General features: G+C 36.2%; 8 protein-coding genes across 9 annotated transcripts; 4 read left to right on the top strand and 4 right to left on the bottom strand.

Annotated features, from left to right (window-relative positions):
* The first annotated feature begins 27,808 nt into the window (after positions 1-27,808).
* On the top strand, positions 27,809-29,548 carry LOC120197014 (expansin-B16-like). Its single transcript, XM_039198664.1, has 4 exons — positions 27,809-27,995; positions 28,122-28,428; positions 28,510-28,645; positions 29,378-29,548. Exons 1-4 carry the CDS (start codon positions 27,827-27,829, stop codon positions 29,441-29,443), a joined length of 678 nt encoding a protein of 225 aa, XP_039054595.1. The 5' UTR covers positions 27,809-27,826; the 3' UTR covers positions 29,444-29,548.
* Positions 29,549-29,744: 196 nt separating this feature from the next.
* Positions 29,745-31,156, bottom strand: LOC120197058 (clathrin light chain 1-like). 2 transcript variants are annotated; one of them, XM_039198692.1, is made up of 3 exons: positions 30,532-31,155; positions 30,303-30,456; positions 29,745-30,210 (listed from the first exon to the last, which is right to left on the bottom strand). In XM_039198692.1, the coding sequence occupies exons 1-3, from the start codon at positions 30,996-30,998 to the stop codon at positions 29,761-29,763; spliced, it is 1,071 nt and encodes a 356-aa protein (XP_039054623.1). In that variant the 5' UTR covers positions 30,999-31,155; the 3' UTR covers positions 29,745-29,760. The 2 variants fall into 2 exon arrangements, with proteins under 2 accessions (XP_039054623.1, XP_039054622.1); XM_039198691.1 differs by having other exon boundaries at positions 30,303-31,156.
* A 144-nt stretch (positions 31,157-31,300) lies between these two features.
* LOC120197047 (probable polyol transporter 4) lies at positions 31,301-33,448 on the bottom strand. Its single transcript, XM_039198685.1, has 2 exons — positions 33,127-33,448; positions 31,301-32,711 (listed from the first exon to the last, which is right to left on the bottom strand). The coding sequence occupies exons 1-2, from the start codon at positions 33,341-33,343 to the stop codon at positions 31,348-31,350; spliced, it is 1,581 nt and encodes a 526-aa protein (XP_039054616.1). The 5' UTR covers positions 33,344-33,448; the 3' UTR covers positions 31,301-31,347.
* A 1,407-nt stretch (positions 33,449-34,855) lies between these two features.
* On the top strand, positions 34,856-38,272 carry LOC120197038 (protein STABILIZED1-like). The gene has a single exon (XM_039198679.1). It carries the CDS (start codon positions 34,882-34,884, stop codon positions 37,984-37,986), a length of 3,105 nt encoding a protein of 1,034 aa, XP_039054610.1. The 5' UTR covers positions 34,856-34,881; the 3' UTR covers positions 37,987-38,272.
* A 3,528-nt stretch (positions 38,273-41,800) lies between these two features.
* LOC120197057 (ethylene-responsive transcription factor ERF054-like) lies at positions 41,801-43,073 on the bottom strand. The gene has a single exon (XM_039198690.1). The coding sequence runs from the start codon at positions 43,010-43,012 to the stop codon at positions 41,801-41,803; it is 1,212 nt and encodes a 403-aa protein (XP_039054621.1). The 5' UTR covers positions 43,013-43,073.
* Positions 43,074-49,443: 6,370 nt separating this feature from the next.
* Positions 49,444-50,031, bottom strand: LOC120197033 (NDR1/HIN1-like protein 13). The gene has a single exon (XM_039198675.1). The coding sequence runs from the start codon at positions 50,029-50,031 to the stop codon at positions 49,444-49,446; it is 588 nt and encodes a 195-aa protein (XP_039054606.1).
* A 1,362-nt stretch (positions 50,032-51,393) lies between these two features.
* On the top strand, positions 51,394-51,753 carry LOC120197032 (protein EPIDERMAL PATTERNING FACTOR 1-like). Its single transcript, XM_039198674.1, has one exon. It carries the CDS (start codon positions 51,394-51,396, stop codon positions 51,751-51,753), a length of 360 nt encoding a protein of 119 aa, XP_039054605.1.
* A 1,314-nt stretch (positions 51,754-53,067) lies between these two features.
* LOC120197064 (xanthohumol 4-O-methyltransferase-like) lies at positions 53,068-54,684 on the top strand. The gene is made up of 2 exons (XM_039198699.1): positions 53,068-53,844; positions 54,322-54,684. The coding sequence occupies exons 1-2, from the start codon at positions 53,074-53,076 to the stop codon at positions 54,625-54,627; spliced, it is 1,077 nt and encodes a 358-aa protein (XP_039054630.1). The 5' UTR covers positions 53,068-53,073; the 3' UTR covers positions 54,628-54,684.
* Positions 54,685-71,839: the final 17,155 nt, after the last annotated feature.

The following is a 71,839-nucleotide window of genomic DNA, read 5'->3' as shown; positions in this document are numbered from 1 at the left end:
CCTTGTTTAATGGCCAACTCAATCATTTCACCGGCCATGACTAAATCTGAGAAACTTCCCGACGTGATTGATACCAAGTGCCCGAAGTAAGGTGACTTCAAGGTCTGTACAAACAACTTTCTAGCTTCCTTTTCATCCAAGGGTGGATGAACTTGCACAGATAAATCCCTCCATCTCTGTGCGTACTGTCGGAAACTCTCATTGTGTTTCTTCTCTAGGCTTTGTAACATGATTCGGTCTGGTCTCATATCGTTGATATGCTTATACTGCTCCAAGAAAGACTTGGCTAAGTCTTTCCACGTCTTGATATGAGTCCGGCTAAGCTGGTTGTACCACCGAATAGCTGAACCGGACAGGCTCTCCTGAAAGCAATGGATCAGGAGTTGGTCATTCCCGCCATATCATATCATCTTTCGACAGAACATAGTGATATGGGCTGAAGGGCAACTGTTCCCGTCGAACTTCTCAAACTCAGGAACTTTAAACTTTGGTGGAAGCACCAAGTCTGAAACTAGGCTCAGCTCCATTGCGTCCACTCCATAATAATCATGGTCTCCCTGGACCATCTTTATTTGATCTTCTAATATTTTTATCTTTTCTTCCATCTTTTTGGCTTTATCTTTCTCATCAAAGTCTGGGACATGATAATCATCCAGATGATCATCAGGGATGATTGTAGAAGTTTGTATCTTCACAGCAGGTGCAACTTTCGCTTTGGTAACGAATGAGTCCCCGGGTAGTGCTACTTTCCCTTTAGTAGCAGATGCGTCCCCGGGTAATATTCCGGGTGAGAGAACCACTTGCGGGGCTGGTGGTATGGCCACCCCCTCGGAAGAGATGCCCCCTGATGCACTAGTTTGCTGTAGACCCGACAACTTGGCTACGATTTGGTCGACCAAGGACTCCTGATTTTTCTTGATAGACTCAAGAGTACTTTCACTGTTCTGAGCCATCTTATCTTCTAGTTCCTTTTGAAGTCTTGCCATGTGCTCTTCGATCTTCTCCATTCTGGCTTCCATTTGTCTCTTTTTTGCTCGAGTATTGTGCGGGTGATGTGTATCTGATGCTTGTGGTGGTAAGCTCGGTGTCTGAGACATGTTCTGTTAGTTAATACGAATGTAAAAACATGGAAAAAATATAAAATAAACAGACATGAAATATAAAATGCAAGAAATGCAATGCATGATGGAGGCATTGATCCAGAAAAGTGTTCATTATTATAAATAACCCTTGTTCAGACAAAAATGTCTTATATTTTAAGAGACATAAAAACAGATTAAAGGTACATTCGGACTAAATCCTCTAGACCTCGAACAGCTTCCAGTAGGTTGACAAGTCTTCTGCCTTCATCTGTCACTGGTTGAATGCCTTGTCGAACCACACCAGCTTCCCTTGCTAGGCCGTGAAGATGACGGGCTGCTTTTTGCACTTGATCCAGGAAATCTCGTATGGTTGCGTCTCGGGCCCTCACCCTTCGCTGTGCTTGTTCCCAACGGAAACGCCATTGTAATCCTCCGTCGAAAGTCACTATCTGAAGCTCGTTTGCTTGCCTCTTGAACCCATCTACAATAGCTTCTAACTCAGCTATTGTCTTGCCATCTTTCTCATGTTGTTTTTCTAAGTCAGCTATCCGAACTCTCAAGCGCTGGTTCTGATATTGACTATCTGCCAAGCGTCTTTGGGCAGTCTTCATATGTTCCTTCCAAGCTTTCTCATCAGGCCCCTCAAACTTCCTTTTCAGGCTATGAGCTTCGTCTTTCCAGTATTCAGAGGTTACCTTCAACTTGGAGTTATCCTTGACCTTATCTTGATACCCCTTTCTCAAGTCTTCGAGCTCAAAACGAACTCTTTTTTGTTCTTTTTCCAATTTTTCTGCCCGATCTTTCTGAGAGTCAGCATCAAGCTTCCACTGATAACGTTCAGCTTCAAGTTCCTTTATTCTTTGCTTCAGCTCATTATTCACGGCTTCAAACTCGGTCTTGGCTATCTCGAGTTCAGAAGGGACATGCATGAGATGTTCTTCCATGGTCCGGGTGTCATCACAGTCTGGCACAGGGATATTGTCATTCTTTCTCAATCTTCGCCACTCCACATAATCCGGAGTGAGCATGCTTCTGGCAGCTACAACATCCATCCGGAATACTTTCCTCCACGAATCGGCTGATTCTTTGATCATCTTCTTATAGCTGTCGCCATGATACTCAAACTCTGACCTAGCTAACCCGCATGTTGCTGGGACAAACTGACGTGCTCCATACTGCCTAAGTGCTAATAGCGGAGCATACCCGACTGCTCCCCAAAGTCCAAGTAAGGTCACAGTGTCAGAGTCACCACATCGGAAAAGAACGTCACTGAGAAATAGCCAGGGGGCTCTCCAGACAATATCCCGGTCCTGAAGATGCGTAAAGACCTTCATCCATTTTTCTTTCGAAGCGCCTTCATGCCATTTCAAGGTGATGAATTCCCCTAGAGGTGAATAGGTGGTGCTGAAACGGCGGTAGGCAACCCCGTTAGTCTTCCAGAAGTGGCTGTGAATCCAGACCTGAAGGAGCTGAATACACCCGGTAAATCTTCCTCCGCCAGTTCTTCGGCAATGATTGAAAGATCGAAAGGTCTCAGCCAAGATGGCTGGTGCTGGATTGACTCTTCTCGAGAGTTGTTCGAATAGCTCCACTACGGTGGCATCGATGTATCCCAAGGTCTTTGGGAATAAAATTAGACCATACAAACCTAATGCAAACAGGTCTATTATCTTCCACTCATCGGGATGGTGCTTCATTAGTTGTTTGATATGAAGCCAAGCGATTCCTTCTCCACTACCCTTACATCGAGCTCGGTCAGTTACCCATTTTTCATCAACTCCGGCAACCTTAGCTAGTGCATTTTTGAAAGGTTGACTTTTAATGTGCTTAAGGTAGGCCCGCTCGAGTTTGATGTTTTCACAATGCAGCAGTGTAGTGTACTCTTCTATGGTGGGCACCATGTCTTCCCGGTTAAAGGTGAAGCAACTGTATCCCGGGTTCCAGAATTGAACCAAGGCTCTAATTAAGGGCTCATCAATCTTAACATGAAGCAAAAGTGCAACATCACCGTACCGTTGGCTGAACTTCTGTTTCACCTCATTCTTCCAACTGTCCCAGATGTCCCGGAGCTCTTGTACGTCATTCTGCTTTAGGCTGATCGAGGCGTAGCTAACCAGCTCTGACACATAGCTGTCTTGAAGACTGTCTCCCTTTTCCTTCTGAGTCTTCTCGGACCATAGTCGTACCTCAGGGTTTTTAATCTCTTGTATTACAACACCTTTATCCATTAATTCAGATTATTTTGTGCGTAATGAACGTCTTTTTAGGGATCAATGGCCTCTTGTTATGATGCAAATGCTAAAAAACAAAACACAAAGGTAAAAAGTTAGTAAAAGTAGAAATAAATAAATAAATGAAAAAAGAAAAAAAAAATGGCAAGGGAAAAAAAACATAGGGACAAAAACATGGTTAGGTAAACAATGTCCTAGGTTTTGGAATGTGGTTTTGGAGTAGGCTCTATTTCTTCGAAGTCTCCTGGTTTAGGTTCTAAAAAACGGTACCCGAGTTCTCCTTGCTGGTGCCCCCTTGGGCTTACCAGACCCTTAGTCCTAAACCCATCACAGGCTTGTGTGGACTAAGTTAAACTCGAGGGGACACATTCCCTTATGTCTATGCGGAGAATAAATTCACACGAAGACATAAGGTATATGAATCCCGAAGGCTACTTGCTAGGCATATGCGGTGAATAAATTCACACGAATGCGTCGCTTTCACCCCCACTTAAAGGGTTCGGAGCTCGGGTATAGAGCCTTTGGATGAAAAAGTTTGGAAGGCTGAAATCATTAGAAAACGGTCAGTCCAACTATTTACTCGAAAAAAAATATAACCAAAAGTAAGTAATAAGGATCGAAATGTTACCTTAAAGTTCAAACTTACCCTTTTCATTAAAAAGACAACTGGAAATTACCTTAGCCTGACTCACTTACCTGTGTCCCCAGCGGAGTCGCCAAGCTGTCGCAACCGTCTTTCGGGTGGGCCCCAGAATTGGGCTTCGACTTAAAAAATATGGATTGGAGTCGCCACCGATCATTTATTTAAGACTAAACAGGTTGATCGGATACCCTATTTCTTACCTGATCTGCGTCTTACCAGCAATATGTCGGGCTCGGGAGTCGGTTACGGTCAAGGAAGGATTAGCACCCTTGAACTGCCCTTTCGGTGCTACGTAATTTCCAGTTGTCTTTAATTAAGAAAATTGAAAGTTAAACTTTAAAGGTAACATATGATCCCAAATTATTTACCTCTGATGAATTTAAATCGTGCCCTTAAAAAAATAAAAAAAATGTTAGATGAAAAGGAAATGAATAAATGAATAAAATAAACAAGCCCAAAATAAAACAGAAGAAAGAAATGGTAAATAAACGACTTAAAAAAAATAAAACAAACAAAAATAAAATAAAATAAGATAATAAACAAATAAAATAAAATAAACAAATAAACAAATTAGAAAAACCAAATGAAAATGAAAAATGAAAATACAAATATTAAGTAAAATAAAAATAGTAATAACATAATAAAATATGAAAAGAATACTAATATATAGTTATTAGGTAAAAATAATAATATTAATAGTAATAAATAGTAAAAAAAAATGAAGATAATCCCACCGAAAAAAAAAGAAGTCTAAGTTTGGTGAAGCATGAATAACGGGAAGGAAGGAAAAAAGAGAGAAGGTGGACCCTAGCTAATAAATGTGAGATGATGTATATATAATAGAGTGTTTAATAAAACAAGTAAATATATATATATATACTATTAGTTAAAACAAAAATAATAAGTAAAATATATATATAAATAAAATACCTAAAATAAAATAATATATATATAATAATAAATAAAGAAAACGAATAAAGAGAATTAAAAAACGTATATATATATATACATACATAAATAAGTAAAAAAATAGTAATAATAGAAATAATAAGGATAATATAAAGAATAATAATAATAAAAATAAAATGGTAAAATAGTATAAAAGAAATAAGTAGTATATATATATACATATAATAATATATATATATATATATATATATATATATATATATAATAAAACGTAATATACAAAAAAAGATTTAAAAATACGAATTGAATTTAACAGGGACCAAATTGAAAATAAAAACGAATTGAGTGGTCGAATTAGAATAACATTGGAGTTTGAGAACCGGATTTGGGATCAAAATAACAGACTTTTAAAATCGGAGGGACCAAAAGCGGGTTTACCCCCTTTTACACAGAAACACGCAAGTCACATGGTTTCGAATCGGGTCGTGGATCGGCTAGGTGGATACTATAGATACCACTCTTAAACCAAAAACCTCTCATTTTCCTTCATTTCAAACGAATGCCTCCCCCTATCCCTAGAAAATGCTCTCAACTTGTTCATCCAATGATGAACAACGACGCCTGGTTTCCAGATTCCAGCCGGTGGCCACCGCCTCGCCGCCGCTCATCAACGGTGGTCCACGTCGAAAATTAAAAAAAAAAAACCCTTTCTTTCCACAACCCTAAAAGCAAAGTGGTTTTTCAAAAAACCTCTCGAAAAAGCGTAGATCTAGAAAATAGCCTCGGAAAGAATGGCCTCACTTCGTTCATCGGCCGGAAAATGCTTTTTGGGGTTCAAAAAAACCAACAACAATGACATGCAAGCAACCAAAACGACGCAAGGTATGGACTTTACCTTTTGTTCTTCTAAAAAACTTAAAAAAAGTTTCGATTTTTACTCTGATATTGCCCCTAATTTTGCTCGAAATTTCTGCTTTTATTTCGTATGAAAATGCCCCCTCAAATGGGTTTGATTACATTTATTTATAGCCTAGAATTTTAAGTATTTCATTCCCATCATGACTCTAACTCGGTGATGGTTGTTGGTGATGGATGTTGCATGTGCTTCCCTTGCGCCGGAGTATTCGGGACTGACCAAAAACGACCGGTTGTAGAGTCCTCACATATGAGGGTTGCGGCGTTGGTGTGATGGAGTTAGGGTTCCAAAAAGATAAAACCCTAAATGGGGTCTACTGTGGACCGTTGGATCTCATCTAGATCCAACGGCCATCACTGCTGGCGGTTGAGGCGAGAGATGGATGAGTTAGGGTTCTGGGGACCCCTAATCGGTTACGTGTTTTGGATCTGGGTTGGACCAGAATCTTCTGTTGGGCTTTGTAGTTCCTTGGGCCTGTAAAATAAAATAAATAAACATATTATTATATAATATAAGGTCGAAATAAAGCGTCTACAATAATTAGAATATTTTTTTTATAATTATTGGTACAATAAACTAGCTACTTGAAGTCATTCAAGGACTATACAAGGAAAAAAGTTAAAACTCACCAAAGAAACTTGAATAAAAGATAGATATAAATAGTTCTGACTGTATTAACAGATAAACCACGACATATAATTAAACTATTAAAAGATCAACGACAATATCAAATCAGAATCAATGAATACAAGTTTATCATATTTATATAAAATAGTATTTAACTTGTAATATTTAATATAATTCAATCTAGTTCAATTATACAACTTTTATAAACCCCTCACAACAATAGGCGACTTTTTCACGAATACAAAAGTTAATTGCAGCACATATCCTCAAAGTATGAGTTTTATTTTAATTAATCCTCTAAATTTGTGAATATTTTAATTTTATCCCTAAACTATGACATTCATTCTAAATTGATCTCTAAACTTTTTAAACATTTCAATTTCATCCCTGACTGTACGTATATACTAATCACATATTTTGTTAATAAAATAGTTAGGCCAAGTTATACATGATATCATATTAGGTTTAGGGAAAGTTATACATGATATCATAAAATATTCTTCTTAATTTCATGTACCCCTAATGCAGAAAAACCATGTTCCAAAGACTCAATAAAGAGTAACTATCATCAGGTAAATAGATATTCATATTGTTTTTTTTCAAATAAAACATATAAGCATTATGCAAATCATGTGAGTTGAAGTTCCAAAACATATTTGATTTTTAAGCAACTTGCAAGAAGTAAAAGATATTACTAATATAAGAAAAATCTCATGAATCACGGAGACAAGCTTTTCCAAAAGGATATAAAAATTATAGAGTATTCTCCTTAATTTCATGTGTCCCAAAACCATGTTCCAAAGACTTGACTCGACATGAATTTATATTTAAAATGGATAGTCAAGGTATCCAGATATTTTACCTTCATCTCAATAAAGAGTAACTCTCATCAAGTAAATATTTGCTTCAATTTTGTCTTCTTTTGTAGATAAAACATATAAGCATTATACATATATCATGTGAGCTGAAGTTACAAAACATATTTTATTTTTAAGTAACTTGCAAGAAAAAACAAATATTAGTAATGAAGTATAGAGATAAACTGTAGTAAAATGCTTCAAAAATCACAATAATATTCTTCGTGATTCCAACAGCCCCATATACTCAAAACCAAGATCCAAAGACTCAACATAAATACACATCTAAAATGGACAATCAAGGTACTTAGATAGTTTAATTTTACCTTAATAAAGAGTGACCCTCATCATGTAAATAGTTACTCATCACATTATTTTTACATATAAAACGTATAGGTATCAAACATTTTTCCTTTACCTTTATAAACAGTAACCCTCATGTAAATAGTTACTTATCACATTATTTTTTGTAGATAAAACATATATGTATTATATAAATAATAGGAACTGAAATTGTAACAGTTATTTGATTTTTAAATAACTTGTAAGATAATAATAATAAAAAAAATGAAAACTCAAAAACTTAGATACAAATTGTAGCAAAATGCTTTAAAAATCATAATATTATTTTTCTTAGTTGGATAAAGAGTAACCCTCCTCATATAAATAATTATTCGATATATAATTTTTACGGATAAAATTTATTGGTATCATACAAATCATGTAAGCTGAAGCTATAAAAATAATTTAATTTTTAAAAAGGTAGCGAATAGTAAAAGATATTAGTAATAAAAAAAGAACTTATGAAACACGTAGACGAACTATAACAAAATGATTCAAAAATCATAAAATATTATCCTTAATTTCATGTGCCCTTAATACATAATACCATGTTCCAAAGACTCAACATGAATTTATATATAGAATGGGTGTCAGGGTATCTAAATATTTTGTATTTACCTCAATAGAAAGTAATTCTCATCAAGTAAATAGTTAATCGTAATATTATTTTTTTGCAGATAAAACATATAAGCATTATAAATCTTGTAAGTTGAAGTTGCAAAACTTATTTAATTTTTAAGCAGCTTGTTAGAAGTAAAATATAGTAGTAACGATGTGGAGAGACAAACTGTAATAAAATGTTTAAAAAATTGTAAGAATATTCTCTTGAATTTCAGAAGTACTTAATATTCAAAACCACGTTCTAATGACTCAACATAGAACTACATCTAAAATGGACACTTAAGGTATCTAAATAGTTTATTTTTACCTTTACATTAAGAAAGGCATCTAGATTATCTAAAATGGACAGTCAATATATCTAGACCATTTATCTAAATAGTTACTCATCACATTGTTTTTGCAGATAAAACATATAGGTATCATACAATTTATCTTTACCTCAATAAAGTGTAACTGTGACACTCATCATGTGATAATTATTCATAATATTGTTTTTACAGATAATAAGTATAGACATTATACAAATCATGTGAGCTGAAATTTTGAAAGTTATTTAATTTTTAGGCTACTTTCAAGAAATAACATATATTACTAATAGAAGTTGAAGCTAATGAAGTACAGTGACAAATTGTAGAAACAATCTTCAAAAATCACAATAATATTTCCTTTAATTTTGAAACTATGTTCCTCATACTCAAACACGAATCTATATCTAAAATGGATAGTCAAAATATCTGGATAATTGATCTTTAGCTTGACAAAGAGACCACAACCTTGGTTTGTGCCTGAATCATTGCAAAAGAAAATCATAAATAAAAAATTAAGGATTCAAGAAATAACTTACCTAGTTTTGATTGCGCCCAAACATGAGTCACTACAGACATGAATGATATTTTATAAAAAAGTTTACTACTGGATATAGATTCGGCTTTGTGAAATTTATGACACTTGAATGCAACTCGATCACCTGTAACATTGCTGGACGAATCATCTCCTGATTAAATAAAAAAAAATTAAATTAAGCATATAATATAGGATTTAAAACCAAATATTAACAAATGAAAGGAATCTATATTGGCTACTCAGAGGGAATGCTTGCTACCACCATAAGAGGCAACACCACAGTGCTTCTATTTCTGCTAGGTTGGTTCCCAAACAAAGATGATAAACAAAGATGATAACAACATTTTGTTGCTCTTTTACATAGATGATTAGAGTACGAAGGGAGGATAAATATATAAACACAGATCTTGAAGGAAATGAATAACATCATCTGATTAAGCAACTTTAGAAGCTCATACTTCTTCACTTCGGAAAAAAATTCTTCCAAATAAACTCATCGATTATACAGAATGTCAATTTAAATATTTAGATTTAAAATTTAAAATAAAAAATATATATATTTTAATTTATAACGCGTTACACCCTATTACAATTATTATAACTGACAATAAAAAGCATCTTGAAAGAAGTCGTTGAAAAATCAATTATGCGATCATTAATATAATAAGATTAATAACTATCACACTAATCATTCTTTATTGAAAGAATAGTTTACCTGTAATCGTGCATGGTATCATTATTTTTGTTACACATGCCTGATATAATTTATATACTTACATGAATAAAATTAATATATCTGTTTGGCTCGTCGTTCGTAAATAATTTATCCATTCTTATTTGAGTTGAGAGTCTTAGTTGATAAGAGGATAATTCATTGGTGTTAGGAAATAAACCGAGTACAAGTAATTTCCCTATAATCAGATTAGTGAGAATGCGAAATAAAAGCGGAAAAATAATACCCGAAATTGATAACGGAGTTCAGCCAATTGTGCTTACGTCTCCGGACTGCTGCAGATCTTTTACTAAGAGAGAAAATTTACAGGTGTTTGCAAAACACTCACTACTCACAAGAAAGCTCTCTAGTATTGTGAGAAAGAAATGATTTTTGGGATGGTTTTGAAGCTAAATGAGCTAGGGTATTTATAGTTGAAACTTAAGGACTTAATCTTGTAAATACTCTAAAGCCTAGGGATTAATTGTGATTATCTCATTATCATTTTTCAACAAACATCTACCAAACTTTGAAATCCTATTTTTCAAAGAAACATTTACCAAACTTTGAAAACCATTTTCAAAGAAACATTTACCAAACTTTGAAAACCATTTTTTCAAAGTTGGTTGCCAAACTTGAAAATCATTTTAACAATACTTTCAACAATCTCCCACTTGAAGACTGATTTTAATCTGTCTTCACACCTCGATCAATGCAACATCTTTTCTAGTCTTGTTACTCTAGCATGCCAACTGAAGTTGAACACAACTTCAGTTTGTCTATAGTCACCGTCTTTGTCAACATGTCTGCCGGATTTTGAGCTCCACTGATCTTTTCAAGTTTCAAAATCCCATCTTCCAGAAGAGACCGGATAAAATGATATCGCAATTGTATGTGTTTTGTCCTGGAATGAAAAGACGGATTCTTTGCTAGATGTATAGCATTTTGAATGTCGCAATACAAGACATTGTTTTCTTGTTTCTTGCCTAACTCTTCCAAGAAACTTTGGAGCCAAACCATCTCCTTACTAGTTTTCGTAACAACGACATATTCTGCTTCAGTTGTGGAGAGAGCAACTATCTTCTGTAGTTGAGAAACCCAACTCACTGCGGTTCCTCCTAGAGTATAGACATACCATGTAGTGCTCATTCTGATGTCAACAATTCCGGCTAAGTCAGCATCTACATAGCCTGTCAGTATCGTATCTCTACATTTGAAACAAAGTGTTTTGTTTGTGGTACCCCGTAGATATCTGAGGATCTATTTGACTGCTTCCCAGTGTACCTTGCCCGGATTATTCATGTACCTGCTAACAGCTCCCACTGCTTGAGCAATATCTGGTCTGGTACAAACCATGGCATACATCAGACTTCCAATTGCTGAGGCATACGACACCTTCACCATGTGTGCACGTTCTTCCTCCGTCTTTGGTGACTGTTCTTTGGAGAGTCTGAAATGAACACCTAAAGGTGTACTTACTGGTTTAGCATCTTGCATGTTGAACCTGGAGAGTACTTTGTTGATGTACTCAGTCTGTGATAATATCAAAGTCCCCGACTTTGTGTCTCTCTTGATCCTCATCCCAAGAATCTGCTTTGCAGCGCCCAGATCCTTCATAGCAAACTGCTTCGACAATTTTTTCTTCAAGTTTATAATCTCTTGCATGTCTGAGCCTGCAACGAGCATGTCATCAACGTACAACAATAAAATAATGAAGCTATTGTCGAACCTCTTGATGTAGCAACAATGATCTGCTTGGCATCTGGTAAAACCATTGCTACCCATGAAGCTATCGAACTTCTTGTACCACTGTCTAGGAGCTTGTTTTAAACCATACAAGCTCTTCTTCAACTTGCATACTAGGTTTTTCTTGCATGCCTCCATGAAGCCTTCTGGATGCCTCATATAGATTTCTTCCTCCAAATCACCATGAAGGAAAGCTGTCTTCACATCTAACTGCTCAAGATGTAAATTCTCTACAGCTACAATTTTTAACACCAGTCCAATTGTAGATAGCTTCACGACTGGAGAGAAAATTTCATTGTAGTCAATACCTTCTTTTTGCTGAAAGCCTTTGACAACCAATCTTGCTTTGTAGCGTTTGCTCCCATCATGCTCTTCTTTGATCCTGCAAATCCACTTGTTATGGAGTGCTTTCTTGCCTAGTGGTAATTTAGCTAATTCCCACGTCTGATTTGACATAAACGAGTCCATCTCATCTTTCATGGAAGACTCTCATTTGACTGAATCCTCCACTTGCATTGCTTCATCATAGCACTCTGGTTCACCATTGTCAGACAACAACAAGTAGTGCAAAGAAGGAGAATACCGTTGGGTTGGTTTAGGAATTCTGGAGGAACGTCTCAGTTCTGGTATGACTGGTTCTTCTTGAACTGCTTCAGGAGCGATCTGAACATCATTTCCAGAAATATCCTCAAACTCAATAAATTCCTTTTTTTCAGCTTCGGTGTTGGAGCTACTTGGTTCCATGGTTGACCTATCTTTGTACATCACATTCTCATTGAAAATGACATCTCTGCTTCTAATGATCTCCGATTTTCATAGTCCCAAAATTGGTAACCGAACTCATCACCACCATAACCAACAAAGACACATTTGTTGGACTTGGCATCAAGTTTACTTCTTTCAGCAGAGTTTATGTGTACATAAGAAATACAACCAAACACTCTTAAGTGTGAAAGGTTTATTTCTTTCTTATTCCAAACTTCCTCTGGTATTCTGCCATCCAAAGGAACCGAGGGCCCACGGTTGATCAAGTAAGCTGCAGTGTTGATAGCTTCAGCCCATAGAAATTTGGGCAATCCGACATGTATCCTCATGCTTCTGGCACGTTCATTCAGAGTTCTGTTCATGCGCTCTGCTACACCATTCTGCTGAGGTGTCATGGGAACTTTTGTCTCCATCTTGATCCCATTGTTTGCGCAGAAATCTCTGAATCTATGATTTCTGTACTCTCCTCCATTGTCAGACCTCAATCGCTTGACTTTCAGACCAGTCTCATTTTCCACCATGGCCTTCCAATTTCTGAAGGTATCAAAGACTTCTGATTTCTTCTTCAGAAAATAAACCCACATCTTACTTGTAGAATCATCGATGAAGGTGACATAATATAATGAGCCTGCAAGAGATAGAACTGGAGATGATCCCCATACATCAGTATGAACCAACTTTAACTTTTCAGTCTTGGGTAACTTACCAATCTTTGCAAAGCTGACTTTCTTTTGTTTACCAAAGATGCAATCCTCGCATAGTCCGACATCTACATTCTTTAGATCCGGCAACTTCCCCTTTGACAAAAGTGTCTTCATCCCTTTCTCGCTCATATGGCCAAGCCTTTGGTGCCATAGGTTTGATTTTCCATCAGCATCTGCTACTGTAATGATATTCTCTAAATTTGAGGTTATATAGAGAGTACCAGTTTTCTTACCATGAGCAATGACGAGTGCTCCTTTAGTAATCTTCCATTCACAGCCTGAAAAGGTTGTGCTAAATCCTTCACCATCAAGCTGTCCTACAGAAATCAAATTTTTTTTGAGGCTAGGAATATGTCTCACTCCTTTCAGTGTCCAGGTGGTCTGGTTTGGCAACTTTAATCGGATGTCTCATTTTTTAACGATGTTCAAGGTTTCATAATCGGCTAGATGAACCTTCCCAAAATCACCACTGACATATTTCTCTATGATTTCTCGGTATGGGGTGGAGTGGAAAGATGCCCCTGAATCCAAGATCCATGATTCAATCAGAGTGTTGACGCTTAGAATCATGGCATCACCTGTCTCCTCTGTCATACTGGCAGATTCCTGTGCACCAGAATCTTTTTTCATTGCTCGACAGTCTCTTTTAAAGTGACCCTTCTTGCCATAATTATAACAGGTAAAATCTTTCTTTCCTGTTATTGATTTGTCCCGTCTAGATTTTGATCTGCCACGATTTGAATTTCTTTCTGAAGTTCTCCCTCTGGACTCCGTGTGCAAGGCTGAGGAGGTTGATGCTTCACCCGATTCTCTCCGTCGAATTTCTTCGCTCAGTACCAGATCCAGAACATCGTCGAATTTCAATTTACTATTTCCCGACGAGCTGCTAACTGCTGTAATAGTAGCATTCCAACTGTCTGGTAAAGATGATAAGAGAATTAAAGCTCGAACTACATCATCAAATTCAATTTCCACTGAACTCAACTGGGTTATGATTGTGTTGAGTTCATTTAGGTGTTGTGTCATCGATGCCCCTTCCATCATCCACAAATTGAATAATCACCTCATCAAGTGCACTTTGTTTGAGGCTGATGGCTTCTCATACATACTGGAGAGAGCCGCCATAAGACCCGCCGTGGTCTTTTCCTTTGCTATGTTGAAAGCAACATTGAGGGATAACGTCAGTCGGATAACTCCGAGGGCTTGTCTGTCGAGAAGAGCTCAGTCTTCATTCTTCATGCCCTCTGGTTGCTTTCCTGAGATAGGTTGATATAGATTTTTCTGGTACAAAAAATCTTCGATCTGCATCTTCCAAAAGCCAAAGTCCGCACCATCTAACTTTTCAATTTTCACATTCCCTTCGTCTGCAGCCATCGCTCCCACTCGAATATGGTTTCGTTTGGATCGTTTCTGACAATTCTTGCGAACCACCGTGTATTAGAACACCTCCGATGACAAACCCGTATCGCCGAAAAAATTGGTTGCCAAACTTGAAAATCATTTTAACAATACTTTCAACAATCTCCCACTTGAAGACTGATTTTAATCTGTCTTCACACCTCGCTCAATGCAATAGTTTTTCTAGTCTTGTTACTCTAGCATGCCAACTGAAGTTGAACACAACTTCAGTTTGTCTATAGTCACCGTCTTTGTCAACATGTCTGCCGGATTTTGAGCTCCACTGATCTTTTCAAGTTTCAAAATCCCATCTTTCAGAAGAGACCGGATAAAATGATATCGCAATTGTATGTGTTTTGTCCTGGAATGAAAAGACGGATTCTTTGCTAGATGTATAGCATTTTGAATGTCGCAATACAAGACATTGTTTTCTTGTTTCTTGCCTAACTCTTCCAAGAAACTTTGGAGCCAAACCATCTCCTTACTAGTTTCCGTAACAACGACATATTCTGCTTCAGTTGTGGAGAGAGCAACTATCTTCTGTAGTTGAGAAACCCAACTCACTACGGTTCCTCCTAGAGTATAGACATACCATGTAGTGCTCATTCTGATGTCAACATTTCCGGCTAAGTCAACATCTACATAGCCTGTCAGTATCGTATCTCTACATTTGAAACAAAGTGTTTTGTTTGTGGTACCCTGCAGATATCTGAGGATCCATTTGACTGCTTCCCAGTGTACCTTGCCCGGATTATTCATGTACCTGCTAACAGCTCCCACTGCTTGAGCAATATCTGGTATGGTACAAACCATGGCATACATCAGACTTCCAATTGCTGAGGCATACGGCACCTTCACCATGTGTGCACGTTCTTCCTCCGTCTTTGGTGACTGTTCTTTGGAGAGTCTGAAATGAACACCTAAAGGTGTACTTACTGGTTTAGCATCTTGCATGTTGAACCTGGAGAGTACTTTGTTGATGTACTCAGTCTATGATAATATCAAAGTCCCTGACTTTGTGTCTCTCTTGATCCTCATCCCAAGAATCTGCTTTGCAGTGCCCAGATCCTTCATAGCAAACTGCTTCGACAATTTTTTCTTCAAGTTTATAATCTCTTGCATGTCTGAGCCTGCAACGAGCATGTCATCAACGTACAACAATAAAATAATGAAGCTATTGTTGAACCTCTTGATGTAGCAACAATGATCTGCTTGGCATCTGGTAAAACCATTGCTACCTATGAAGCTATCGAACTTCTTGTACCACTGTCTAGGAGCTTGTTTTAAACCATACAAGCTCTTTTTCAACCTGCATACTAGGTTTTTCTTGCCTGCCTCCATGAAGCCTTCTGGATGCCTCATATAGATTTCTTCCTCCAAATCACCATGAAGGAAAGCTGTCTTCACATCTAACTGCTCAAGATGTAAATTCTCTGCAGCTACAATTTTTAACACCAGTCCAATTGTAGATAGCTTCACGACTGGAGAGAAAATTTCATTGTAGTCAATACCTTCTTTTTGCTGAAAGCCTTTGACAACCAATCTTGCTTTGTAGCGTTTGCTCCCATCATGCTCTTCTTTGATCCTGTAAATCCACTTGTTATGGAGTGCTTTCTTGCCTAGTGGTAATTTAGCTAATTCCCACGTATGATTTGACATAAACGAGTTTTTCGCATCTTTCATGGAAGACTCCCATTTGATTGAATCCTCCACTTGCATTGCTTCATCATAGCACTCTGGTTCACCATTGTCAGACAACAACAAGTAGTGCAAAGAAGGAGAATACCGTTGGGTTGGTTTAGGAATTCTGGAGGAACGTCTCAGTTCTGGTGTGACTGGTTTTTCTTGAACTGCTTCAGGAGCGATCTGAACATCATTTCCAGAAATATCCTCAAACTCAATAAATTCCTTTGTTTCAGCTTCGGTGTTGGAGCTACTTGTTTCCATGGTTGACCTATTTTTGTACATCACATTCTCATTGAAAATGACATCTCTGCTTCTAATGATCTCCGATTTTCATAGTCCCAAAATTGGTAACCGAACTCATCACCACCATAACCAACAAAGACACATTTGTTGGACTTGGCATCAAGTTTACTTCTTTCAGCAGAGTTTATGTGTACATAAGAAATACAACCAAACACTCTTAAGTGTGAAAGGTTTATTTCTTTCTTGTTCTAAACTTTCTCTGGTATTCTTCCATCCAAAGGAACCGAGGGCCCACGGTTGATCAAGTAAGCTGCAGTGTTGATAGCTTCAGCCCATAGAAATTTGGGCAATCCGGCATGTATCCTCATGCTTCTGGCACGTTCATTCAGAGTTCTGTTCATGCGCTCTGCTACACCATTCTGCTGAGGTGTCATGGGAACTGTTGTCTCCATCTTGATCCCATTGTTTGCGCAGAAATCTCTGAATCTATGATTTCTGTACTCTCCTCCATTGTCAGACCTCAACCGCTTGACTTTCAGACCAGTCTCATTTTCCACCATGGCCTTTCATTTTCTGAAGGTATCAAAGACTTCTGATTTCTTCTTCAGAAAATAAACCCACAGCTTACTTGTAGAATCATCGATGAAGGTGACATAATATAATGAGCCTGCAAGAGATAGAACTGGAGATTATCCCCATACATCAGTATGAACCAACTTTAACTTTTCAGTCTTGGGTAACTTACCAATCTTTGCAAAGCTGACTTTCTTTTGTTTAGCAAAGATGCAATCCTCGCATAGTCCGACATCTACATTCTTTAGATCCGACAACTTCCCCTTTGACAAAAGTGTCTTCATCCCTTTCTCGCTCATATGGCCAAGCCTTTGGTGCCATATGTTTGATTTTCCATCAGCATCTGCTACTGTAATGATATTCTCTAAATTTGAGGTTATATAGAGAGTACCAGTTTTCTTACCACGAGCAATGACGAGTGCTCCTTTAGTAATCTTCTATTCACAGCCTGAAAAGGTTGTGCTAAATCCTTCACCATCAAATTGTCCTACAGAAATCAAATTTCTTTTGAGGCTAGGAATATGTCTCACTCCTTTCAGTGTCCAGGTGGTCTTGTTTGACAACTTTAATCGGATGTCTCATTTTTTTAAGATGTTCAAGGTTTCATAATCGGCTAGATGAACCTTCCCAAAATCACCACTGGCATATTTCTCTATGATTTCTCGGTATGGGGTGGAGTGGAAAAATACCCCTGAATCCAAGATCCATGATTCAATCAGAGGGTTGACGCTTAGAATCATGGCATCACCTGTCTCCTCTGTCATATTGGCAGATTCCTGTGCACCAGTATCTTTTTTCAGTGCTCGACAGTCTCTTTTAAAGTGACCCTTCTTGCCATAATTATAACAGGTAAAATCTTTCTTTCCTGTTATTGATTTTCCCCTTCTAGATTTTGATCTGCCACGATTTGAATTTCTTTCTGAAGTTCTCCCTCTGGACTCCGTGTGCAAGGCTGAGGAGGTTGATGCTTCACCCGATTCTCTCCGTCGAATTTCTTCGCTCAGTACCAGATCCAGAACATCGTCGAATTTCAATTTACTATTTCCCGACGAGCTGCTAACTGCTGTAATAGTAGCATTCCAACTGTCTGGTAAAGATGATAAGAGAATTAAAGCTCGAACTGCATCATCAAATTCAATTTCCACTGAACTCAACTGGGTTGTGATTGTGTTGAGTTCATTTAGGTGTTGTGTCATCGATGCCCCTTTCATCATCCACAAATTGAATAATCACCTCATCAAGTGCACTTTGTTTGAGGCTGATGGCTTCTCATACATACTGGAGAGAGCTGCCATAAGACCTGCCGTGGTCTTTTCCTTTGCTATGTTGAAAGCAACATTGAGGGATAACGTCAGTCGGATAACTTCGAGGGCTTGTCTGTCGAGAAGAGCTCAGTCTTCATTCTTCATGCCCTCTGGTTGCTTTCCTGAGATAGGTTGATATAGATTTTTCTGGTACAAAAAATCTTCGATCTGCATCTTCCAAAAGCCAAAGTCCGCACCATCTAACTTTTCAATTTTCACATTCCCTTCGTCTGCAGCCATCGCTCCCACTCGAATATAGTTTCGTTTAGATCGTTTCTGACAATTCTTGCGAACCACCGTGTATTAGAACACCTCCGACGACAAACTCGTATCGCCGACAAAATTGGTTGCCAAACTTGAAAATCATTTTAACAATACTTTCAACAATCTCCCACTTGAAGACTGATTTTAATCTGTCTTCACACCTCTATCAATGCAACATCTTTTCTAGTCTTGTTACTCTAGCATGCCAACTGAAGTTGAACACAACTTCAGTTTGTCTATAGTCACCGTCTTTGTCAATATGTCTGCTGGATTTTGAGCTCTACTGATCTTTTCAAGTTTCAAAATCCCATATTCCAGAATAGACCGGATAAAAAGATATCGCAATTGTATGTGTTTTGTCCTGGAATGAAAAGACGGATTCTTTGCTAGATGTATAGCATTTTGAATGTCGCAATACAAGACATTGTTTTCTTGTTTCTTGCCTAACTCTTCCAAGAAACTTTGGAGCCAAACCATCTCCTTGCTAGTTTTCGTAACAACGACATATTCTGCTTCAGTTGTGGAGAGAGCAACTATCTTCTGTAGTTGAGAAACCCAACTCACTACGGTTCCTCCTAGAGTATAGACATACCATGTAGTGCTCATTCTGATGTCAACATTTCCGGCTAAGTCAGCATCTACATAGCCTGTCAGTATCGTATCTCTATATTTGAAACAAAGTGTTTTGTTTGTGGTACCCCGCAGATATCTGAGGATCCCTTTGACTGCTTCCCAGTGTACCTTGCCCGGATTATTCATGTACCTGCTAACAGCTCCCACTGCTTGAGCAATATCTGGTCTGGTACAAACCATGGCATACATCAGACTTCCAATTGCTGAGGCATACGGCACCTTCACCATGTGTGCACGTTCTTCCTCCGTCTTTGGTGACTGTTCTTTGGAGAGTCTGAAATGAACACCTAAAGGTGTACTTACTGGTTTAGCATCTTGCATGTTGAACCTGGAGAGTACTTTGTTGATGTACTCAGTATGTGATAATATCAAAGTCCCCGACTTTGTGTCTCTCTTGATCCTCATCCCATGAATCTGCTTTGCAGCGCCCAGATCTTTCATAGCAAACTGCTTCGACAATTTTTTCTTCAAGTTTATAATCTCTTGCATGTCTGAGCCTGCAACGAGCATGTCATCAACGTACAACAATAAAATAATGAAGCTATTGTCGAACCTCTTGATGTAGCAACAATGATCTGCTTGGCATCTGGTAAAACCATTGCTACCCATGAGACTATCGAACTTCTTGTACCACTGTCTAGGAGCTTGTTTTAAACCATACAAGCTCTTCTTCAACCTGCATACTAGGTTTTTCTTGCCTGCCTCCATGAAGCCTTCTGGATGACTCATATAGATTTCTTCCTCCAAATCACCATGAAGGAAAGCTGTCTTCACATCTAACTGCTCAAGATGTAAATTCTCTGCAGCTACAATTTTTAACACCAGTCCAATTGTAGATAGCTTCACGACTGGAGAGAAAATTTCATTGTAGTCAATACCTTCTTTTTGCTGAATGCCTTTGACAACCAATCTTGCTTTGTAGCGTTTGCTCCCATCATGCTCTTATTTGATCCTGTAAATCCACTTGTTATGGAGTGCTTTCTTGCCTAGTGGTAATTTAGCTAATTCCCACGTCTGATTTGACATAAACGAGTCCATATCATCTTTCATGGAAGACTCCCATTTGACTGAATCCTCCACTTGCATTGCTTTATCATAGCACTCTGGTTCACCATTGTCAGACAACAACAAGTAGTGCAAAGAAGGAGAATACCGTTGGGTTGGTTTAGGAATTCTGGAGGAACGTCTCAGTTCTGGTGTGACTGGTTCTTCTTGAACTGCTTCAGGAGCGATCTGAACATCATTTCCAGAAATATCCTCAAACTCAATAAATTCCTTTTTTTCAGCTTCGGTGTTGGAGCTACTTGGTTCCATGGTTGACCTATCTTTGTACATCACATTCTCATTGAAAATGACATCTCTGCTTCTAATGATCTCCGATTTTCATAGTCCCAAAATTGGTAACCGAACTCATCACCACCATAACCAACAAAGACACATTTGTTGGACTTGGCATCAAGTTTACTTCTTTCAGCAGAGTTTATGTGTACATAAGAAATACAACCAAACACTCTTAAGTGTGAAAGGTTTATTTCTTTCTTGTTCCAAACTTCCTCTGGTATTCTGCCATCCAAAGGAACTGAGGGCCCACGGTTGATCAAGTAAGCTGCAGTGTTGATAGCTTCAGCCCATAGAAATTTGGGCAATCCGGCATGTATCCTCATGCTTCTGGCACGTTCATTCAGAGTTCTGTTCATGCGCTCTGCTACACCATTCTGCTGAGGTGTCATGGGAACTGTTGTCTCCATCTTGATCCCATTGTTTGTGCAGAAATCTCTGAATCTATGATTTCTGTACTCTCCTCCATTGTCAGACCTCAACCGCTTGACTTTCAGACCAGTCTCATTTTCCACCATGGCCTTCCATTTTCTGAAGGTATCAAAGACTTCTGATTTCTTCTTCAGAAAATAAACCCACATCTTACTTGTAGAATCATCGATGAAGGTGACATAATATAATGAGCCTGCAAGAGATAGAACTGGAGATGATCCCCATACATCAGTATGAACCAACTTTAACTTTTCAGCCTTGGGTAACTTACCAATCTTTGCAAAGCTGACTTTCTTTTGTTTACCAAAGATGCAATCCTCGCATAGTCCGACATCTACATTCTTTAGATCCGGCAACTTCCCCTTTGACAAAAGTGTCTTCATCCCTTTCTCGCTCATATGGCCAAGCCTTTGGTGCCATAGGTTTGATTTTCCATCAGCATCTGCTACTGTAATGATATTCTCTAAATTTGAGGTTATATAGAGAGTACCAGTTTTCTTACCACGAGCAATGACGAGTGCTCCTTTAGTAATCTTCCATTCACAGCCTGAAAAGGTTGTGCTAAATCCTTCACCATCAAGCTGTCCTACAGAAATCAAATTTCTTTTGAGGCTAGGAATATGTCTCACTCCTTTCAGTATCCAGGTGGTCTGGTTTGGCAACTTTAATCGGATGTCTCATTTTTTAACGATGTTCAAGGTTTCATAATCGGCTAGATGGACCTTCCCAAAATCACCACTGACATATTTCTCTATGATTTCTCGGTATGGGGTGGAGTGGAAAGATGCCCCTGAATCCAAGATCCATGATTCAATCAGAGTGTTGACGCTTAGAATCATGGCATCACTTGTCTCCTCTGTCATATTGGCAGATTCCTGTGCACCAATATCTTTTTTCAGTGCTCGACAGTCTCTTTTAAAGTGACCCTTCTTGCCATAATTATAACAGGTAAAATCTTTCTTTCCTGTTATTGATTTGCCCCTTCTAGATTTTGATCTGCCACGATTTGAATTTCTTTCTGAAGTTCTCCCTCTGGACTCCGTGTGCAAGGCTGAGGAGGTTGATGCTTCACCCAATTCTCTCCGTCGAATTTCTTCGCTCAGTACCAGATCCAGAACATCGTCGAATTTCAATTTACTATTTCCCAACGAGCTGCTAACTGCTGTAATAGTAGCATTCCAACTGTCTGGTAAAGATGATATGAGAATTAAAGCTCGAACTGCATCATCAAATTCAATTTCCACTGAACTCAACTGGGTTGTGATTGTGTTGAGTTCATTTAGGTGTTGTGTCATCGATGCCCCTTCCATCATCCACAAATTGAATAATCACCTCATCAAGTGCACTTTGTTTGAGGCTGATGGCTTCTCATACATACTGGAGAGAGCCGCCATAAGACCCGCCGTGGTCTTTTCCTTTGCTATGTTGAAAGCAACATTGAGGGATAACGTCAGTCGGATAACTCCGAGGGCTTGTCTGTCGAGAAGAGCTCAGTCTTCATTTTTCATGCCCTCTGGTTGCTTTCCTGAGATAGGTTGATATAGATTTTTCTGGTACAAAAAATCTTCGATCTGCATCTTCCAAAAGCCAAAGTCCGCACCATCTAACTTTTCAATTTTCACATTCAGTTTGTCTATAGTCACCGTCTTTGTCAACATGTCTGCCGGATTTTGAGCTCAACTGATCTTTTCAAGTTTCAAAATCCCATCTTCCAGAAGAGACCGGATAAAATGATATCGCAATTGTATGTGTTTTGTCCTGGAATGAAAAGACGGATTCTTTGCTAGATGTATAGCATTTTGAATGTCGCAATACAAGACATTGTTTTCTTGTTTCTTGCCTAACTCTTCCAAGAAACTTTGGAGCCAAACCATCTCCTTGCTAGTTTTCGTAACAACGACATATTCTGTTTCAGTTGTGGAGAGAGCAACTATCTTCTGTAGTTGAGAAACCCAACTCACTACGGTTCCTCCTAAAGTATAGACATACCATGTAGTGCTCATTCTGTTGTCAACATTTCCGGCTAAGTCAGCATCTACATAGCCTGTCAGTATCATATCTCTACATTTGAAACAAAGTGTTTTGTTTGTGGTACCCCGCAGATATCTGAGGATCCATTTGACTGCTTCCCAGTGTACCTTGCCCGGATTATTCATGTACCTGCTAACAGCTCCCACTGCTTGAGCAATATCTGGTCTGGTACAAACCATGGCATACATCAGACTTCCAATTGCTGAGGCATACGGCACCTTCACCATGTGTGCATGTTCTTCCTCCGTCTTTGGTGACTGTTCTTTGGAGAGTCTGAAATGAACACCTAAAGGTGTACTTACTGGTTTAGTATCTTGCATGTTGAACCTGGAGAGTACTTTGTTGATGTACTCAGTATGTGATAATATCAAAGTCCCCGACTTTGTGTCTCTCTTGATCCTCATCCCAAGAATCTGCTTTGCAGCGCCCAGATCCTTCATAGCAAACTGCTTCGACAATTTTTGCTTCAAGTTTACAATCTCTTACATGTCTAAGCCTGCAACGAGCATGTCATCAACGTACAACAATAAAATAATGAAGCTATTGTCGAACCTCTTGATGTAGCAACAATGATCTGCTTGGCATCTGGTAAAACCATTGCTACCCATGAAGCTATCGAACTTCTTGTACCACTGTCTAAGAGCTTGTTTTAAACCATACAAGCTCTTCTTCAACCTTCATACCAGGTTCTTCTTGCCTGCCTCTATGAAGCCTTCTGGCTGCCTCATATATATTTCTTCTTCCAAATCACCATGAAGGAAAACTGTCTTCACATCTAACTGCTCAAGATGTAAATTCTCGGCAGCTACAATTTTTAACACCAGTCTAATTGTAGATAGTTTCACGACTTGAGAGAAAATTTCATTGTAGTCAATACATTCTTTTTGCTAAAAGCCTTTGACAACCAATTTTGCTTTGTAGCGTTTGCTCCCATCATGCTCTTCTTTGATCCTATAAATCCACTTGTTATGGAGTGCTTTCTTGCCTGGTGATAATTCTGCTAATTCCCACGTCTGATTTGACATAAGCGAGTCTATCTCATCTTTCATGGAAGACTCCCACTTGACTGAATCCTCCACTTGCATTGCTTCATCATAGCACTCTGGTTCACCATTGTCAGACAACAACAAGTAGTGCAAAGAAGGAGAATATCGTTGGGTTGGTTTAGGAATTCTGGAGGAACGTCTCAGTTCTGGTGTGACTGGTTCTTCTTGAACTGTTTCAGGAGCGATCTGAACATCAATACCAGAAATATCCTCAAACTCAACAAATTCCTTTGTTTCAGCTTCGGTGTTGGAGCTACTTGGTTCCATGGTTGACCTATATTTGTACATCACATTCTCATTGAAAATGACATCTCTGCTTATGATGATCTTCCGATTTTCATAGTCCCAAAATCAGTAACCGAACTCATCACCACCATAACCAACAAAGACACATTTGTTGGACTTGACATCAAGTTTACTTCTTTCAGCAGAGTTTATGTGTACATAAAAAATACAACCAAACACTCTAAAGTGTGAAAGGTTTATTTCTTTCTTGCTCCAAACTTCCTCTGGTATTCTGTCATCCAAAGGAATCGAGGGCCCACGGTTGATCAAGTAAGCTACAGTGTTGATAGCTTCAGCCCATAGAAATTTGGGCAATCCGGCATGTATCCTCATGCTTCTGGCATGTTCATTCAGAGTTTTGTTCATGCGCTCTGCTACGCCATTCTGCTGAGGTGTCATGGGAACTGTTGTCTCCATCTTGATCCCATTGTTTGCTCAGAAATCTCTGAATCTACGATTTCTGTACTCTCCTCCATTGTCAATCCTCAACCGCTTGACTTTCAGACCAGTCTCATTTTCCACCATGGCCTTCCATTTTCTGAAGGTATTAAAGACTTCTGATTTCTTCTTCAGAAAATAAACCCACACCTTCCTTGTAGAATCATCTATGAAGGTGACATAATATAATGAGCCTGCAAAGCTGAACTAACTCTAACTTTTCAGCCTTGGAGATGGTCCCCATACATCAGTATGAACTAACTCTAACTTTTCAGCCTTGGGTGTCTTACCAATCTTTGCAAAGCTGACTTTCTTTTGTTTGCCAAAGATGCAATCCTCGCATAGTTCGACATCTACATTCTTTAGATCCGGCAACTTCCCCTTTGATAAAAGTGTCTTCATCCCTTTCTCGCTCATATGGCCAAGCCTTTGGTACCATAGGTTTGATTTTCCATCAGCATATGTTACTGCAATGATATTCTCTAAATTTGAGGTTATATAGAGAGTACCAGTTTTCTTACCACGAGCAATGACGAGTGCTCCTTTAGTAGTCTTTCATTCACAGCCTGAAAAGGTTGTGCTAAATCCTTCACCATCAAGCTGTCCTACAGAAATCAAATTTCTTTTGAGGCTAGGAATATGTCTCACTGTTTTCAGCGTCCAGGTGGTCTGGTTTGGCAACTTTAATCGGATGTCTCCTTTTTTGACGATCTTCAAGGTTTCATCATCGGCTAGATGAACCTTCCCAAAATCACCACTGACATAGTTCTCCATGATTTCTCGGCATGGGGTGGAGTGGAAAGATGCCCCTGAATCCAAGATCCATGATTCAATCAGAGTGTTTACGCTTAAAATCATGGCATCACCTGTCTCCTCTGTCATATTGGCAGATTCTTGTGCACCGGTATCTTTCTTCAGTGCTCGACAATCTCTTTTAAAGTGACCCTTCTTGCCACAATTATAACAGGTAAAATCTTTCTTTCCTGTTATTGATTTGCCCCTTCTGGATTTTGATCTGCCACGATTTGAATTTCTTTATGAAGTTCTCCCTCTGGACTCCGTGTGCAAGGCTGAGGAGGTTGATGTTTCACCCGATTCTCTCCGTCGAATTTCTTCGCTCAGTACCACATCCCGAACATCGTCGAATTTTAATTTACTATTTCCCGACGAGCTGCTAACTGCTGTAAAAGTAGCATTCCAACTGTCTGGTAGAGATGATAAGAGAATTAAAACTCGAACATCATCATCGAATTCAATTTCCACTGAACTCAACTGAGTTGTGATTGTGTTGAGTTCATTTAGGTGTTGTGTCATTGATGCCCCTTCCGTCATCCGCAAATTGAATAATCGCCTCATCAAGTGCACTTTGTTTGAGGCTGATGGCTTCTCATACATACTGGAGAGAGCCGCCATAAGACCCGCCGTGGTCTTTTCATTTTCTATGTTGAAAGCAATATTACGGGATAACGTCAGTCGGATAACTCCGAGGGCTTGTCTATCGAGAAGAGCTCAGTCTTCATTCTCCATGCCCACTGGTTGCTTTCCTGAGAGAGGTTGATATAGATTTTTCTGGTACAAAAAATTTTCGATCTGCATCTTCCAAAAGCCAAAGTCCGCACCATCGAACTTTTCAATTTTCACATTCCCTTCGTTTGCAGCCATCGCTCCCACTCGAATCTGGTTTCGTTTGGATCGTTTCTGACTATTCTTGTGAACCACCGTGTATTAGAACACCTCCGCCGACAAACTCGTATCGCCGACAAAATTTTTACTATTCACGAAATTCACTATTCATGTGAATAGTAATGAATAGTAACCTCGTAAAAAAATTGACAAAATTCACAACCAAAAGCTCTGATGCCAGTTGTTAGGAAATAAGCTGAGTACCAGTAATTTTCCTATAACCAGATTAGTGAGAATGCGAAATAAAAGCGGAAAAATAATACCCGAAATTGATAACGAAGTTCAGCCAATTGTGCTTACGTCTCTGGACTGCTGCAGATCTTTTACTAAGAGAGAAAATTTACAGGTGTTTGCAAAACACTCACTACTCACAAGAAAACTCTCTAGTATTGGGAGAAAGGAATGATTTTTGGGATGGTTTTGAAGCTAAATGAGTTAGGGTATTTATAGTTGAAACTTAAGGACTTAATCTTGTAAATCCCTAAAGCCTAGGGATTAATTGTGATTATCCCATTATCATTTTTCAACAAACATCTACCAAACTTTAAAAATTATTTTTCAAATAAACATTTACCAAACTTTGAAAACCATTTTCAAAGAAACTTTTACCAAACTTTGAAAACCATTTTTTCAGAATTGGTTGCCAAACTTGAAAATCATTTTAGCAATACTTTCAACAATTGGTTGGTGTTTTATGATGTAGAGGAGGAAGAACAAGGATAAATGTTCATTGTAAAAGGCGCTAATCCCTTTTTTGTATCAGTTAGGAGTATTCATAATGACATTTAGTATGTGTATCATCTATAGGATCAAGATAGCTATTTGTAAGTCATTAGATTAGGAAGATTTAATTACCACACTTTGGATTTTACTCTAGTAAGACGCGTGAATCTATCAAAAGTCTTGTCTATGCTTTATAGTTAACTTGAAGGTCTATGCTTGGGAGATGTTTGATACTCGAAAAGATCCATATAAAAATTAAACCGAAAAGTTTCTAATATGAGTATAAAATTTTCTCTCTTTCATTTTTTTTCAATTAATCACTCTATTCAATATATTGATCGACTAATTTAGATTGAGTTTTGCAAATACCCATTATGGGGCGACCTTCCCAACACAATTTGCTCTATTCGAAAACGTTAAGGTTAGAACCTCTAACATTACTTAAGGAATCTAATATATTATCCTACTAAATCAACTAATTGTTAGTTGTTTTAATTTTCTTTATGCATATGATTATAAATATTTAAGAGATTTGAATATCTAAAAATAATTTAGTTATTTAAATTTAGATAACAATATTCAATTTCAATATAGATAATAAACATGTTTAGATATTTTTAATATATATATATATATATATATATATATATATATATGTACTTATGATGGATGCACGAAGCTCTGAACACCGCCTTTAGTCTTTCAACATCAAATGCAAATAAAAACTGTAGTGGCGCCGCCAGTTAACACAATGCAGCGCCGCTGTGGGTTCTCTGGGGTTATCACATTGTGTTTCCTCTTGTTGTTGGAGTGTCCAAAGGTGGCCGGTAAGGTATCCATTCCACATAATGTTACTGACCTACATTGGCATCCCGCCACCGCCACTTGGTACGGCAGTCCTAACGGTGATGGTAGCGACGGTAAGATCCCATCATTAGCTTCTGTTTTGCCTACGAGTTGGTATTGAACTATTTAAGATCTGGTTCTCAATTATGCCTTAATTATAGTTGAATTATATTTACATAATCTCTGATTTTTATTCTCAGGCGGAGCATGTGGGTACGGGTCGTTAGTCGACGTGAGGCCGCTGAAGGCCAGAGTGGGAGCGGTGAGCCCGGTGCTGTTCAAGAACGGGGAAGGCTGCGGAGCTTGCTACAAAGTTAAGTGCCTAGATAAGAACATATGCTCGAAGAAGCCCGTGACCATCATTGTAATGGACAGGAGTCCTACGGGGCCGGGAGTCATCGGCCGCACCCATTTCGACTTAAGTGGTGCGGCCTTTGGTCATATGGCTGTACGTGGTCGGAGTTCGCAGCTCAGGAACTTAGGTGAACTCCGAGTTTTGTATAGAAGGTATGTGCTCTAGTGTTTCTTTTTTAGTCTCCATACTAATGAAAATTGTAAACTGAATAATTTGTTGAATTAAAATTTTAGGACCCCATGTAAATATCCCGGGAGCGGGAAGAGTATCGCTTTCCATGTGAATTCTGGCTCAACTGGTTTCTGGCTATCTCTTCTTATAGAATTTGAGGATGGAGATGGAGATATTGGATCAATGCATATAAGAGAAGTAAGTCATAGACTTTGTGCATGTGATACATGGGCCATGCAGCACTCAAAAGTCGCATGTCATATGACATTAGCACGTGCATACTTCATTTTTTAAAATTATATAAAAACAATATCTTCTAAATATAAAAAATATAGTAAGATAAAATTAGCCTTCAACATTTGTTAAAATATCACTTTTGTTGTTATTTTTTAAAAATATTTTGAATCTCACCATTTCAATTTTTGATTAAAATAGTTCCTATTGGATCAAAATAGTTAGTTGACTAACGATCAATATATGTTGTGATGTGACATTTTTACACGCGCTTAATTACTGACATGACACATGCCATGTCACCAAAGTGATGACATATTATATATCATATCACCCAAAGTAATAATGTGATATATATCATGTTATCTAGAACCGATGATATGAAATGTGTCTCGTCATTAAAATGAATACATCACATATGACATTTAAGCAATTAAACATTGTATGTGAAAACATCACGTTAGCAACATGTGTTGACGGTTAATAAACTAACGATTTTCATCTGACATGAATTATTTTGACTAAAATTTAAAACTTTAGATTAAAATGTTTAAAAAATATGGATTAAAGTGATTATTTTGATCAACATTGAGGATTAATTTTATCATTATGCCTCTATAAAAAAATGAACAATATCTATTAGAAAAAAAGAAGAAAAAGAAATGAACAATAACCTTTGGATGTTTGCTTTGGCAGGCAAATTCTAATGAACGGCTAGAGATGAATCATCTGTGGGGAGCAAATTGGAACATAAATGGGTGACCTTTGAAGGGACCATTCTCAGTGAAACTAACAACATTATCAACAAGAAGAACACGTTCTGCAAGAGATGTCATTCCCAGGAATTGGAAGCCAAAAGCGACCTACACTTCTCGTCTTAATTTCCTCGAAGTTATTATTTCTCTTCTGTATTTGAGTACAAAAGAGGACACACTGAGCTAAAACAGTTGCTAATAATCTCCAGTTTCAAAATCAAATTATAATGAAAGAAAGAATGCCTACATATGATGTTGCAGACTTGAAATCCCATACTTTAAAAGAAAAAAAAAATGGAAAGACCGAGAAATTAAGGTTTGGCATCACTTGGAAGCATCGGGATTGGCTTTAACTTTGCTATCAACCTCAGCTGGAGATGAAGTCTCTGGTTTTGGTTGTTCAGTGCCACCATTAGCAGCAGCAGCAGCAGGTTTATTTTCTCCGGCAGACGCTGCTGTTGTTGAACCTTTGCCGTTCTTGGCGTCCTTCTCTTCCTTTGCATCTTTGCCATCTTTTTCATCTTTGGGTTCAGGCATCATATGAGGCGGAGGATTCTGTTTGAGCTTCACGAAAATTTGCCTCATTCTCGAAAGATCAGTAGGCTTTCCCGGCTTTGGACCATGAATAACCAAAACCGATGGTGTTTTATCAGGGTCTTTCCTTCCTCTCTTCTTCTCGATACTCGCCACCTCTCGAGGAATGATCTCGGCTATTGCTTTCCAGTAATGGAGGTGAGCTTCTTTGTGGAACTTCTCTTGATTAGCCAAGTATAGCTGCATCAACAATACACAAATAATAGATTCAGTTCATCCGTGTAAAGAAGCAGTGCGAAAGAATTAATGATCACAATGCTAGTTTCTTCTGCCTTCTCTCTTTCTCTGTTGTTTGCCTTATTGGTTTCACAATTCTGATTCCTTTTCTCGTAAAATGATCGTTTGTACTCATCTGCTTCGCCAATTATCCTATCTCGCATTTCTCTCTCTCTTTTCTCCTTTTCCTCAAGATGAATGGCGTTTAAGCTGCGTATAAACGAATTTAAAACAATGAACCGAATGAGAAATTTCGAAAACAAGGAAGGTAGAACGAAAACAAACCGGCGCCATTCGCGTCGCATGAAGCTTTCCTCTTGCATCTCATCAGGCGGAGGCAACATAGGCCCTTCAGATGTGAAAATACCGTCATCATCAGCACCGCCATCGGGAATACCACTACCATCCATCGCAGACCCTCCGAAAGATGTCACGAATTCAGCATTGGGCGCTGACAAACCAAAGCCATAAACTTCCGGGGAAGGCGGGTCGGTATGAATGTCATTATTATTATCGATGTCGTTGTTGTTGCTAGTGGCAATATAACCGAGGTTTTGACTGTAACTGCGGCTGTGATTGTGAGCAATGTGAGTAGTAGTATCAATGGTGATATCATCGGAAGGGAAAGCTTGGGGAGGCGGGAAAGAGGAGGAATCATAGGCTCCCATGTAGGCGGCATCGTGGCCGAAAGTGTGAGGCGAGGAATTAATTTCGTCTCCTCCGTTGTTGTTCATCGAGTTGAAGGACTCCATTGATGATCAAATGGAAGATCCTAAAAACTTTGGTTACGTTGGAAGGGTTCTGTGGCAGTGCGAGGGTTTCAGGTTTGTGCTGTTTTTGCTCAGAATATATCGTTATATTCGGATCCAGAGAGGGACGAGGGAGTTCGTTGGCTTGGCTAATATCAACAAATATATTACCTAGGTGCAATACCCTCAAGATATTTTTAATGAATTTAGCTATTTTTTCGTAATATTTATAGTCGATAATTAGAGATGATATTATTAAAAAAAAACAATCATGAATTTAGAGCATATTCAGTACAACAGACATGAATGATAAAAACAATTGTATGATCCCACCTTGACAATCCCCAAGTGGTTATGTTTTGTGTACTAGATGCTCAGAGTCTCCTAGCTCTATTTCACTTCCATGCCATTCATTGTGATTTTGGAAAAGCAACTCAATCTGTTCCAATGATTTTCCCTTCGTCTCCGGAACAAGTTTGTAAATGAAGAGAACGGAAAGAGCCGACATCAACGAAAACAAGAAAAAGGTTCCGGCCACAGTTATTGTACGGGCGAGAGAGAGGAACGACATGGCAATGAAGCCGCTGCATAACCTGTTACCTACGGCGCCGAGAGCCGACGCTTGAGCTCGTAACCTCAAGGGAAAGATCTCGGATGTCAAGATCCAGCAAACAGGACCCATTCCCACAGAAAAGAATGCAACATTTCCACAAACACACAACAATGCCATTGCAATTCCAAGCTGCCCTTTCCCCAGTATGGCCAAGCTAAGGCTTAAGGTAAACAAACAGACGGTCATTCCAGTTGTGCTAACATAGAGCAAGGGCTTCCTCCCTATTCTATCAACAAGAAATGTTGCAATCAATATAAAAGCAGTCTTTGTGACACCAACCGCGACGGTTGCAGCGAGAATTTTCGAGTTATTCTCGATCCCTGCATCCTTGAAGATTGTGGGGCTATAGTACACAGTTGCATCTATTCCTGTGATTTGTTGGAAGCACTGAATTCCGAAGCCTGTGATCAGCATTCGACGAAGTGAAGGTGAAGGGCTTATTAGTTCACGCCATACGGCCTTCTCTTCATTCTTCTCTCCGTTGGAGATTCCAGCCGCTGCTACTATTTCCGAGAGCCTCTCGTCCACCTCTTTCTCGTTTTCGTTTGTTTTCAATAGCACTGATCTAGCTTCATCGACTCGGTTCTGCATGACCAACCACCTTGGTGATTCAGGGATAACAAAAAGTGCGAATCCGATGAAGAGTGACGGTAAAATTCCAACAGCCAGCATTACCCTCCAGTTTATATGTACCGAAAGACCAGAAAATGCATAGTTGGAGACATAACCAAGCAAAATACCTAGATTTATGCAAATCTCAGGGAAGGAGGTAAGATATCCTCTGTCGACGGTTGGGGATATCTCCGCGATATAGACCGGAGCAATCATGACTCCGAAGCCTATACCGACCCCGGCCAAAACTCGTCCGATCATTAATACTTCAAACGTGCCTGCAAGCGTCATTATAGCTGCACCAATTTGAAACACAACAGCAGCAAAGGCCATTGTCCACTTTCTACCGATGATATCCGATGTCCTTCCACCGGCTAAGCTACCCAAAAGCGAAATGACGCTCAAAATCCCGACGAGAACTTCCTCTTGCACCTCGGATATTTTCAGGTCTTCTTGTATAAATATAATTGCTCCACTCATAACACCTACATCTGCACATACAAAAGAAATTCGGACCCGAAACGTGTTTGAAAACCGGTGTTTTATGTGGTAAACAAGCAAACCAATTAGTTGACAAAGAATTTTGTTCTTAACAATCATAGCAGATTACTTTTGCAGGTAATATGCTCCATGATTCATGAAGATCTGCAATAAAGTTCAAGACTTGAGCCAAAATGGTGGATTTTAAGCATTCACAAAGATGACAATCAACCAGTCAGTTCAGTTAAAGTTTCTCATTTGCAGTTCTACATAAAACAATATCAATGAGAATTTTAACGCTAAATTCCAAGGATTTGAATTAGCCATTCTTTTCCTGCTAAATCATTACAAGAACTAAAAAAAGTCAACTTTTCCCAGAAAGAAAACTCGATGGAGAGAGAGAGAGAGAGAGAGAGAAAAACTAACCATAGCCAAGAAGTACATTGTTGAGAGAAGCAAAAATGGCACAAGCAAGAACATATTTCCTGGTACTTTTCTTCTTCTCCAGTTGATGATGATGATGTGAGGCATCATCATCAAAATCATCAGATAGCTCAGAATCCATCCTCTTGTACTTGTTATTCTTCCCCAAAGACAAACCCATTTCCCCATTCCCATTTTCATGGACACCCACCAACCCCATAGCTCTCCTTCCTCCACAGAAACAGACCCTGAAGAGTTTCCTTTAATGGTCAACAAAGAAGGAATAAGCCATGGGTTTGGGATTTCAGATCTAAAGCCAGGAAAGAAAGATTATAGAAATTCCAATAAGCAAGTGGGTCCATTATTTTATACATTCCTGCAGACCACTTGCTAATTTTCAAAACCTTGCTCAACACATGCAAATGAAAAAAAAAATGGTTTACATCACAACGTTTATAAAGTTCAAACAAAATGTTTTATGTTTTCAAGGTAATAAAGTGTGTAAAATATGCAAGATTCCTACGATTTGTCAGATACGCAAAAGGGACGGTGCAGTTTCGTATGAGCAAACTACTCTCTTTGGCACTATTACACACTACGGACGTTGATCGGCAAATCAGACGTGACTTAAGTTTGGCGCCCTGAATAAACTTAATCATCCAATTACTTTATTCATTAACATTTGGCTTTAGCTCACCGGAAAATATATATGCGTATAAAAATGCTCTGGCTTTGCTTCGTTTGTGTCTCACCGACAGTCCATTTTGTCGCTTTCTATGTATAGGGAGCTCATCAAGAAGAAAAAGGAATAACAAAACGATAGGATGCGGTGAGCGTGGATCAAACATGCAATCTTTATATTTTCAGTTTGACACTCTTCCAGTTGAATTATCCTCGCAATTGATGTCCAAAAGCAAACTAAAATGTATTGTATTATTCAATCAAATATCACCTTTGATCCATTTTAAAGAAAAATGATTTAAATTTTTTTATATTAATTTAATCAATTCAAAATTTTATACAATTATAACTGTAAAAATTATAAACAAAAATTCACAACAGATTAAACCGTCACTATTTTATTTTGATTTTCGTTCTGCACTCCGTAGTAGTAAGATAATGTTTAAACGGTTGGTTCGATCACTGATCGAACCTTAAAATTGAATTAATCATAAATTTTTATAATTTTTTTTAGTTAGATTAATTTGAGTTTAGTTGAAATATTTTTTTCTTTAAGTTAAAATTTAATTAGGCCTTGACAATTTAATAGGTATAGTATGATTAAAAAATAGTTGAGTTTTAATTATTAATGAGTTTGAGCTTAAAATATGTTTTTAATATATATAATATATCGTTATTTAATATTTTCGATTAATTAATCGATTTTTAACGAATTTATTGTTAATCGAATATTGGAAAAAAAATTTCCTAAACAAATAAATTTCGGTGACCAATCTTTTAATTGAGTTAATTTAATTTGGTAAATTAATTCAGTTTAAATCGAGAAGTGAATATCCCTGGTCTGTGATTCTATTTTTCGATTATATTAATTCATTGAACATATGAGAGCATTAGATACCTTGAAATAAAAGCCTAGTATTATTATGGCCCAAGACTAAACCAACCGCCTTTTGGGTTCGTGCTCAACACCGCCTTTCTTAATCTTCGATCACACACACACACACATATATATATATATATATATATATAGATAAGCTATCGGAATAGAAGGAAAGAGCCAATTCCGAATAGAAGACAATGGTGTTCATCGCATCCCCAAATTCCAAAACCATTTCCCTAAATCTAAACCCTAAAACCACCACTCTACTTTCCCTTCAACAATCCATTCAACGCCACACCCAAATCCCAATTTATCACCAACACCTACTCCTTTCTCCGAATTCCCGTTCTTCCATTGCCGATTCCCCGAATCCCGATTCCGTCCTCCTCTCCGAACTCCGCATTACCCCTTACACCACCTTATTCCTCCATGTTCCCCTCCGTGGTGGCACCCAACCTGGCCCCAGCGGTGCCGCCGTTCCCAAGCAGCGCCTAGACTTTCTCAACTCCAAGCCTCCTGCTAACTATGTTGCTGGTTTGGGTCGTGGTGCGACCGGGTTCACCACCAGATCCGATATTGGTCCGGCCCGTGCTGCTCCTGACTTACCCGACCGGTCCGCTACAACTATTGGTGGGGCTGCGGCGCCTTCTGGCGTTGGCCGTGGCCGGGGGAAGCCGGGTGAGGAGGAAGAAGACGATGAAGGGGAGGATAAGGGTTACGATGAGAATCAGAAATTCGATGAATTTGAAGGCAACGATGTGGGTCTTTTTGCCTCTGCGGAATATGATGAAGATGATAAAGAAGCTGACGCTGTTTGGGAAGCCATTGATAAGAGGATGGACTCGAGGAGAAAGGATCGAAGGGAGGCGAGACTGAAGGAAGAAATCGAGAAATACCGAGCGTCGAACCCTAAAATTACGGAGCAGTTCGCGGACTTGAAGAGAAAGTTGCATACTTTGTCAACTGAGGAGTGGGAGAGTATTCCAGAGATCGGGGATTATTCATTAAGGAATAAGAAAAGAAGGTTTGAGAGTTTTGTTCCGGTCCCGGATACTCTTTTGGAGAAGGCGAGGCAGGAACAAGAGCATGTTACGGCTTTGGACCCGAAGAGCAGAGCTGCGGGTGGGACAGAAACTCCGTGGTCTCAAACCCCTGTGACCGATTTAACTGCTGTTGGTGAAGGAAGAGGTACTGTATTGTCTTTGAAGTTAGATAGATTATCGGATTCTGTTTCAGGTTTAACTGTTGTGGATCCAAAAGGGTATTTGACTGATCTGAAAAGTATGAAGATTACTAGTGATGCTGAGATTTCGGATATTAAAAAAGCCAGATTGTTGTTGAAGAGTGTTACACAGACGAATCCGAAACATCCACCTGGCTGGATTGCGGCTGCAAGGTTGGAGGAAGTGGCTGGGAAGATCCATATTGCTAGGCAGTTGATTCAGAAAGGGTGCGAGGAGTGTCCCAAGAATGAAGATGTCTGGTTGGAGGCTTGTAGGCTTGCAAGCCCAGATGAGGCCAAGGCTGTGATTGCTAAGGGGGTGAAATCTATTCCCAATTCAGTGAAGTTGTGGCTGCAGGCTGCAAAATTAGAACATGATGATGTGAATAAGAGCAGGGTTTTGAGAAGGGGTTTGGAGCACATACCGGATTCGGTAAGGTTATGGAAGGCGGTTGTGGAGCTCGCAAATGAGAAGGATGCAGCGACATTGCTTGAAAGGGCCGTGGAGTGCTGTCCTTTGCACGTGGAGTTGTGGTTGGCGCTTGCCAGGTTGAAGGATTATGATAAAGCTAAGAAAGTGCTTAATAGGGCAAGGGAGAAGTTGCCTAAAGAGCCTGCTATATGGATTACGGCTGCAAAGCTGGAGGAAGCTAATGGGAACATTCCTATGGTGGGAAAGATTATTGAGAGGTGTATAAGAGCATTGCAAAGAGAAGGATTTGTTATTGATAGGGAGGCTTGGATGAAGGAGGCTGAGGCTGCTGAGAGAGCTGGGTCTGTTGCCACGTGCCAGGCAATAATTCGAAATACAATTGGGATTGGAGTGGAGGAAGAGGATAGGAAGAGAACTTGGGTGGCTGATGCCGAGGAATGCAAGAAAAGGGGTTCAATTGAGACTGCTAGAGCTATCTATGCTCATGCTCTTACCGTGTTCTTGACAAAGAAGAGCATTTGGTTGAAAGCAGCGCAGCTGGAGAAGAGCCATGGGACTAGGGAATCGCTTGATGCTCTTCTTCGTAAAGCAGTTACATATCGGCCACAGGCTGAGGTTCTTTGGCTTATGGGTGCCAAAGAGAAATGGCTTGCTGGGGATGTGCCTGCTGCTCGAGCTATCCTTCAAGAAGCATATGCTGCCATACCAAATTCAGAGGAGATATGGCTTGCTGCATTTAAGCTGGAGTTTGAAAACCATGAGCCTGAGAGAGCAAGAATACTTCTTGCTAAGGCTCGTGAGAGAGGAGGCACTGAGAGAGTATGGATGAAATCAGCCATTGTGGAGAGAGAATTGGGGAACACTGAAGAAGAGAGGAGGTTGCTTGATGAAGGATTGAAGCAATTCCCATCATTCTTTAAACTGTGGTTGATGCTTGGGCAGCTTGAGGAACGGCTTGATAACTTAGAAAAGGCCAAGGGAGTTTATGAATCAGGTTTAAAGCATTGCCCAAGTTGTATACCACTATGGGTTTCTCTTGCCACACTTGAAGAGAAAATGAATGGGATTGCTAAGGCTCGAGCTGTGCTCACACTGGCAAGGAAGAGGAACCCACAACAACCTGAACTCTGGCTTGCTGCCATACGAGCCGAGGCAAGACATGGCTACAAGAAGGAAGCAGATATCTTAATGGCAAAGGCATTGCAGGAATGTCCAAATAGTGGTATATTGTGGGCAGCATCTATTGAGATGGTTCCAAGGCCTCAACGTAAAACCAAGAGCATGGATGCCCTTAAGAAATGTGATCATGATCCCCATGTTATTGCCGCGGTGGCCAAGTTATTTTGGCATGATAGGAAGGTGGATAAAGCTAGGACTTGGCTCAATAGGGCTGTGACTCTTGCTCCAGATATTGGTGATTTCTGGGCATTGTACTACAAATTTGAACTTCAGCATGGTAGTGAGGAGAACCAGAAAGATGTGATGAAAAGGTGTGCTGCTGCAGAACCGAAGCATGGTGAGAAATGGCAAGCTATTTCAAAGGCTGTGGAGAACTCTCACCAGCTTACTGAAGCCATTTTAAAGAAAGTAGTGGTTGCATTGGGCAAGGAAGAGAGTGCTGCGGAAAACAATGGAAAACAACAGTAAACACTAATTACTTTAAAGGTTATAGATTCTAATAGTTGCTCTTGTACTGAGGGTATTGCCCAATTCGAGAAAATTTGATTTTTCAATAAACTAGGACAGCTGAATCAATTTTGAAGCATGTTTTCTTTGGTTTTGGGCATTACGGTGAAAACTATGTTCTACTTTAGCATGTATACTAGCGTATTGAATCAATTCTGATGCGTGTTCTCTTTACTTTTTGGGCATGTACTGTGAAAATAATGTTATAGAATGATGCTTTAGCATGTATACTGGAGTATTGCCTCATTTTACTTATCATTTTGTCTAGAGATATAACGTTATGATCAATTTAGGTGTTTGGTTTGCTGTGGATATTAACTTTTGTTTAGCTGGATTCCTGATTGTCATATTAGAACGACCTCTGAATGCTCTTCATATGTCACCATAGGTCTGATCTGATGACAGTTCAAAATTATCATTAGGATGTACTACTGACTCTTGCAAAGTTTAGTGTATATAATAAATATGTAAATGTCAAGAATGAACTTTGAAATGCGTATGCTATAACCTTCATTATGTAGTGCGGTACTCATACCATCCATGTTGGAGTTAGATCCCGAATTTTTTGCTGTTGAAACTAGAAAAAAAGCATCAATCTCGTATGTTTTGGTTGAAGGGGAAAAAGTGAGGGTTTTTTTTTTTTGTATTGTGTTATTTAGCACAATTCACTACGTTATCAAAATTTTAAAAATAACTGTAAAACATATATATATATATATATATATGTCGTTTGTTGGTGAGACCACGTATATATATGTAGTTTGTTGATGAGAACAAGTTTGGTTTGTCGATTGTTGTTGGTTTATCTCTCTTGAATTGGGTTGAGAGTAACGGACGTAGAAAGATGATTGTTGACAAGTGTTTTTGTATTGTAGAGGGGTGGATGAGGAGGAAGACAGGGAAGGGTGGTTGTTAAGGGAGCTAACACTCCTTCAATTGTCTAGAGGAGTATTTATAATGATCTTTAGTGTACGTGTCAGTCACAGAATTGTTATTATTATTTGTAGGTCAGTAGGTTAGGAAGATCTGTTTATTAGACTCTAGATTTTGTTCTAGCAGATTAAGTGAGTCTGTCAGGGGCTTGTCTGTGCGTTAGAGTGGACAAGAAGTCTAGGTTTTAAGAGATATAGGTAAGTCGAAGGTTTTTGGAATTCAATCTCCATAGGTATACATTTTCTCTTTATGGTGCATATTTGAGCCAAATCAACGAGCTAGTTTTCGAACGAATCTGAGTTATTGTTCCAACTCCGGTAAACACTTTTATTTTGCGTCACTCAAGCTGCCTTGTTTGGTTTACATACAATGTCAACATTAACCAGTTTACACGATAACGTATATGTTGACAATGGTCTAACCAGTTGTCTTTGGACGCTGGCCTCCCTGCTTTCTTTGGATATTGGCATAAAACTTATGCGAACCGTCTTAATATTGTGCTTGGAGCTATCATGTATGTCGGCAATAATTTCACATCTCTCTGTTAACATGAAAACCATAAATGGGTGGAGACAGAAGGATTTGCCTGTCACCTGAGTGGCAGCCAGGGGAGAAGTTAACTTCAGTCTTGAAATGGGATGAGAATGAAACATGGAAAAGACTTGTCTACTTAAGACAAGAAGACCATTGGCTTTGGACTATCAATGTCAGATCGTATTCTCCAATGAGATATTTTAAGTCTTGGATAGGTTATGTTCGTTTTCTTACATTTTTCATCGGGTCGGGTATTGCCATTTGAAATCTTCACTGCCTTTTGGCAACAATCAGACCCAGGCATAAACTATATGGTAAAACTATTTGATCATTGAACTTTCATTTTTTTTTAATTCTGACGCTAAATAAAAATAGTCTAGCAAATGATCTACTTTTTTTTATTAGTGTGAAAGTTATGTATTGTTCATCTTATTTTTCTCTTCTTTTTTCCTTTTTCCCATTTCTTCATCATTTTAGAGATTCCATCATCTTCTCTAATCTCGCTCCTGCTCCTACCTCCATTTCTCACCATCAAGTCTCAACAATTATCCTTAAATAATATTTTCCATTATTTTTAAATTTTTTGACCACTTCACAAAATAAAAACAACAACCATCTACAACAACGAAAAGAAAATATCAGAAAGTAGTAATTAGAATAAAAAGAGAGAAAAAGAAACAAAAATTGTTTTTAACTTTGGTGGATCTCCAAAGATCATAACCTCTTAAAGATTCCAATGATAGATAAATTCCACTCGAGGTGAAGAGTGACATATCTTCTTAGAGGTTTCATTCCTTGAAAGACAAAGATTGAAGAATAGGAAACCAACATGTTTAATATTAGATTTATGGAATTTGAGGTGTATTTTAAGTAAATGAGTATTGAATTTGAAAGAATATTTTGAGACTTATCAAACGTTGATGGTTTACATTAATAAAAACAATAAACGATATAGTGATCAATCGTGATTAACAATAGATTAAATTTGGGCTTATTAGGGAATAAGGAGAGAGAAGAACGAAACGATATTATTTTGATATAGTTTATGTTTTAACAATCAAATGATCAAAATAAGAATAATATTAAAATTAAGTCCAAACTTTTTAAAAGTTTGAAGAACAAAATAAGAATAAAATAAAAGTAATTTATCTAATTTATATTGGTGAGACTGCTAAAATGATCATCCAACTCAATTGGTAGAGCACAAGGTTTTTAATATTGGGGTCGTGGGATTGAGTCCCACGGAAGACATTTCATAATTCGGAGGTCTCTTACGAAAACTGTTATCAACCTGGCGTTGGGGACAACCTACTATTCTACCTCCCATTACTCTCATTATATATGAGAATAAGGGTCAATTAATTTTTATTTTTATATCGGTGAGACTGCTAGAGACGAAGGAGCTGGCAGATGCTTGGGTCTCCTAAATAGTAAAATTTTATCTTTAATCGCAATAAAATTTAAAATTATTTTCAATCTCTCAAAAATAATAGAGTTCAATTTAACACTATAACAAATGTATAATTCTAAAGTAAAACAACAATGGTATTTATATTTTAATTTTTAAAAATGTTTTAATTTGATGTTGCTCTCTAAAAAATGTTTTCCGATTTCGTCGATGTGAAAATATCTTCCCCAAAATATTGGAGAAATCAGTGATGGAAAGCAACTAACTGTAATTTTATCTAAAAACTGGCACTCATGCCACTTCCATGTTTGTCTTTTATTTGTCCATCTCTTTCATCATATCAGACGGGTCATCATTACAATGCCGTCGCAAATAAGAAATGCAAGCATGATCTCATGGGCAGGTGACAGGTCCCACCTTTCACCTCGGATATTGTAATAATTAAATATGGGATTAGTATGTCGGTTAATTACATACGTTGCTTTGCATTGCCGAAATTTTAACAATCAAGTTTAAGATTTCATCATCGTTACCGATTGAAAATTCGATATAATTAACATCGAAAATGTGTAGAAACAGAAATTGGTTCCATGCTCGGAGCAGAAAAAGGAAAGCAGGAGATCAGAGACCCTGCAATCTGTAAAATTACATGAAAACACATGCACTTAACACCAGTAGGGAGCATGGTAATTAACTTGGAATTACATTATCTAGTGATATATTGGATGAATACTACTAGGACCACATCACATTCTGCAACAACAAGAAGCTGAAATGGCAAAGGAATCACAGGTTGGATTGTTGAAAAAGAGAGGAATTAAATGAAAGCTTAGTGGTACTCAGAGACTGGTTTTCTGAAAAATTCTGAAACCAGTGCATGGTTCCACGGCAAGCTGGACTCTATTCATCTTTCCAGAAAAAGGGTTTCATTGGACCAGAAGGAGGAGGAGGAGAAGAAGAAGCGGAGCTATGTTGTTGTTGTTGTTGCTGGTTTTGATTGGAGAAAGGAAGATTTGAGGGCAAAAGAAGATTGTTTGTGGTATCTAAATCATCCCACACTGGACTAGCAGGACCCCAACCTGCTGGGATTGTATTGAACAAAGCTTCTGCCATATCACCCCACACCAATTCCTGAGAACCTGAACAACCCTCTACTGTCATCTGCACCTCGTCACTGGCTGTCGCATCACTACACCCCATCGAGTAGTCGGTGATCGGATTGTCTCCTTGAGGCAGTGGTGGCATCGTTTCCATTTTCGGTTCCTGTTCTTGCTTTGATCTTTCATGAGGAGTGTGTGGTGAAGAAACTGCTGAGATTGGGGTAGTGGAGAATGTATCTTTTTCCTTGTTGAGGAAAAGTTCAGGGAAATTGAGCTTTGCATTCTCTCCTCTCAACTTGAACGCCTCACGATCGTAGGCTAAGGCTGCATCTTCGGCTGTATCGAATGTGCCAAGCCAAAGGCGAGCCCTGTTACGAGGAAGGCGAATTTCGGCTACCCATTTGCCCCAATGCCTCTGCCTCACGCCTCGGTAGAGCTTGGTAGTATGTATAGGCTGCTGCTGCCCCAATCTACACATGCTCATCATCTTCCCTCTCGGACTCAAATTCAGTGCATTGGTCCAGTACAGCAGAAGTTGCTGTTGCCGCTGAGGCGATACCGATGTTTCTGCAGCATAAAATGGCCGATAAACAAACCCTTGTTGTTGCTGATTTTGCTGCGAAGAGCGGAACATCGGCATACGAGTTGGAGTATTTCCATATTGTTGAGGAAAGTAAACTGGCTGCTGAGATGCATCGAAAGCGAAAGGAAAAACAAGTTTAGAAGATGGGAAAGAAGAAGAAGGAGGAGAACTAGCGGAAACAGGGGAGGATGAAGAGAACGAAGACGAAGAAGCAGCGGATTGGATCGGGTGGTGACGTTCAGGGATACATATCTTCTTGAGAGGTCTTTGTGAAATGGAAGCTTCATCAAAAACAGGCTTCCATTGCCGCCTCTCAAACCCAGAATCAAGATCCTTTCCTTTGTCAGCCTCTTGGAATGTTGTTGTCATCTTCTCTGTTTCATCGACCACACCCTTGTTGGATTGGCCACTATTCTTCGTTTCAGCCATAGATGCTGATGATCACTGGCCTCCCCTCTCCCCTTAAATAAATAAAACACCGATAAGTTCTAAGAAAATAAGTATAATAATGAAAATACTCGTCTCAAAATGCATATAGCAAGAATAGAAATGAAGGAGGAAGATTATCATTGGAACCCATATTTAAATATGGTAGGACTAAAAAATGCAAGATCGAATTTTGGAGCCTTAAATGTTGATTTGGACTTTGTACTGCATATTTTCTTTGTGTTTTTTTAAATATTTTAAAAAAATTAGAATTAAGATGATTTAATTTAATTCTATTGATATTATTAGAAATTAAATTAAATTTGATATATTTTATTAGACTAATCAGAAATAAATATTTTATATCTTCTGAGAATATTTTTCACAAACAACTAATTCTTCGTCAATAAAATTCTCCATGCTCTAAGCAACATCTTCAAAATTCTTCAAATATATCACATAGTTTTCAGAAATCAATCCACCATCAAAATCACTCTTCCGAGTTCATACTCCTTAGTTTCATATATGATATTTGACATATTCGAATTTGATAGTTGACAATTATATTTGCATAGTCTGTCAACCTATTAATAGGCATGATGATCCTAGGCTTGACACCCGTCATCCGATACTCGAAGTATTTTCACCTAAAGGAAATATTGAAAGAATAAACTATATCATCTATATTATTTATCTCATATCCCACATCATCTTTCTCTCACATAGAGTTATCGATTAATGATCATATTTACACCAAGTATGATATTTCATCCCAATTAAAAAAATGAACCACAAACAATCGATACAATCTGTTTAATATTATCAAAAAAATTAAAACTAATATCTTGTTAAAGTGTGTAATAAGAACCAATTTCATCCATTTCCATGGACCATAACTAAATTAAGATATTTTCAAAATTTTATTTCTTTGGAGACTGTGCATATTCATATTAATGTTGACTTCCTGAGATAACTTGAAAGATTAATACTCCCAAAGCTAAAAAAAATAGCCCACATATAAATAAAGGCTAAACCAGAAAGTAATAAAAATAAGGCTACCAATAGGACTCCCTCGTGACTATAATCTATGGAGAAGCAATTAATTTCTCTCCTTCTATCCAACATGTTTAGGGTAGACGAGAAAATTTATTTTCTAGAAGATTGAAAATAAAGGGCTCCAAATATATGATTTAATTTTAATAACTCAATTCATCAGTGTAAAATTTATCGAATTCCGAAAATCTTCATTTTATATTTAAATAATTTTTACGTAAGATATGAGAATCTATGTTAAGAGTACGAATTTTTAAAAAAATATTAAATTTTGAAATATGTGAAATTATAAATTTTTAAGAGATATGAAATTAGATTGTTAATAAAAATATAAAAAAAATACATAAACTAAATGAAGCTTTGAAATTTGTAGTAGGTCCGACCACACTCTCAAATGCCCCCTTTGATCCATCTTTATTCTTACAATTTTATCAATTTTAAAATTAAATAACTTAATTACATAATTTCATCTTGGTTCCGTGGTCGATAACATTACCGTATAAGTAGAGCCATAATCAACCTATACCACCCAATGGAACAATCTCTAACCGATGCATTTTCGAGGGATACGGAGGGTGTTATCTAATGGATAAAGTCATGCAAATCGTCTGTCGGTTGTTTACATGCACTGAAGACCAATACCAATGGCGTTTTTCATCCAATATCAGATGATGATCGAGTAAAACGGACGACGTTTAAAACGCCAGCTTTTTCATTCAATACTTTCTTGCAGAAAGTAAAGACCTATTCATACGGGAGGCTAAGAAGTATTTGTCAGATTAACTTGCGTTTGAAAACTAGTACCAGAAAAGGCTCGTACATTCCACCTTTTTTTCAAAGATTTTTCCTCTGATATGTTCAAACATGAATGTTTCGAGATAAATGAAGAGTGACAAATGACATTAAATGGTGTCTTTATGTATATTTTTTTATATTCTAAAGGGAATATAAGGTAATCTTTGTTTAAATTTTCTTTTATCGTTGACAATGCAAACATATCATGTAAATACGACTATTCGAATTCGAATTCAAATATTCTAACTTGAATAATATTTTTTTTATCACTAAATTTATTTAATGTGTTCATTTATTAAAATGTGCAGAAACAGTTAACTGTTGTGTGCCATACACGTTAGGTCTTCACTTTCGGTGGCAAGGAAGGGGGTTGAGCATACCAAAAGAAGGAAAAGGTAAATGGTGAGTGTGGATCCATATCAGTCGTCAAAAAAGTCCCGAGAAATTAAGGGTGTCCTTCAAAAGTCGGTGCAAGTCGGCTCCTACCCAATCATCTACTCCCACATCATCATTTTCGCTTCCACGATGGCTATCAAAGCTCTATAATTTTGAAAACCTTGGCCGATTAGCAAAAATATCTTTTTACTCGAAATCAAACATGAAATTTAAAATAAATTTATTAAAATATATATTAGATTACGACTAAGCCTGGGGTCTATCACATCATCTTGTAGGGGGCAGGTGCAGTACCACTCAACTGTTCTTAAATATATAAGAAAGTTCTGTAAGAATACCACAAGTCCACAAGCAAACAGCACCATGTTTGAATCAAAACATCATTTTCTTCATTGCATGATAACTACTCTCCTTGGGATAGGTTCATGAATCTTTGTATGAATTCGATTTGGATATGAAATATAATCTTATTTAATTAATGTTAATTTGATTTAATTTAAAACTTCTTCACATAAATTTAAAAGTATTAATTGATTAAACTACTTTTAATATCTTGATAAAAAATTTAATTAAAAAACCTTATTTAAATTTCAACAAGCAAATGAATTCATTAAATAATCTTAATAGTTAAAAAATGTGTTATTTCTCAAAAGATAAAATTATGCTCGAATAATAACATTTACAAGATATATGTACATCGATAATAATTTTTAAAATAATAATTTATAAACGCTCAAACTAGTCATGAAAAATACTATTTAAGTTTTGGAACAATATATGTGTCGTAAGGTTTGAAATGTAATATATATTTTTATATTACTATTTGTATTTAATTTACTTTAAATCAAATATCATAAAAATACATTATATAAATAATTTTTTTAATTTAATTTATTAATTTATAATATTAAAATTTGAACTCTTAATTTTATTAAAAAAATTAATATCTAATACCACTAGATCAACTTATAAATAATATATTATTTTATTTCTGAATATCTTATTTATTAAAATAATAAAAAAATGAATATAAAATTAATAATCTAAGAGTTATTGTGTTATATCATCAAAAATAAATATTGAATATTTATATTCAAATTTATTTATTTATTAAAATCTTCAAATTTTATGATTTTGGTCTTTCAAATTACCACACGATATTTTAGAGAAGTCAATGACATAAAATAAATTTATTAATATGTAATTTGGAGAGTATAATCATGATATGTAACTTTACATATTTACCTTAATTTTTATTTAGGTCTTCATAAATTAAAAATTAATTATTTTAGTATTTACATATATTCAACCTATACATTATTTGACAATAAATATTAATAACATAGATTTATTACTTGTTATATATATTGTAACTTGTATTCATAAACAATAATATCCTTAAATGTTTCATACATTATCTATTAATTTTTAATATACGATTATTCACGACAATAATAATTATAATTGATAAACTAATATTATGCATGGATATAATCATATAGTAATGTAATTAAAATCGATAAAAAGTATAGAATAATGAATGGGATCATAATGGTATGAAAGAAAATCTTGAGGCAATCAAGTTGAAGTACATATGGGGGACAGAGGGGGACATCCTTATGTCCCTTTGATCCCAAGCAAGCAATCAGCCACCAACATAACATATCTTTTCTTCTTTGGACACAGACAACTTTCATGAATGTGTCACATACAATATCTAATGCTCTTTCGGCACCAAAAGTCTTTAGGGGACGGAAACATGCATGCAAGTGTGTTCCGAATTATAGGGCACTTTTCCCATCTTTTGATTCACAAATATCAAATTTGTTTTGACAAGGAAGCATCACCGTCTATGTCTCTTTCACTTGATTTCCTTCTTCTTTTGAGATATTGGGAAAAAAAATTAGCTGACCCTCATTCCCATAAGTAATGCATCCGTGAGACTCGATCCTACGACCCTAAAATTAAGAGCCTTGTGCTCTACCAACTGAGCTGGTCATTTCTTTCTTTTTGAGATATTGGGAAATGGTTCTAAAAGAACATTTTCATTATGTCGTTGGAAGTCATTATATTACAACTTCTTTTTAAATGGTTGTTTATATGCACTACTCAAGATTCATTTTCCATTGGAAAAAGACTATCAAAGGAAAAGATTTATATATGAGAATTGTATATCAATATTTAAATTTGTATTTACTATAATTAATAATTAGAGATGAATATGAGCCAGGTCGAGTTTTTGGTCAACCTAACTCTGATCCGAGTAGTACACTCCATCACCTATCACCTAGCTCAATTCGGGTTTAAGAAGGCTCTACTTGACCTATAATCTAATCCAAATTTTAGGGGTAAAAACTCGCATATGACTGACTTGGCCCGATATATATATATATATAATTTTTATTTTTTATTAAGTATAATAATGAGTCAATTAAAAAAATAAAAAGATGAATATTAGTTATTGCAATTATCCCTAAATACTTGAGAGATAAATTATATTATTATCTTGAATAAGGTATTTTCACATATTCATCCCAATTAATAATAGTCAATTATATATTCAGAAAGTTTGTATAATTATTTTTTATAGAAGGTGCTAGTTTTATTAAAAATAAAAAATATCTAATGAATGTTTACATCCACAATCGTAAACCGAACACATAATAAAGACATTTTCTTATCATCAATAACACAAAAACTAGTCACTTAAGATCACACAATGACCATAAAAGGAAAAAGTTAAAAAATCTAACCAAACAAACTCGAATAAAAGGTAGATAAGAACATATCTGACTGCATCGACAAACGAACCATAAAAATGAATCAAGTTATTTAAATACCAACGAAAAACTGTAAATCAGAGTTGAGCGACGTGAGAAAATTATCCACGAATACAAATCGTGTATCTGAATCTAATCCAAGGATCCCAAAGCAGGAAATAATAACATGATAACAAATAAGCGCAATTGTGACGATGTTAAATATAAACCTGAGAAAAAGGATAAATAAAAAAACAAAACGATCGAAAACGTGCTAAAAGACTAAGGAAAATGTGCCATAAAGGCAAAGAAAAACATCTCATAAAGGTAGATTTATTAAAAATTAAAAAAAAAACAAAGATATAATATAATAAAATAAAGGAAAAAAAAATGAATATCGACGGTTAGTGTCCACACTAAGACTGATGTCATCGCTGGTCACAAAGATGAAGAAGAAAAGAGACTAACAACGATAAGGAAAAAAGAAGTTTTCTTGGTACAATTAAAATGGGTAAAACACACAAATGATCCTTCGACTATATGATACTGCTTTGTTAAGTCTCTCAACTATTAAAAGTTATAAAATGGTAACCCAACTATTCATTACGTTCCAAACTCATCCTTTTTGTTATATAATTAATGGTCATCTATGTTGGACATTAACATGTTAACTGAGATATGATAATCGTTTGAGATTATGAGATAATATTTTATCATATCTCAGTCAACATGTTAATGTTCAGCTCATTCTGTCGTTAATTTTTTAACGAAAAAGGATGAGTTTGGAACATAATGAATAGTCAGTGATCATTTTTTTACTTTTAATAGTCGGGACTCAACAAAACAACTCCCTATAATCTAGGAACCACTTGTTTAATTCACCCAATTAAAATGAAAATTCAAAACCTTCATTCTAAAATTATATTAATTTAGATTAAAAATCTTTACTTTTATAAACTTATAATTAAATGATTTATTTATTTTTTATTTATTGTCAGTTCATCTTATCCTTATAATCTTAAAATTTCATATAAATTATGAATAAAGAAAAAAATCATTTTCTTGTTATCCTATAAATACAATATGTGCGTACGTTAAAGCAATCAAAGAAAATTCACATGCAGTAGAGGTGTAATTGATTTTCTTACTTTTCATTAATGAATTTAGTTTATATGAATGAATTTAACCAATTTGGTTAAATTAGATTACAAGAAGTTGAATTCGGGGGGATAAATCCAGATTATAATAATAATAAAAACAATACAGTACACGACAAACTATAAAATACATCTTTATTATACGTATGTTTTCTTGCATCTGGGAACTGGAAAACAACGTAAAACGAATCAAAGAAATGAAAGACATTGCTTCAACTAATCTCCTCTCAATCAAAATTCAGGCTGAAAACAAAACAAGAGAGGAGATATGGTCTTAGGCCATTTCATGCTTAATCCCACATTTCTTATTAAAAATCTTGGTTTTTTTATCTGAATTCAAACTGTCAATGACTAAGATGCACTTCATCTTCGTCTCCATCTTTCTCCAATTAATTCCTTCAATCACAAATATTATGGACATTTCTATCTCTATATCTAATGGGATTCTCCCCTCCATCTGGTCTCTTTCCAGTGAGTCCTGGAAACTTTGGCTCACTTCAGTCTTCCCTTCCAATGACGTGTTCACCGTCGTAGTGTTCTTCGTCGGTTGCAAGAAAGGTGGGATCGAACCAGAACAGATCTTTGTCTCCCAATACTCGACATCGATGGAGTTTTCCTTGCCATACCTCAGCTCGATTTTGCTGTTGGTGTTGATTGCCTGGACGGAAACGGCGATGTCGGTTTCGAGGATATTGCCATGGATATCGAATTTCTTCACCTCGAAATCCTTGAGTTCATAGATAGGCCTTTCGGGTTGGTAATATACGAGAAAGAAGATGGATATTGCAAAAGCGGCGAGAATCAAACACACAAGACAGTTATAGCAGCAGCATATACAACGTAGGCAACCGCTGGATCCCATGTTCTCCGGTTGACTATCTCTGGGTAGTAGTCAACCTCCTATTCGTGTTCGTCCGTTCTGTGTTACGAATTATGTTACGAACAAGACGACAAAACATGGGAGATGCCCCGTCTCCCGTCTCCCTTTTCTGGTTCCACGATGGAACATGGGGAGAAGATAAGGAAGACGAGGTTGGGGATTTGCCCCCGTTGATTAAGGACAATGTTGCAATATGTATGGATGTTAACCAATTTGCACCAAAATATGTGGATGTCATTTGTACAAATTGTAATCAGCCTTCAACAAGCCCAAACTGGCTTGGTGTCTTCTATCCATCACTTTTTGTTAAGCTGCTAAATCAACATTACGTTCAATTAGCTGTTCATAAAACGTTCGTTTATTAAATTAAAGAAACAAGTATAGACAAATTTTTTATATTCATTTAATAACTTAGTTCGTTTATATTCTTGAAAATACTCATTTGGAAGCTTGTTTATTGACGTCTCATTTAAAAGCTTGTTTATCGACTCGGTTATAATATTGTTTATTCAAATTTTCTTTTTCTTTTATTCTTTTACATTTTAAATATTGGAGAATACAATGACTAAATTGAACTCAAGGTGAAATTGGAGTACAAACTGTGAAGCTTAAGGAGTTAAAAGACTAGTGATATAATTTTATCATTTCTAAACATATAAATGAAAATGTTCGATAACACTAAACGAACATGTTCGTGAACATTAGATAAATATGTTCGTGAATAATAAATAAATAAACGTGAACACAATATTAAAACTTTAGACGAACATGAACGAACATCTTAAAAAAAACAAAAGAACAGGAATACAACCATATCATTTTGACCTAGGTTCATTTACACCATTAGTTTTAGTCCACTCGCTTGTTCTCATTGCGGAACAAATCTGCAAACATTAATGGCAGTCACATAAGATCCTCAGTACCAAATTTATTAGCTGCAACATCATTAATCAAGCATAAAACCAGTGTAACTAATAAAAATACCTTCCCAAATCTTCACAACATTCATTTATTGTTTCATGTTTGGCCGAGCAAATATGGAAAGTCAGGATTCACGCAAAAACGAACACTTCCGATTTCAGTATTATTACAAGTGCCACCACAGGCTTTGAAGACTCCTGTGAGTCTCCGTGAGCAAAACTCTCTTCTTCGGCCCTTCCCCTTCCACCTTCTTTCATGTGACTTTTCTCTCATGGCAATCCATCTTTCCATACTTTTGCCTGTGATTTGCTTCAATATCCCTTCTCTTTAATCCACCCTTTTTAAATATGGCTCCTCCATTTCACCATTTTCCCTCATATCCAGTACCCTTTTTTCCCACTTGCAATAATATAATCGAAAGCCATGAAACCTTCTGTTTGTGTTGCTGCAATTCTGGTTTTTCTCTTGTGTGCTCCTGTTTTCACGTCTGCAAGGCGGCTACAAACACGTACCGATCATGGTGAACCAAGAACAAGAGAAGGGTTGATATCGGAACCGAGTTCGTACCGGAGAAGAAGCAGGCCGATGATGTTGAAAAGAAAAAGAGCAGACACACTACAGGTTGCAGGATCGAGATTGCCTGACTGCTCACACGCATGCGGGTCGTGCACACCTTGCAGACTAGTTATAGTGAGTTTTGTATGTGCGTCGCAGCAAGAAGCCGAAACATGTCCTATGGCTTACAAGTGCATGTGTAACAAGAAGTCTTACCCGGTTCCATGAAAATTTCCACTTTATCTCTCTCTAGTTTTTCGTTTTGTATTATACTGAGGTTGTCCATCATGCTTTTGTAATCAAACAGAGTTTATGTTTTATTCTGAGTTTTGCAATCGCCTCAACTTCATGCTGACGTATATTATTAAGAGTATTATGTTACTGAAATAAATTACACGGTTAGTATCAAAATTATTATTTTTATTTTGTTTTAGTATTTAAATTTTATTTTTTTTAAAATTATATCTAATATTTAGTTTATGTTTCAATTTGGTACCCACTGTTAAAAATTTAACAGTGAGACGTGTCATCATAAGGTGATGTCACATCATCAGTGAAGAAAATAAAAAATATTATGTTAGCAGTTCTATTAATTTTTTAACGATGGGACATAATTGAAACATAAACTAAACGTTAGATATGATTTAAAAATATAAAGTTTGAGTACCAAAACATAACAAAAGTAACAGTTTGGATATTAAACGTGTAGTTTACCTTTTTTTTATAGTAAATATGATGCATATACGTTTCAAAATAATTTTTTTGGGGTCAAAATCCATGTTAAAATTCACAGATTAGCATACCTTTGCATAACATGTGTTTTAATTTTAATTGATTTTGTTCATAATATTATCAAAAGGACTTGGTCCTGCATACTTTTATAGATTTCATGTAATAAATAATCTTCATCCCAAAAGAAATTGTTTTTCTCAGTTCTTTAATATATAAATATTAAGACTTTTTCTTTTGACAAATGGATTAATAGAGTTATAATATCGTTAATGAACACATTTATTGATTATCGTTGTATTGTATATATCGAAAAGAACAAACTTTATAATCTTGTTAAAAAAATACATAAGATACTTTGTAATCAAGATATCTTATTAAAAATTTTCATAATATATAATATATTTTATATAGCTATTGTGGTACATCTTTTAAGTCTTATTCGGAAGTCATATTTTACTGTTATTTTTTAATCAATAGAGAGTTAAAGGTTTTTCAAAATCTGTATAATCGTATATTCTATAGATAATTATAATCCTTCGAGATGATCTAACAGATTCATATGATCTATTAAAATCAAATATAATATTTTTTTATTTTTTTCTTATCCAATAATTTAGAAAGATGAAAAACTAAAAGTTTTATTGGATATTAATTTTCAAAGATGATGGGCGAATTTGACATTTAAGCCCAATCTAGAATAATAAAAACATAAAATCAACAGTTATATAAGAAAATCCTCCGATTTTATTCCTCTCCACTTCATTATATATTTACTTATTTCGAATAAAAATGAGTTCACAAGAAAAGGAGAGACAAATGGCATCAATAGAATTAGATGAAGCAACGCTACAGGGACAAGTGGAGATATGGCGGTCCTTGTTGATCTTTGCGGATTCTATGGCGCTTAAGTCTGCTGTCGAGCTCCGCATAGCCGACATAATACACTCTCACGGTGGCGCCATCACTCTGTCACAAATAGCTTCATGCATTAACGGCGGCAGCGGCACGTCTTCGCCGGACATCACCACCCTTGCTCGCATAATGAGATTGCTCGTCCGTCGAAAGATTTTTACCGTCCACCACCCTTCAGATGGTGGAGATCCCGTGTACGACCTGACTCACTCATCAAGATGGATCCTACACGACTCGGAGCAAACCCTGGCGCCCTTGGTACTGCTGGAGAACCATCCGTTGCTAATGGCTCCTTGGCACTGCTTTAGCCAATGCGTTCAGGAAGGTGGCATCGCCTTCAAGAAAGCTCACGGGCGTGAGATATGGGATATGGCTTCGGAGAACCCCGAATTAAACCTGCTTTTTAACGACGGTATGGCGTGTACATCAAAGTTCATCACCAGAGCAATCTTGTCGGGGTACAAAGAAGGGTTGAGCTCGATTGGATCATTGGTTGACGTTGGTGGTGGAACGGGAAGCTTGATATCTGAGATTGTCAAAGCGTATCCTTACATCAAAGGAGTTAACTTCGATTTGCAGCATGTCATCTCGACGGCGCCACCATACGATGGGGTCAGCCATATTGGCGGCGATATGTTTCAGGCCATTCCAAGTGCTGATGCGGTCATTATGAAGGTACCTACGTTAGTCTCTCGAAGTTTTTAATGTAGTTATGTAGATCTTATAACATTTATAGTATAAAATCATAACTATATATATCAAAATTCTCTCAACATTGTTTTTATAATAAGATTTAAACATAAAGTTTTTCTTGAGAAATATTAAATTTTTATCATTCTACTTGTTATGACTCTATTTTTGCTAGTAACTATATGCATGATTTAACATCACACCTGCACCCCCTATAATTGGAGTGCACAAAATCAGCTCAATGGGGTCCTTATTTATAGGTAAAAGAATTATTGGAGAAAAGAAGTTAAACTAATTTCTCTTTAGGTTAAATATCATTTTCAAGCAACCGACACAACATTTGGTCTTTTCAAACATCTGCCTCAACTTCAACTATTGTACAGTATTGAAATCACGCCGTGAAATTAATGATGATGAGAAGAGAGAGTTTGGACACTGTTGTTTTTGTGTTTTGTTTTGCAGTGGATATTGCATGACTGGGGTGATGAAGATTGCATACAGATATTAAAGAATTGCAGGAAAGCAATTCCAAGAGGGAAAGGCAAAGTGATCATCGTTGAGGTTGTCTTGAAACCGGACGGAAACGGACTGTACGACGACTTGGGATTCGTTCTCGACCTAGTGATGATTGCTCATACCAGGTGTGGAAAGGAGAGAACGGAGGTGGAGTGGAAGAGAATATTGGAACAAGGAGGTTTCTCTCGCTACAACATCATCGACATTCCAGCCTTGACTTCCATCATCGAGGCGTATCCTGATGATTACTAGGCTGTTTAGCATAATGCCAGCAATGGGGTGATTTAGTAACATAAATTAAATAAATCGATGTGATTATATCACATCCAGAGTCGGCTCTTGGGAGAACAGTATGAGTTCCCTTCCAAGTCTCACTTTCAATCTTCGAAAAATAATAAAAGTAATATATTTAATAATGTTATAAATTAGTGATTGTTGGTTATTATTTTAATTTTATTTAAAGTCTTTTTTAATAAATAAAAAACAATATGTCTAATAAAATTTAATTATATTTTTATAATTTATTAATAAAATAGTAAATTAATCTAATATTATGAAATATATTTTTATTCTATAAAAGTCCATTTTAGAATTTTGATTTTAAAATTATTCCAAGAAGACTCTAGTTACATCTCATCTTATATATCTTTCCCTATTCCCAAGACATTAAACTTTAATAAGTGTATAAAATACTTAGATGAATTGAATGAATAATGTACATATTGATTTAGATAAATATTACACGTGTCACTAAGTTTTTGAAATAAACCTACTTTAAATATATAAAAAGATTTGGTCAAATATAAGACTTGAAACATGATCACAGTGATCAACAATGTCAAAATAAATGTATTTTATATATACACGCATTCCTGATCAACTGTATACGTCTTGAAACATTAATTGTCAATAAAATATTGAAATAAAATTTATTTTAAACATACAACCATTTTTTTGGTTAAGAAAATATAGACACTAAGATATTGAAATAAATATGCTTTAAATATATCCATATAGTTTGGGTCAAATATAAGACTTGAAAACATTATCACTAAGACATTAAATAGAGTAATTTCTTCGGTGCATTGGGATTCCTTTGATTCTTTTATTCAAACAAAATTTTATCCACACGAATCAAGCTAATTCAATAGTTAAAGGGATAATTATTATTATAGAGGTCACATATTTGAGTACTAGAGACTACAAATGTATTTGAGCTTTTATTGTTAAAAGGTTGAGAATCTTTAGAACATATACTATATTATAATCACCCTAGATTAATAAATAAAAATTTCATCCATAAGTCGAATAAATTTAGATGAATGCATTCCACAACCAAATCTCATAACTTATCCGTTCGCCTTTGAGACTAACTGAATAATTATCAATTTTTAAAGTTTACTTTTAATTTTTCTTAAATTTGGTGAATTTTTTAATATGAACTTATTATTAAAATGTATAAATAATTAAAATAGCTTTTGATGTAATCTGGCTCAGTTTTAACCCCAAAACTATTCCCTCAAATCAGATTGCAAAACCTAAATACCTCAAATATTTCCCCCAAATTGTTTCAACCCTAATCGTCACCCCCAATTCCTCGTCGTTCAGCAACCTCCGGTCGGCCGTGGTATTCATCGCCACCATCGCTAGCTCCGGCGTCCAACCGTGACCAAACCCCAATCGAGGAATCACACCGATTGACAGTAAATCTTAGCAAAATAAGGGGAGATGTTCGATCAACCCCTCACCGCTCCTCCATCTCCACTCGTCGGTGAGCAACATCGACCATCCCTGGTGAAGCGTCATTGAATCCCGATCAAAACCCCTCTAGTAGTGCGTTGAAAGCCCTCGTCGTTTGGAAGAGATCGAAGTTTCACCGGAAAACCAAAGTGCCACCTTGGTTTTTCGTCATTTTTTCTGTTTTAGTCACTGTTGCATCGCTGTGTCACCACCATGAGACTCCAGAGTCATTAATCTATCGATCTGGAAATTTTTATCACCGTCTGATAACCAGAGCCACCACATGCGCCGCTTCCTACGCGTGGGTATCGTCTGTCAACCAGGGGAGTCTGTTGACCGGCTAAACTAGTTGGAAAAATTTGGACAGGTTATATCGAGTCGAGAAGATCCATTGACCATGTGTTGACTACTTACTGACCGTTGAGCAACCGTCGACTTTTTCCGGGAACACTTATCATGATGTTTTTTGACGTCCTGAGTCCTTTTTTAGGTCTGTTCCACCAAATTTGAACCTGGTAAGTTGTTTTTCACTGATTAACCTCTCGATTCGAACCATTTTTTTCAATTAAGTTCTGTTTCTGATGTAATTTCTGTTTATATGTATTCGAGATATTATTGGACATTGGATTCAAGTTTGAGAACAATCGAATATAGTTTAAATGTTCGATCGGGGTAGCTCGAGAATCGATGTAATACTTTACTACCCTATTAATGCTTTATGGTACATGTTGGTATTGCTAAATGCATGGATGAATATGTTTGGTCTCATATGTATAATTAATTATTTCTAAACTCAATCCGAATGCGGTAAAAAATAAGTAACTAAATAAAACTCTGATGGCTCCTATAAGAAATTAGAATATTGATAAGGAACAATTCTAAGTTCCGTGATTAACCAGTGAAGTGTTTAACCTCATAATCCTTAAATTTGATTACTCTTGTTAAAATTGAAATACCGAAAGTACTTAGATAAGAAATTATGGAATACCCTTGAGAGGCAAAAATAGCCTGGATTGACCTCGATTGAGAAAGTAACATGTGAGTTCGTATTTAATCCAATAAATTATTGATTTAACTGTTAAGTTCTTGTTTTTGTTCGAAATTTTTTATTATCAGCTCGTAAACTCCAAGAAGGCTCTAGAATCAAATTTTTTGATTTATGAGCAAGCACTCGAAGACTAACTTATCCAAAGTACTCTTCTTGTCAAGATTGTTCGAAATGACTGAAACAATTAACAAGTTTGAATTAAATGAAAAGACTGGATTGGATGAAAATAATGAAATACCATGAATGCTGAAATGACTGAAATACCCCTAAAACCTTGAATTACTTAAATTATTTTCTCATGATACGTACATGCCAGTAATCAAGTCATTGCTGAGTTTTTTTGCCACTAAATTGGCATTGGAAGTGTCTTCGTAGGCAAGTTGGGTGAGTTTGGTGATATAGATAGTGGAATTTAACTCGCTGGTAGTTTTAATTTGGTTTCAAAAACTATTCTATCATCATATCGATTGGTGGTCGTCTTTATTAGAAATCGATGGTCGGTTAATAGATCGATATGGTTCTTTTCGTTCTGGTTTCGAGGTCCTGTATTAAGATGGCCGAATGGTCGACATATTTTGGGGTGTAGAGAGAGGAGTTGTTTCATAGTTTGGTGGTAATCAATTTATAGTGTTATCTCAATTGCAGGTGTGATTGCTGGTATAGAAGTGTACTGTTGATTTTCATTATGTGGTTTAGGAGTGGTGGGTGCAGCAAGTGTTGAAGTTTGTTCCCGATTTAATCTGTTTGGTTGTTTGAATCGTTAGTTTGCATTTTGTTGCAAGTTTTGGTTTGTCCGAACTGCATGTACTCTTTTTCTCCATTTAAGACTATGGATGTTTTTTAATGAAGCATATAATTTAGATTGATCTTGTTCGATATTAATAAAGTTCTTTTGCCGAACAAAAAAACAAAAAAACAAAAATATATATACATATACAATATTAATATTTCATTAATAAACTAACATCACTACAATTCAATTACAACTTATCATCGATGATTACGAGTGTCTATCAATATGTAGTATTATCCCATATATAAAGACTATTTATAATATAATATCAAGTCGGACTGAATAAAATTTTGTTCACCATAAAATCGAAACCAACCTGATTATATTCTTAAAAAAAATTGACTCGACCCGATCTAAAATCAACTTTTTAAAATGAAAAATTGATCTGACCAAATCGAATCAAATTAAAATTCATCAAATTCGAATTAGATTACCTATCCGTATTTTAGATTTCAACGCTGCTACTAAATTCCTTTCAAATGCACAAGACGTTATATTTTAAAATAAACTTATTATTTTAATTATCATCATTGAAAGAAATCACAGCAATAGCACATAACAAATTGAAAAGAGAAGGCAAAAATATCTTTGGCAACCTTATTATCTTTGGACACCTTCTCGATTCTCAAAGTATTAACCCAATTGAGAAACGAGTCAAACAATATTAGGTGTCCCAACCATCGAATTCGTTAATACTTTTGCATTCGATTTGTCAAAATTGAAGAAATTTTGAAAGGTTAAGACTATTTGATGTAGACATTTGACCTACGACGAAGAGAAGTATTAAAAAGTTAATAAATATGATTGAATTGATATAGCTTTACACCCCAAATTAATAATTCTATTCACTAAATGATATAATTTATTATTAATGTTAATATCATCTAATTAATCTATTATCTTTCCAAATATATATACACCCCAAATACATATTTCTAGATTGTTCATTTCTAGATTTTTGATCCTGAAGTTCATTCTCATCTACTATTCTTGTTTGATAATTCATGATAAGGATATTGCGTCAGCATTTCATGTTTTTTCTGTTTAATTCTTTAGTTTGCTTTGAAAATTCTTACGTGGTAAGTGGTTCTTATATGTTTAGAATAATTATTTTCCTTATTTTTGAATATTACGATTCCAAGTTTTTGCACGAAAAAGAGATTTGACTTAGATTTTTTGTGAAATGTTGACAACTTCATTATACGAGATTATCAAGACTTTGAAAATAATAGCAAAGATTAATGAAATAAATCTTTTAATGTTTGGTTGGGTTTGTCGGGGTGCTTATAGAGCAAATCGATTGTAAGTTTGATAGTGTTTGATTCGTTTTCGTTAAAACTTTTTATTGCTCGACTCGACTCATTGTTCGATAAACTTATTAAATTTTTTTCTCAACTCATGCTCGTTAAAAAATTTTGTTGTTCGACTCGTTGCTCGTTAAACTCACAATTTTTTTGGATAAGATAATTAGAGTTTGATTTTTGGGTGTAGTAAATTAATAATTATTAATTACTAATTTAATATTTTTCTTAGTATTTATTGAAAATTAATATATTAGTAAATGAGTAGTAATTATTAATTAATAATTTAATATCCTTCTTTTTTCGGTAGAATGGCATGTATTCGAAGAGAAAAAAATACACGGAAGTATTATCATAATTTAACATCTTTCTTATTATCTATTAGTAAATTAATAATTGTTATTCAGAGTTTTTGTAATGTATAATTTTTAAGGTAAAACAATAAAAAAATAATGAACTGTTTGCGAATTTATTGAATCGAATTAGACCTTACTCGACTCAACTCGTTAAGATTTCGAGTCGAGTTCGAATTTAAATCAAGTCAACTAAATTCAAACATTAACTGAGTTTAGTTCGAATTAAATTCGACTAACTCACGACTTACTAAACTCATTAAACACCCATTGTGTCGGTGTATGTTGCCCTAATTTACAACGTGGACAAAGTTATATATTTTAGGGTAAAGTATATAAATGGTCATTAAATTTTTCAGATGCTTGCATTTAGGTCCTCAACTTTTAAAACTTACAATACAATCACCAAACATTTAGTTCGTTTGCAATATGGTCTCCGACGTAACGACCGTTTCACTGCCGTTAAGGTAAATTATATAAATGGTCATTGAACTTTTCATACACTTGCATTTAGGTCCCCCACCTTTTAAAACTTGCAACACTGTTATCAATTACATTCTAAACCCTAAAATCCAAAATGTTTCAATTACATTCTAAACCTCAAATTCCAAAATACTTCAATTACATGCCCAACCCCAAGTTCATAATCCATTCTCAAAATCTGTCATAACAAATTGAAATTGAAGCAACAACCCTAAACCCTCAAAATATAACTATTTCGAAAAATTTAACCAACTATAAGTGAACAATAAGTGATTATATTGGGTTTAGGGTTATGTTGGACCTAAATACTCAATTCAGTTTATAAAATAGTTGACTCGAATTTTTTTCGATTTGAGTTTATAAAATTTAAATCAAGTTGAATTGTGAATTTTTGAGTTTATGTTTAAATCTAATTATAAATATTTATCATATTATAATATTATTTGATTCTAATTCAATTCAGTTTATAAAATAGATGACTCGAAATTTTTTCGATTTGAGTTTATAAAATTTAAATCAAGTCGAATTGAATTGAATTTTCGAGTTTCTGTTTAAATTTAATTATAAATATTTACAATACTATAATATTAATTGATTCTAATTTAAATAATTTTTTAACCACATACAATACATATATTTTTTTTCATATTTTTTCCATATGTGATATACATATATTATACAAAGTCAAGGGACTTGACTCAAACTTAAAAATTAATCTAATAATTACTAAAAAAATTTGAGATATTCAAGTTGTATTTTACAACTCGATTTTTGACTTGAAATTTTTTTAAGTTAAGTTTATAAAATTACAACTCAAAGTCAATTTGTATCAAATTTTTGAATCAATTAAAGTTGAAAAATATTTTTTTTCGAATCGAATTGAGTATTGTTCACTTATAGTTGGTTAAATCTAACTTTTAAATCCTAAACCCAACATAATCACTTATTGTTATGGACTAAATATTGTTGATTATGTTGGGTTAATTGGGGGAAACCTACTATCTTACCTCCCCCTTACCCCATTACATATGAGAACAAGGGACAACTTAATTTTTTGAGGGTTTATGGTTGTTGCTTCAAGTTTAGTTTGTTATGGAAGATTTTGAGAATGGATTATGAATTTGAGGTTGGGCGTGTAATTGAAGTATTTTGGAATTTGAGGTTTATAATATAATTGAAACATTTTGGAATTTGGGGTTTAGAATGTAATTGATGGCTTTGTTTCAAGTTTTAAAAGTTGGGGGACCTAAATGCAAGCACCTGAAAAGTTAGTGACCATTTATATAATTTACCCTAACGGGTGTGAAACGGCCGTTACGTCGGGGATCATATTGCAAACAAATTAAATGTTTGGTGACTGTATTGCAAGTTTTAAAATTTGGGAGACTTAAATACAAACACCTGAAAAGTTCAGTGACCATTTGTATACTTTACCCTATATTTTATTGCTACATCACTATGAGCAAAATTACTTTAAAGAAATAACTTCTACTGTTACATAATAACTTTTCTTATTTTCTTTATTATTTCATTGTTACATGCTAGTGTTGATATTTTCATTTTTTTAACAACCTCTTGCTTGTCGCATTGAGTCTCAATAATTTAGCACCGATTCCTACGAAGCAGAAAGCCACTAAAATTTTTAAGTACTACTAAAAATAAAAATGCGGATTTGATATATAAAAAACCAAAATTTAAATAATAAAAACATAAAATCAATATTTATATAAGTAAATCCCCAATTTTATTCCTCTCCACTCCATTATATATTTACTTGTTTCTAGTGAAAATGAGTTAACAACAGAATTTGAGGAAGCAACGCTACAAGGCCAAGCGGAGATATGGCGGTTCATGTTCAGCTATGTGGATTCAATGGCGCTTAAGTCTGCTATCGAACTCCGCATAGCCGACATAATACACTCTCACGGTGGCGCCATCACTCTGTCACAAATAGCTTCATGCATTAATGGCGGCAGCAGCACATCTTCGCCGGACATCAACACCCTTTTCGCATAATGAGATTGCTAGTCCGTCGAAAGATTTTCACCATCCACCACCCATCCGACTGTGGAGATCCCGTGTACGACCTGACTCACTCATCCAGATGGCTCCTACACGACTCGGAGCAAACCCTGGCGCCAATGATACTGATTGAGAACCATCCGTTGCTATTGGCTCCTTGGCACTGCCTTAGCCAATGCGTTCAAGAAGGTGGCGTCGCCTTCAAGAAAGCTCACGCCTCACGGGCGTGAGATGTGAGATTTGGCATCGGAGAACCCCGAATTCAACCGGCTTTTTAATGACGGTATGACATGTACATCGAAGGTCATCACCAGAGCAATCTTGTCTGGTACAAAGAAGGGTTGAGCTCGATTGGATCATTGGTTGACGTTGGTGGTGGAACGGGAAGCTTGATATCTGAGATTGTCAAAGTATATCCGCCCATCAAAGGTGTTAACTTCGATTTGCAGCAGTCGTCTCGGCGGCGCTACCATACGATGGGGTCTGCCATATTGCCGGCAACATGTTACATGCCATTCCGAATGCTGATGCGGTCATTATGAAGGTACGTACTTTGTATTTTTTTTAATGTTATGGAGGTGCGTTGTTAAATCATGGGACCAGCATTCGGTACTGATCCTACGTAGGCTCTCGATTTTATTTTTTAATTTTTTGGTATAGTGACCGAATATCGATTAATCTGTGTTGACACTGTTTTTCGACTGGGCAGGGAAAAATTAATACCGATTCGAGGGTTTTCTCTTTGAATTTTTTTTTCGAAATGTAAGGAGTCGTCACCAATCATTTAAGGTGCGATTGGTACACCATAAAAAACTGGGTGATTTTAATAAAAAAATTATTTTTATAAAAATACCAAGTATTAAGGTCTGCGAAGATCCAGAAGTCGGGTTAGGGAGTCAGTTACGCGTGGGTAAGGATTAACACTCCCACAAGCGCCCAAAAATCGGTACCTAGTTGACTACCCTATATTTAAAATCGGAAATTTTGAGTTCGATATTTATTTAATTTGAAAATCATTATGGATGCAAAAAGTTGAAAAGGGTATTCGTTTATTAAAGCCGATATCATTCGTCCCCTAGCATAAACGCGAGAGATCATCTATTGTACTTGATAATCGAATATTGCCTCGATTTTAAAAATCATGATGCGGTCTTTGAAAAGGATGTCAACTTATTTCGGGAATCCCCAGTAGTCACCCCCTAAGCATACTTGCGGGAGATGTACCATTAATTACTTAAAAAGTGAACATTGCCCTAGGTTTAAAAATAGAATGCGATCAAACAAATTTTTATTTATCCTAATTAAGCTAAGGGTAAATTAAGGTTTTTTCTAGCCTAAGGTATCAAATTATAAAAATTAAAGAACCTAGAGGCACAAAACTAGAAGGGTAGGTTCTAATATTAACCATATTTGATTTTTAAATCAGTTATTGAATCGAATAACTGAAATGGTCTCTCGAGCATTTAAGCATTATTCCCTAAATTAAGAGGACTATATTGAAATCTAACTAAAAGTGGAGGCTCTATTTAACCTATTTAATTATGTGAATATTAAAACTATAATCGAAGTTTCGGGGACTAAAAGGTCAAAAAACTAAAATACCGGGCTCTAAGAGACTAAAAGTTTAAGGACCTAAATAAATAAATTCCAAAGTTGATGACTAAATCTAAACTAAAAACCTAATTATTATCTAAATTATTAAACCTAAAGTATTTTTTACAAAATATTAATTATTAATAAATTTTAAAACTCGAGCAATAGATTTGAGTAATCGAGCATCTTATGCGAAAACTCGACTTGAATTACTTCCTAATTAAACTAGAGTGTCATCCTAATTTCTAAGTTTGATTCGAATGTTAATCTAATCTAAGGATTAAATTATGAAACAAAACAATTAATAATAAACTTAATTAAAATAATAAAACAACAAATAAAAAACAGTAAAAAAACAAAAAACAAAAATAAAATAAACATAAATACAAGGATCTAATTGCATAAAATAAAATAACAGTGACTAAAATGCAAGAAAATAAAAGTTAGTAGTTAAATAAGAAATAAATAGTGACCAAAACGCAGATCCGAAGGGTGAGGATGAGCGCCTTGAGTAGGGGAGCAACATAGTTCGATTTGGGCTCGATCCAACGGCGGACAGCAGAGATCTGGACGGTGGAAGTTGAGAAGTTATCGACTTATTTCGTATCGTTAGGGGGCGTTTTTCACAAAACTGGACCCGAATCCGTGACCATTGCGTCGAGACGAGTATCGCGGTAAAATTTGGTGGCCAACGACCACCGGAGATGCAAGCGACGGCTGGGACAGGTCTTCCAACTGAACCATGAATGGTTTGTTTCTCAAGGTAAGATATTTTTGTTTTCATCTTTCGACCCTGGCACTCCAAGCGACGAGGGTCATTCACCATGTATGTTTGATTTGAATCTTGTGATCTTAACGACGTCTGGTTTAGGTAATGCCCCAATGTGGGTACTTATGGCTCTATTTGTGCCAACACCATAATCTCGAATGGTCTCATTATTGTGTAGCTAATCAATAATGTTATCGAATAACTTGAGGGTTTCTCTTCATGATGCCACTACCAAATGGATACTTAAGAAGTGATCATAATTGTCTTTTATTTTTGTTGTGAGCAGAGATATGTGCCATCTTCAACTAAGGCGATAATCTGCTTCTGAAAATGTCACAATGAAGTGTTAGAAGTTATGTCCTATAGTCCTAATGATATCTAGGACTATTTGCTTTTAAGAAATGCTTCATTATTTTGGCATCATTTGCTCTTTTTCTTTGATAAAGGCAGAATGAGCCTCACCAATCTCAATGACCTTTTTTTCACTTGATATTGTCCTGTTTGAAAATGTTTTTTTCTTTTATTTTAGAAATGAAAAAATGTTGAATAAAATTCAAAAGTGTTGTTATTTTCTTCCGAATCACAATCAAAACAAATTGTAAAACAAGAGTTCATTGAATATCAAATAAGTCAAATTTTCTTTTAATCCTTCAAAGATTATATACATTTGAAAAGTGTAAAGATTAATGCTGATAAAAGGCTTAGGCTAACTTGGGAAGGTAATGTGTTTCAAGTTAATTTAGGGAGGTAATGTGTTTCAGGTTGGCTTCTTGCGTCCTCAATTCTGGTGTTCATTGATATGATGAAGTAGTTGTCATTTTTCTCTTCTGGAAATGTTCACTGGTTCCCAGTCCTCGCGAGCGCCTTTGGGTTGTGTAGTGTTGTATCAAAATGTATGAGATCGTCTTCTGTGCAATGGTTGACAATCTTCGTATTCGAGTTGCCTTTTCAGGTTTTCACCTCGAATTCTCCTTTGGTTTCAAGATGTCATCTAAATTTTACGTCTTAAAACCTCCTTTTATTATTTTTCCCTATCATGCATTAAAAAAATTAGAAAACTAATTTTTACAAATAAAATTAACCCTGAAGGGCAGAATAAAATCTGAAGATAGTCTCTCCACTTAGAAATCTATGTATGATTAGAAGGGAATTTTCAGGCACGTAACGTAGGTTGGGGCTCACGGTTATGAAAGAAAGACATAAATAGGCCCAAACAAGTGTTTAAAGGGAGTTGAACCAATGATCAATTCGTTCTACTGCCTTCAATCATGTCTTGTTCGATTTGAATATGCTCGTGTGTCTTTTATTGTATTTTCTTTTGGTGTTATCCGATCTTTTGGCGAATTGATTCTAGATCTTTGAACCGCTCGTCTTGAAGTATTTGATCGGTTTTCTTTCTTCTTTCTTTCTTTTCTTTTTTCTCTTTTTTCTTCTTTATTTATTTTCTATCTTTTTTTTATTTTTTTGCTATATCTCTTCTTCTTCTTTTTGTGTTGTCAACTCGATTTGATCTTCGAGCGCTTTGCATTTGGTCCACCTTGCAGTATCTCTTTATTTCTCACTTTATTTTATCGTGACTTGCTTCTGTAGCAAAATCTGGAATGGTGATCTTCACTCATGTGAGCAGATGTCCTTCACCTTTACCCCCAGTATAGAGGGTGATCCTTAGTGAGGGTTGAATCATAAGAAACAATAATATAGGCTCAAAAGGGGACAATAAGGGATATATATATATATATATATTTGAAAGGATAAATGAAATAAGGTCGTTCATCACCTCATACACGGAAGTCTTTGTAAAAGAGGTATCCTCTGGGGGACGAGTATTTAGGATTAACCTTATTTACATGAAAACAATGTAATTAATGCATGATAGAATTATTTCAATGATTCCCTTTTATTTCTTCTTCTTCCATTCGCTTCTATTATGCCCCAATTATTCGAATTCTCAAAAACTTAATTGACAACACTCCATCTTCTCTTTCTTGCAGGAAAGGTCCTCGTTATGCCCTCAAGATTTGAGGTTGGGAAATGAATGCTGGTTCCTTGTCTAGGAAGGGAAATGTATGACTTTAAAGTCATAATTCTGAAGAAAAAAAAGGTAATGTTATGGAAAGTTTATTTCTGTATAGGAAGGTAAAAGTACAAGTTTTAGTGCCTCGGGGGGAATAAGGGCATGACTCAAAGGGAAGTGATGTCAAGGTTCAGTCTTTTGGGAGTAAATGTGTGTTATTTCGGGTAAGGAACCCAACAATGGTTATTTCAGCTTTGGATAGGGTATGGAAGGTCTAATTTTGCCCCTTGTCAAAGATCTATAAATAATGAAGTAGTATAAGAACCTTTAAATCATTCAATATTCAAAGAATTACAAGATTAAAACTTAATTTATTGCTCATAACCTTGGAAAACGACATAAGTTCAATTAACAAAATATCTATTGAGGAAAGAATAAAAACACATTCAAACAGGATAAGACCATTGCAACAAGGTTTCACGGTGGATGAAAGAATTTTTGTTGTTCGCACCAGGATGTCTTATTATTAAAGGTTAATACCCCTGGGTCAAACAAAATCTGGGCCTTCCTTCTCAGTACCCCACAGATCTCGATGATGTGCCTCGAACTTCAGACAGTGTTATCATCACGTCCATAGCTCTCAATCATTTTTTGGTACGAATGAGGTGACTTCTTTTTACCTTAAAACTTTTATCACGAGATTCTCCGCAAGTTACTCCCCGAGTCCGTGATTAATGCGTGTTGAGATGCAATGTATACCATTTAATGTACAATGTATATATGCTAATGTAAAGATACAAAGATGCACATGCAAATGCAAAAGTACAAAAATGGGAATGCAAAATACGAGATGCAAATACAACAAGGAATTGATCCCAAAAATAACTATTCCTTGAACAATTCTTGAAAATCTGACAATGTCTCGGTACACTGGGGAAATGAAAATCTGATCCATCTTCAAGTTGTCCAACTCTTGTGAGCATTTGGGTAATGCATCGTCTTCAAAGCTTCTACTTCATCTCCTATTTTCAGAAATCTTTTCGAGCTGGTTCATGATCTTTAATTGTTGGCTTCAGCGTCAAATCTTCTTGAATCCAACTTGTTACCTCAGCAGGTATACGTCCGGCTTCTCAGTAGGTAGACTCTCCCTTGACACTACTCGATCTACGTAGAGCATCTTTGAAATTCTACCGATCTCATGGAAAGGCATTGTTGTGGCATTGTTTTTCAAGAACTTTATAAACGATCAATTTTTTAAGGGATCAATACCTTTGAATGATATCTCATATTCATGCAAAAATGCAACAAGACCAGACAAATGGAAATCAATATTAGTAGAAACAAAAAGAATCAAGTAATTTGAAATGATTAGTCAAAGAAATGTAATCTTAGCAATAATAAATAAATTCAACTCAAAGTTGAGACTGAAAAAAAAACATACAAAGAAAATTAATAGTCCTAATCGCATGCGTTATAGTTCTCATAGGTTATCCACATGGCTCTAACGGGGTAGGCTTACTAAATTCTCTATATGAGGTTGGGTTCTAGCATAGGTTCTCGAGTCATCTTTATAACTTGCTAAGGTTGACTCCGATTCTTACCCATTATAGATTTGCAAATCGGATTCGGGTCAGGGGATCACACTACTAAAAGCGTACCTCAGATCTGATATCTAGATAGGCAACTTCGGATGCTTTCCAGAGATTCTTTATCAGACCCACACAAGGAAGCTTAATGCTCCTCGTGAGGTGTGACATTTCTCCCTGCTTAGGTAAATCGAGTTGAAACTCGGGTTTAGAGCTATGATATGCAATAATCTTAAATATTCACAGAAGTATAAGAAGTATAAGCATTAACCAGAGAGAAAATCTTTTTTGATTGATTTGAAATATCACAATGAACTGTAAATTAAACAATATCGAACTCATAATCTCCAAAATCCTAAATATAGGGTAACCAACCCGTGGCTAGACTCTCAATTTGTTTTGAAAATAAAACGTCCCCAGCGGAGTCGCTAAGTTATCGACACCGTTTTTTGCTCGGGCGGGGAAAAGTCCGACACCGACTAGGGGGTTTTCTCTTTGAAAAGATTTTTCAAAATATGAGGAGTCGCCACCAATCATTTAAGGTGCGATTGGGACACCATAAAAACCAAGTGATTTTAATAAAAACATTTTATTTTTATAAAAGTACCACGTTATAAGGTCTGCGAAGATCCATAAAACTGGTTCAGGAATCAATTACGTATGGGGAAGGATTAGCACCCCCACAAGTGCCCAAAAATTGGTACCTAGTTGATTACCCTATATTTAAAATCGAAAATTTTGAGTTCGATCTTTATTTGATTTGAAAATCATTACGGATGCAAAAAATTGAAAAGGGTATTCATTTATTAAAGTCGATAGCATTCACCCCTAGCATAAACACGGGAGATCTGCTATTGTGCTTGATAACCAAATATTGCCTCGATTTTAAAAATCATAATGCAATCTTTGAAAAGGATGTCGACCTATTTCGATAATCACCAGTAGTCACCCCCTTAGTATACATGCGGGAGATGAACCATTAATTTCCTAATAAGTGAACATTGCCCTAGGTTTGAAAATAGAATGCGATCAAACAAATTTTTATTTATCCTAATTAAGCTAAGGGTAAATTAAGGTTTTTTCTAGCCTAAGGTGTCAAATTATGAAAATTAAAGAACCTAGAGGCAGAAACCTATAAGTGTAGGTTATAATATTAACCCTATTTGATTTTTAAATCAATTATTAAATCGAATAACTGAAATTGTCCCTAGAGCATTTAAGCGACCACCTTGAATTATTCCTTAAATTAAGAGGACTATATTGAAACCTAACTAAAAGTGGAGTCTCTATTTAACCTATTTAATCATGTTAATATTAAAACTCTAATCGAAGTTTGGGGACTAAAAGGTAAAAGAACTAAAATACCGGGCTCTAAGAGACTAAATGTTTAAGGACCTTGTTAAAAACATTTTTGATATTTTGATATAACAAATTAAATTTAAATGAATTTTAAGATTTTACAAATGATTTTACAAATTATATTCGATTCAATTAATCGAATATCAAATTATTACTCCAAGTTTTTCAAGATCAATTTTAATCCTTACTAAATGTGTAAAATTGTGATTTGTACTTAAACTATTTTTGAAACAATTTTCACAAAGTATTTTGAACCAAAATCAAGCCTTAAATCAATTTTTCAAAGGCATGCATCGATGCATCAGTACATGCATCGATGCACCTATGATTTAATTGAACATCGAATGCATTTCATGCATCGATGCATTCTCCATGCATCGATGCATCAGGCTATTTTTTCAAACATCGAATGCATTTTATGCATCGATGCATCCTTAGTGCACCGATGCACTAAGTGTCCCAACGGTCAAAATATTTGAATTTTACACGAATGCACCGATGCATCCTTGATCATGCATCGATGCATGAGACGCTCCCACCCAGAAAATTAATTGTTTTCACACAATAACGACTCTATTGACTCCACTAATCATCCCCAACGTTCAGAATTGATTCAAGGAGTATTTAAACAAGCTTAGAAGCCATTGATCAATAACAAGAATTATCAAGCAACTAGAATCAAGAGAGAATCAAAGAGAAAGCATCAAACCTCAAGTTTGAGCATTTCAAGCCTATTTTCATCCAATATTCATTTTGCTTTCAAGAACACTTATTGTGCTCAATTGTATTTATTCTTGAGTGTTCTTTCTTTGTTCTAGAATTGTGCAAACATCTTACCTTGTGAGGTTTTCTTGTAAGTTTGCAAATTTGTAATATTCTCTTTGAGAAAAGAGTGTTCTCAAGAATTGGGGTATATTCTTGAGGGATTTGTAAGGTTATCTCTTTGGCCTCAAAAGAAACAACAAATTAGTGAATTTGTTGGAAAATCCTTAGTGTGGATAGCTAAGGTAGTGGACGTAGACTTTGGTTGAGAAAGTCGAACCACTCTAAATCGCTGTGCAAATCTTTTCAATTTTCTGCAAAAGCTTCCACCGAAATTTTTTAATTGCCAATTCACCCCCCTCTTGGCTAATTCCGTCAATCGATTAACTCAACAATTGGCATCAGAGCTTGACTCATTTGAAGGTTTAACCGCCTCTTGAGTAGATCCGGGAAGAGTTATATCGATAATCAAAGTCATCAATGGCCTCCGCTTCAAACTTCGACTCCGGTCTCGATTCGATGCCCGTCAACAAGCCTCCTTTCTTCAATAGGGCTAACTATGCCTATTGGAAGAATAGAATGATGTACTTCATTCAAGCAAGTGACATGGGAGCATGGAATGTCGTAGTAGAAGGATACATCAAGCCTATCACTCATCCAAGATTGTGGAGTGAAGGAGAGACAAAAATGTTCCAGCTCAACTCCAAAGCCATCCATATTATTTTTTGTGCTCTTGGACCAGATGAATACGGAAGATTTTCATCGTGTACAACCACCAAAGAAATATGGGACAAGCTTCAAGTCACACATGAAGGTACCGATGACGTAAAGAAATCAAAAATTAGTATTCTAACGAATAGCTATGAAAATTTCAGGATGAAACCAAATGAAGACATCAAAGCTATGACGGATAGATTTTCAACGATTGTCAATGGTCTCAAATCATATGGAGAGATCATCTCAAATGAAAAGCTTGTGAGGAAGTTAGTCTACTCCCTCCCAAAATCATGGCAATCAAAGAAGACGGCAATCATTGAGTCTAAGGACCTATCGTCCTTAACTCTTGAAGAACTTATCGGTTCACTCCTCACTCATGAGATGATGCTTGAAGATGAGGTGGACCTTGATAAAGTTGAAGAGACACCAAAGGAGAAGGAGAAGAAGAAAAACATTGGAGTTGCTCTCAAATCCACAAAAGATGAGAGTGATTCTAATGATGATGATGATGACGAGGAAATGGAATTGTTTGCCAAACGGTTCAGAAAAATAATGAGACCTTACCGAGGAAGAAAATTCAAACGAAATGAAGGCCTCAAAGATGAACCAAAAAGAGAAGGACCCGATCATTTGCTATGAATGCAAAAAGCCAGGGCATGTCAAATATGATTACCCACAATTGAAGAGGAAGGGTCAATCAAAGAATAAACACAAGGCTCATGTGGCTACATGGAGCGATGAAGAAGGTTCCGATGAAGAAGAACAAGAAGTAGCAAACTTGTGCTTAATGGCATTCGGGGAAGATTCTAAGGTAACTTCTAACTCATCTGATTTTGATGATTTATCTTATGATGAGTTATTAGAGGAATATAATGGGTTGGCTTCGGATTATGAGAAATTATTTTTAAAATATAAAAAAATGAT

This window comes from Hibiscus syriacus, unplaced genomic scaffold, assembly GCF_006381635.1.
Source record: "Hibiscus syriacus cultivar Baekdansim isolate YM2019G1 unplaced genomic scaffold, ASM638163v2 tig00117040_pilon, whole genome shotgun sequence".
Taxonomy (NCBI): Eukaryota; Viridiplantae; Streptophyta; class Magnoliopsida; order Malvales; family Malvaceae; genus Hibiscus; species Hibiscus syriacus.
This window is presented reverse-complemented; position numbering and strand designations above follow the sequence as displayed.

Excerpts from the sequence above, each read along its gene's own strand:
- LOC120197014 (XM_039198664.1), top strand. The coding sequence starts at position 27,827 with ATGCAGCGCCGCTGTGGGTTCTCTGGGGTTATCACATTGTGTTTCCTC. Across the intron at positions 27,996-28,121 it reads TAACGGTGATGGTAGCGACG|GCGGAGCATGTGGGTACGGG; the intron begins GTAAGATCCCAT and ends TTTTATTCTCAG. Across the intron at positions 28,646-29,377 it reads GATCAATGCATATAAGAGAA|GCAAATTCTAATGAACGGCT; the intron begins GTAAGTCATAGA and ends TTGCTTTGGCAG.
- LOC120197058 (XM_039198691.1), bottom strand. The coding sequence starts at position 30,998 with ATGGAGTCCTTCAACTCGATGAACAACAACGGAGGAGACGAAATTAAT. Across the intron at positions 30,211-30,302 it reads ACAACAGAGAAAGAGAGAAG|CTATACTTGGCTAATCAAGA; the intron begins GCAGAAGAAACT and ends TTGTTGATGCAG.
- LOC120197047 (XM_039198685.1), bottom strand. The coding sequence starts at position 33,343 with ATGGGGTTGGTGGGTGTCCATGAAAATGGGAATGGGGAAATGGGTTTG. Across the intron at positions 32,712-33,126 it reads CAATGTACTTCTTGGCTATG|ATGTAGGTGTTATGAGTGGA; the intron begins GTTAGTTTTTCT and ends TTGTATGTGCAG.
- LOC120197038 (XM_039198679.1), top strand. The coding sequence starts at position 34,882 with ATGGTGTTCATCGCATCCCCAAATTCCAAAACCATTTCCCTAAATCTA.
- LOC120197057 (XM_039198690.1), bottom strand. The coding sequence starts at position 43,012 with ATGGCTGAAACGAAGAATAGTGGCCAATCCAACAAGGGTGTGGTCGAT.
- LOC120197033 (XM_039198675.1), bottom strand. The coding sequence starts at position 50,031 with ATGGGATCCAGCGGTTGCCTACGTTGTATATGCTGCTGCTATAACTGT.
- LOC120197032 (XM_039198674.1), top strand. The coding sequence starts at position 51,394 with ATGAAACCTTCTGTTTGTGTTGCTGCAATTCTGGTTTTTCTCTTGTGT.
- LOC120197064 (XM_039198699.1), top strand. The coding sequence starts at position 53,074 with ATGGCATCAATAGAATTAGATGAAGCAACGCTACAGGGACAAGTGGAG. Across the intron at positions 53,845-54,321 it reads CTGATGCGGTCATTATGAAG|TGGATATTGCATGACTGGGG; the intron begins GTACCTACGTTA and ends TTTGTTTTGCAG.